General features: G+C 40.6%; 4 protein-coding genes across 4 annotated transcripts; 2 read left to right on the top strand and 2 right to left on the bottom strand.

Moving 5' to 3' along the window:
- Nucleotides 1–5,792: 5,792 nt before the first annotated feature.
- LOC141793665 (snRNA-activating protein complex subunit 1-like) lies at nt 5,793–7,078 on the bottom strand. The gene has a single exon (XM_074674490.1). It carries the CDS (start codon nt 7,029–7,031, stop codon nt 5,967–5,969), a length of 1,065 nt encoding a protein of 354 aa, XP_074530591.1. The 5' UTR covers nt 7,032–7,078; the 3' UTR covers nt 5,793–5,966.
- A 1,910-nt stretch (nt 7,079–8,988) lies between these two features.
- srp72 (signal recognition particle 72) lies at nt 8,989–17,436 on the bottom strand. Its single transcript, XM_074674587.1, has 19 exons — nt 17,297–17,436; nt 16,411–16,531; nt 16,102–16,222; nt 15,810–15,953; nt 15,531–15,642; nt 15,409–15,440; nt 15,097–15,221; nt 14,923–14,980; nt 14,680–14,811; nt 14,461–14,589; nt 14,303–14,375; nt 12,586–12,650; nt 12,412–12,507; nt 12,072–12,175; nt 11,726–11,803; nt 11,353–11,493; nt 11,215–11,252; nt 10,076–10,235; nt 8,989–9,934 (listed from the first exon to the last, which is right to left on the bottom strand). The coding sequence occupies exons 1-19, from the start codon at nt 17,394–17,396 to the stop codon at nt 9,754–9,756; spliced, it is 2,010 nt and encodes a 669-aa protein (XP_074530688.1). The 5' UTR covers nt 17,397–17,436; the 3' UTR covers nt 8,989–9,753.
- Nucleotides 17,437–18,763: 1,327 nt separating this feature from the next.
- Nucleotides 18,764–25,068, top strand: LOC141793742 (leptin receptor overlapping transcript-like 1). Its single transcript, XM_074674588.1, has 4 exons — nt 18,764–18,900; nt 19,519–19,594; nt 20,656–20,842; nt 23,223–25,068. The coding sequence occupies exons 1-4, from the start codon at nt 18,885–18,887 to the stop codon at nt 23,337–23,339; spliced, it is 396 nt and encodes a 131-aa protein (XP_074530689.1). The 5' UTR covers nt 18,764–18,884; the 3' UTR covers nt 23,340–25,068.
- A 6,579-nt stretch (nt 25,069–31,647) lies between these two features.
- Nucleotides 31,648–48,611, top strand: LOC141793796 (uncharacterized). Its single transcript, XM_074674664.1, has 8 exons — nt 31,648–32,059; nt 34,679–34,836; nt 36,173–36,429; nt 37,975–38,062; nt 38,928–39,040; nt 39,196–39,330; nt 39,489–39,573; nt 48,453–48,611. The coding sequence occupies exons 1-8, from the start codon at nt 31,963–31,965 to the stop codon at nt 48,489–48,491; spliced, it is 972 nt and encodes a 323-aa protein (XP_074530765.1). The 5' UTR covers nt 31,648–31,962; the 3' UTR covers nt 48,492–48,611.
- Nucleotides 48,612–71,333: the final 22,722 nt, after the last annotated feature.

Consider the following 71,333-nt stretch of genomic DNA (forward strand, 5'->3'; position numbering starts at 1 on the left):
TACAATAATGATAATAAAAAATAATTATGAAAGTCAAAACAGACTGAAACAAAGTATTAGAAAAAATAAAAATTTAAAGCTAAAATATAACTAAACAGTGCTGCAGTGCACCAAAAATGCTTTGGTACCAACTTTCTATGGCTGTACTTCAAAGCTGGAAACGTGTTAAACCAATACTTTTTTTGTTTTTAATTAAGAGTAAGTAAATTTTCCCACAGCTACCAATAAGCAAATTATGCTCCTTTATGACAAGGTAGTTTTGTTTATTTGAGGACATTTTTTGTGAGATAAGGTTGTTTGTTTCTGTCGCCAGGCGTCGCCCTGTTGGTTGGGGCTACCTAATGCAGCAGCTCTGTCTTCTTTGTCCATTTCTTGTAATTCTTTCATCTCTTTTTCATCATCTTTGTATTCGGAGTTTATCATTACTTTGTATGGCTCATTTGTTGGTCATGGACACCAAACTTTTTGTGGCTTCAGTGATATTTTTACTACTTTTGCTCCTGTGTTTGTCGGGAGATCCTACATGTAACCATGGCTGCATTGTTTACATGTGAACTCAGCTGTTAGCAGCTTGTAGCATGTCAATGCTAACTGGTGTAAGGTCTGATGTTTCCCACAAGGTGAGGAGAAGGAGGTGAGGACGACGTGCTGGTTCTCAGGTGTGAGCTAAGAAGTGACGACATGGACCTGTCCTTCCATCCATCGTTATTGGGAACGTAAGATCTATCTCCAATAAGATGGACGAGCTAGCTGTGCTAACCCAGCAACAGAGGGAATACCAGAGGGCAGAGTAGCATCATGCTATTCACAGACATGGCTAACAGAGCTAACATCAGACACCAAGGCCACATCGGAAGAGCTTCACCTGCTGTGAGCAGACAGGATCCAAGAGACATAGACTGAACAGACTGCTGAAGAAGCTCAGTCCTGGACCCTGTGGAGGTGTATATTTATATATATATATATAAATATACATATATATGTGCGTGTGTGTGTGTGTGTGTGTATATATATATATATATATATATATATATATATATATATATGTATATATATATATATATATATATATATATATATATATATACATATATATATATATATATATATATATATGTATATATATATATATATATATATATATATATATATATATATATATATATATATATATATATATATATATATATATATATATAGTACGAACAAACTTTTTTGTCAGTGTAGAAACAAATATAAAGATTCATTATAATCTGAGGTATGGGTTTCAGGGTTAAGGTTAGGTGAGGTCACAAGCATCCTGAACACCTGAGCTTAGCTCCTTGTCTCCTTTCTTGACCCGGGTGCTGATGAGGAACTTTCTTTGGTTTCTTGCAGATGTCAAACAGATAAATGCAGGAAAGTCCGGATTCTTGAGGTTTCAAAGGTTTCAAATAAACTCAGTTTGAAAACATTTAGCAGGACAGGACAGGAGGCCTGCAGACTTTATTTGACATCAGTCTGAAGTGTGTTTCTGTCACACTCCTGTGGCCAGGACCATCACAGGTGGGGGTCCAAGGTCATCTGCTCCTGTAACCTCTCAGTGGAGGGGTCTATCACCGCCCCTGAGGCCTGGGACTTTCTTTCGCTCTGACTGACGGAGAGACAAAAACAGATGGTTTGGACTCAGACTCACCACTGAAACACTTTTACTTCCCTGACTTCAGACTTACTCTTCAGGAACTGTATGTGCACTTCCTGTCTGATGATGGGGATAGCGTTGAAGCTTCGCGTTGGCTCTGTGTCTAGCTTCAGCGGGCCTGTGGCCAAACAATGCACCAGGATAGTCTTTCCATCCAGACCCAGACCCAGACCCAGACCCAAAACTAAATGCTGAAGGCGTGGACTGAAGCACAAAAACATAAATTCAGTTTTCATTGTAAAAATCCTCATGTGCAATTATCACTAACGACTGGCATCACAAAACAGTGAGTAGAGGATGTTTTTGATCCATAGAAGTTAATTAATCCTGATTTAAAGAGATGTATCGGTCAAAGTGGACTTTATATCTACCTCTGGTGTTGTTGGGGCAGCAGCAGCGCCCACCACAGCCTCCTCTTTGACCTCCCTTCTCTCATTCCTCTCTTCTTCCTCCTCCTTGACCTCACTCCTCATCTCTTCCTTCTCTTTGGTACCTTCTCCATCTCCTCTAGGGCAGGTTACAGGCCTGTCCTCCTCATTGTCCCCCCAGGAGCACATACATTTCCAGATAAGATAAGAGAATGCTCCCACTAAAGCCACGGAGGCTCCGAACCCAACGGCTCCTCTCAGATTCGACATGGTGCTGAAACACTTAAAGCGAGGTTTATATTCAGCCTGCAGGTCTTTCTCTTGTCTTCCTTAAGCAGATGATCAGTAGACAGGAAGCTGAAACCAAGTTTCTGAGCTACTGTTTTTTGCTGCAGTTCCTCCTTCTTGTAAAAAATTACTATTTGTGAGACAAATGAGAGTCTTTTTAAAAAATGCACATTTTAAATCTGTTTGTTCTTTGATATTCTTTACTTGGATCCACATTAGTTTCCACAAAGTTGTTGCCAGTCTCCCTGGGGTCCACGGAACCAAACAAAAATACAAAAATAAATAAATAGATAGATAAAACCAGTTGGTAACCATACAAAAGTATGAAAATATGCAGTAGAAGCTGAGCACAGTTTAAAAAAAGTGAACTTACAAAACTAAATTCAGTATATCCAAACAAAGTAATAGAATCGAAAACATATTGTAACAAAAAAAGGAGCCTTGAGGAGTTTGAAAGTGATCTTAAAAATGTCTCCCTTCTAGATACATGCCTGATCCTAATCCACACCTTAAAATGAGATTATCAGCACCAACATAGGTTATTCCTAAATGCTACTTCTCAGCTTCCTGATCCCGTCATGCAGGACTGAAATGATTTACAGCTCGTCTAAGTCTCCGTGACAACACCACTGTTTGGTGAAGTTTGGTAGAGAGAAGAACGATCTGTGTTTTTTTCTGCTAAAAACGATTTCTGTGATTAATTTTGTAGTGATGGTGGACACTGAAGTCTAGCTGTCAAACAGAAAAAGGACAGAAGAGAAGAAGAAAGCTAAACAGGAGAGAGATAGAGCACGAGCTAAAGGCTAAAAGGGCTAAACTGTTAGTGTTAATGTTGACTCTAACCCACAGTCAGCAGTTATTCTGCAGTGGTCTGTTCAAACTTGAGAGTCTATAGAGCTGATAGCACTACATATAGCCGGCTGCTACAACATTTGCTTGATGTCACGTTTCAAACCTGTATCTTGTATCTGGTAAAAAAGTTGACTTGAAAAAAGAAAATTTGTTTCGATCCGATCCCCATTTAATTCCAAAACAAATACACACCTCAATGTAAGTTTTTTACTGCCGTGTGTGGAGACTCCAGGCCAGAAGGTGGCGAAGGGAGTGCAATTAAAACAGTTCCTCCTCACAGCATCTGTAACAAAAAGTGAACATAGAATAGAATAGAATAGAATAGAAAATACTTTATTTATCCCCGAGGGGAAATTCAGGTACATACAGAACTAAATTCAGTATGAGTAATTAGCATATTCAAAAAAAGTAATAGAGTCAAAACATCTCATCTTTTTTCCACCGCTTATCCTGGGGCCTGTACTACGAAGCTGGATTAAGTCATCCAGGATAACTCTGCAACAACTTGCTGAACTTCCTCCGGTCTCCGTCATCCAGATCTTCTGTACTACGAAGCTCGTTATCAACTCGATCAGTGAATCTGGCTGGGATCTGTGCGCGCACACATGAAATGGGTGTGGTTAGCGGCCCAGTGTCAATGGACACTGGAAAAGAGAGCAGCCTTCTTTACAGCGGAGGAGCAGCAAATAATCCTGCACAAATAAGAGGAGTACCACAGTATCATCCAGGCCAGGAGCAACACAACTGCGGCCGCGAGAAGCCGGAGGGATTGCTGGCAAAAAAATCAGCGACTCTGTGAATGCGTAAATTTCCAAAATGCTGATATTAATAGACCTATCTCATCATGTGACAACACAGGCAGTTAGGTCCTTATTCATGTTATCAGTCAGTGTTTGTGTGATCAGCATCATATCCGACCTCATAATTAGAAAGAGTCCACTTTCCTACAAATCCCAAGGAAAATGCTCGTTACAGGCAGTTTGTGTTGTAGGTGCAATAGCAGTGGGGGAAAAATGACGTGGGAGCAAATAAAAAATAAGTATAAAAACATCCCATAAAGTGGTCAGTATGAACGATTCCATTTGCACACATTTCTACTTTTCCCTGACAATGTCTCAGTTATGATGATCAGATATTGTTTGTTCACAGCCCTTAAGAAAAAATGTTGGGCCAAGAAGACAGGGGGCGATCCCAGGCCGGAGGACTTCACGCCGGCTGAGCAAATTGGTGACTGTGCGGTCTTTTATGCCCGCCCGAGAGAACCGATTGGTCAGCGGGCGGTCTGTCACACCCCGTGAGCTCTTATCCTGGAACTTAACCTGCTCCGGACCAGGTTTGGCGTTCAGCATCAGTTACTGGAGCAACGTGTCTGGATAAAAAGAGATCCACATTCGTAGTACAGAAAACCCAAAACTTATCCTGGAAGTTATCTCTCTAAGAGCTAATCCAACTTCGTAGTACAGGCCCCAGGTCTAGGTCGTGGGGGCAGCAGTGCCATCAGTGAAGACCAATGACTTCTGTCCCCGGCCACTTCCACCAGCTCCTCTGGAGGCATACCAAGGCGTTCCCAGGCCAGTCGAGAGGTATAATCTCTCTACCATATCCTGGGTCTACCCCTGGGTGTCCTCCATGCCTGAAACACCTCCCGAGGGAGGCGTCTTGGAGGCATTCTCACCAGATTCCCTGAACCACATCTAGCTCCTCTCGATACGGAGGAGCAGCGGCTCTACTCGGAGCCTCTCCCGGATGTCCGAGCTCTGAACCCTATCCCTAAGGCTGAGCCCAGACACCCTGCAGAGAAAGCTCATTTCAGCCGCTTGTATCCGCGATCTTGTTCTTTCGGTCTCTACCCACAGCTCGTGGCCACAGGCCAGGGTTTGAACGTAGATTGACCTGTAAATTGAGAGCCTTGTCTTCTGGCACAGCTCTCTCTCCACCACAACAGACCGGTGTAACATCAGCATCACTGCCAATCAGAAACGTATTGCAACAAAAACAAAAACAAATTCTATATGTTGTAGGCCTCCAGTGCTCACCTGTGGTTTAACACAACCATATCATAGAACAGAGTATTATAGTTTATCGTGAAACCATCAGAAGGATCAGACCCCACCTGACACAACAGGCCACACAGCTTCTGGTACAAGCTCTTGTGATTTCACGCATCGACTACTGCAACTATCTTCTACCAGGCCTCCCTGTGTGTACATTTAAACCTCTGCAGATTACCCAGAATGCAGCAGCACGTCTGGTCTATAACCAGCCCAAAACAGCACATCACCTCGCTGTTAATCTCTCCTCACTGGCTTCAAATTCAAAGCTCTTCTTCTGGCTTACAAAACATTGAGAGGAAGAGATGTCTGACGACTCTTTATCTGACAGACAGAAGGCAGATGTGTCAGCATTAGGATTCCTTTTTTTGTATGTTGTTGTTTCTCCTCTAAAGTCAAGATATTTGATGTGTTTGATGCAAAATACAACACGATTTACTTTGATTTTCTTCATACAGGAAAGTATTTATCTGCCAGGCCTCAGAGCTGTTTGATAAAGTGAGCGTTATAGAAATCATGCTTACATGAATGTGTTATGCCAAAGTGGTTTTCTGTAAACAGGAAATCTCAGAGGACTGTGGATGTTTATTAAATACATTTATTTCATTCAACTAAACAGAAAATGAGAGAAAAATAAATGAAACTCTGTTGTGGGTTCATCCAATTGGAGCACCTTTTCACTAAATAATAACCCGACAGGAGTCTCTACGTGACCCCAGACCTCCATCATGGTTTATGAGCTTGGGACCTCCTCAGCGGCAGCCTGTCTCTTTGCTCAGGGGCACTCAGGAGCCACGCCTGCAGCTCGTTATCGTCCTCCATCATCCCCAGACTCTTCCAGGTCCGAGCCCGCAGAGACGGAGGTTTCGGCCGCCTGCCTGATCTGGTCTCCTGGACCTGCTCGCCTCCTGAGCTCGCCGAGTCCACCACCTCGGCCTGTCGGTGCCTTCTGGACTTGGACACCTGCTGGACGCCGCTGTAGCTCTTCTGTTTGATGGAGGCCAGCAGCTTGGCTCTGCTGCTACTTTCCTCCTCTTCCTCCTCCTCCTCCTCCTCCTCAATCTTTATGTTTTTATCTCTTGTGAACGTCTTCTCCTGCCAGGCGACGAAGCCCGTCAGGCAGTCTTTGATCTGTGCAGCCAAGTCTTGATGGGTCATGCTGGCGTGGTCAGGGACCTCCGTCGAGGCCTCCTTCAGCTTCTTGTACCAGTTCTGGATGTGGACAATCTCCTCCAGGACTTCTGCAGAGAGCAGATCCTGCACAGCTGTGGCCCTCCCTAAAAACTCAGCGCACACTTTCTCCTTCTGTGGTTTCTTCTGTCTTTGGAAGGCCAGGAAATGTGGCATGGCCGTGTAGTGGATGGCTTTGGTTTCAACAAGCTTTCGATAAATGTAAACCACATCAAGATGCCCGGATTCCACAGAGTCCTTCAGGAACTTCTCAACCTGGTTCCAGTCCCTCAGAGCCAGTCTGATCTGCACGGGTGGTTTTGTGAGCTGCGTGTGGTAAAATGCAAACATCAGATACAAGCCGCCGACTCGAATCTGGTAGCTGTAAGGAGGCAGGAAGTACTTCACAGCTGTGGCCAAAGTCACCCTGCTGAATCCCTTCGAGTCACTCACACGGTTTATCCCCAGGAAGACGTCAGAGAAACGCATCTCTCTCCAGATGGCCGAGAAGACCTCGTACCTGACTGAGTCGGTCTGCTGGAACCGAGCGAGTAGCTCCTCCACATCTTCAGTCAGGGGTTCGAAGAAGAAGTCGGAAAACCAGGGCTGCAGACGAGGCATCCTGCAAGTCTGGACGCTCAGAGACCACACTGAGGAGGAGCTGTGCAGGTGCAGCTCATGGGCTAATCACCTGAGACCATGATGCATTCAAGTGCTCCTTGGTTGGACCCAGTTTCTACGTTGAGATGTCAGGAAATAGATCATGGCCAGGTTGTTGGTAAAACGTTTCTCCACGTTAACAAAACTTGTAAATGACTGCTTGCCACCAGAACAAAATCACAAGACCAGGTAAAATTACTTCTCATTCATGTTTTCAGTCATGACCTCCTCATGGCAAAAGCAAAAAAGCTTTCTGTCTTCGAATGTTGCAGGATATTTGCACCTTGACTTCTGTTCAGCTTTTTTTTAAGGATTTGGTCTCAAACTTTTATCAGCTGATGAAACATCTAAGTTTCAATGTAGTTTTCATGACCTACTCCCCGCTTTTTGTCTCTTGCTCCTGTTGCTTCGTTTTACTTTTGAAGCCCAACTTATAACCAACTTATGATCCACCTACGCCAGGATGCAAAGCTATGAGGTAACATATTTATTTGTAGTTTGAAACATGACAACAAGCTAACTTTGTCAGTTTGTACCGTAGTTTAGCAGCTGCTATATTTATCTCTCCTCACAGCCCGGTGCTCTGAGACGTGTCTGTAACGTGTAACGTTAGTGAATCCTGGTTCTGTCCTACCAGAGCTCATCTACCAACTCCAACCTCACCAAGCGGAGCGAACGTAACTAGGCTCTTCATTTTATTGATAGACTCTCAAGTTTGAACAGAATGAACACAAGCACAAACAGATTAGCCTTTTTAGTCTTTAGCTCATGTTGTAGCTTTTAGCTCTTGTTTTAGCTTTTTGCCAATGTCGTAGCATTTAGCCTGTGCCGCTGGACGCTTGTCACACTCAATGGCCACCATATTGGCTACAAATTTAGCCTGTGTTAGCAACTTATTGCCAGTGATGAAGCTTTTAGCTCCTGTTTTATCCTTTAGCCAATCTTTTAACCTTCAGCTTGTTTTAGCCTTTAGCCTGTGTTCTAGCTTTTAGCCTATTTTTTAGCCTTTAGCCAATGTTTTAGCCTACAGCTCATGTGTTTCAGCTTTCAGCCAATCTTTTAGCCTTTAGCTGTGTTTTAGCCTTTTGCTCCTGTTTCAGCTTTTAGACAGTGTTTTAGCCTTCAGCTCGTGCTCTATCTCTCCCCTGTTTATCTTTCTTCTGCTCTTCTATCTTTTTTCTGTCAGACAGTTAGGCTCCAGTGTCCACCATCACTACAAAATTGATCACGGAAATCGTTTTCAGCAGAGAAAAACATTAATCTCTCTTCTCTCTACTAAACTTTGACAAACAGACTTTCTGTCTTTATGCCATAAATGGATTCTTGTTCCCCCAGAAAAAAACTGACCTGACCACAAACACTGAGGATCAGGGTGGCAGAGGTGAGGTTGGAGTTGGTAGATGAGCTCTGTTAGGGCAGAACCAGTATTTACTAACGTTACACATTACAGACACGTCTCAGAGCACCGGACTATGAGTAGCAAGTTCTTGTCATTTCCCCCCAGTTTGAAGATTTTGTTCAGGGTGTAATCGCTGGAACCTCCAAGGTGTGCCGACTTGTGCGGGCGTTCGTGTGTGATTACTGATAGGAAACTTGTTTTCTTTCCAATGAGGGGGCTGCACAATGGTGGTCAGTATGGAAACAGTATGGAAAAACGCAGTACACTTTGATTTCTCAACTGGTGCGCTGAAAACGATAAGAAAGTTGAGTGTGGAACGCTGGACACTTGTCACACTCAATGGTCGCCATATTGGCTACGAAGAGGAAGGGGCGGGAACAGATCAAACATGGTTGATGGATGTGATCAATAAAGACCACCAAGACAACATTTAGACCTCACTACTCACAACAGGAGAAGATGCAGAGGTGGACGGTCACATTTTAACACTTAACACAACAAACTGAAGGAAACACTGTGTCACTCATCACTGCCGAGAGTTTTATTAAGACTTAACAAAACAGGATCCTGTGTGGTCTCGTCTCTGACTGCAGACATGCATCTGACAAATTTAAAGAATTAAAATGTTTGAATTTAGACCGACACAGGGATTTAAAAATAAATATCTCTTTAACAGGTTTCAGCTGATTTAAAGAAAAAGGACAATTTAAGGAAACATGATCCAAACATGATGACAATTCTCAGACCAAAGACAAATTAAAGGACAGTTCTGCTAAAAATTTCACTTCTTGTTAGCCTGCAAAAGCTCTGACTCTTCCATAATCTCTCAACTCTTCACTTCAGAGAGAAATAATCATATGGATTGAATCGTAACGCCAGTTCGCTGACGTTTGATCAACCCAAAAATTCATGATCACATTTTAACTCTGATGAAATAAAACACCAAGAAAAACCAGGTGACAGCACAGAAATCAAACTTTTTCTGGATCAATGTTTGGTTAATGTCACCGTGACCTCAATAGGTCATCGTTTAACAGCTCAAAACCGTCTCTTTTTGCAGACCAACACAAAGTTAAATTCAGTGGAATCGTCCTTTAATATTCTTGCACCGGCCCTTTAACAAACGGCACAAATGAATCTAAGTGTGTCTTTTGGTTTTATGAACGGCCGGGATAAAAACATAAAACGTGAAAAAGCTTCTGATTGCTTGTTGTTTCGTCCACACACACGTCGGTGGATCCCGTGGCCCCTTGTCTTCCTCGCGTGTTGCTTCCCTCCGTGTGACTACCAGCCTCCTTTACCTCCCTTCTTCTTCTTTGATGGTGCTTTCTTGCGTGTGGCCCCCGAGGAAGCAGGTTTCTGCTGTCGAGGGGGGACCACGTTACTGGCGGTGGCTGTGGATGAGCCGGATGCGGAGCCTGGTCTCGGGGAGGTAGGGGGGCTGGCGGCTGTCTTACTGGCATCGCTGGAAAATGAGGACACAAACGTCTTTAGAGACAAATCATTTTTTTCTTCCTTGTATCCTCTTAGTAGCTGTACAAAACCCTACATTACGAGGGACATTATGCAGATGCACACGTGTTATTTGTTCCTGAGAGTTACTCACAGCTCGGCTGCAGCTCCCGCCGTTGCTCCCTGTGTGCCCTTTCCAATCTGCTCCTTCTTCTTCCCCTTCTTCTTGCCTCTGTAGTAGGTGCGCTCCCTCATGGGCAGCCACCTCTCGGGGTCAGGCGTTGCTTTGGGGTCACAGTTCTTGGGCAGTTTGCCTGCAAACAAGATGAGAAGGCACTCAATTCAGCAAAGTTTTAAAATAACTACTCATCATTGTTTTAAAAGACTCAGCTGTATCTCTTATCAAAGGAACTGAGCTTTGTAACATTCCTACTTTGGGCCTGTAGAGGTCAGTAGAGTTTTCAGAGCGTTCAAATTTTACAAGTCAGGCTTTCAATTAATGAGATTCTTTTTACGAAGCACTTTTCATACACAGAAGTGGTAACACAAAGTGCTTGACAAAAACAAAAAAAGGAAACAAAAATAATAATAATAATGGGAAAAAAATAATTGGCCGACAACCCTGCATAAACACATACTAACATACAACCCACACCCCTTAGTGCACAAGGTAAACACAGTATAAATGAAATCCGAGCAGATGAACTGAGGAACAGTGGAAACTAGACATAATTTCCTAAATTTTGGGGGATCAGTGATCGGCCCATCCTTACATTATAAACCTCTTATGAACCTCCAGTAAGGTCTGACAGCCAGCCATTGTCGCTTTTTGCTCTGAGACCTAAAACTCAGGACACTTTATTGGTTGTTTAAGTTAAACATAAAGATTTTATTGTTTCACAGGTATTGAACAATGATTTTCAATAAAATAAGATTGGAACATTGAAGGTATATGCTGTCAGTTATAAGAAATAAAAATCGGTATCGGCAGGTCAGGCTTTTTAAAGATCGGTGATCGGCCAGAAAATTGTCATCATTGCACCCCTAGTGGAAACGCTATCTAGAGACCTTAATGAGGAAAATCTGACTGTAGTTAAGAAGTTAAACGCAAGATAAGACAATAAAACAACCAAATTAGAAGCAACAAATAAGATAAAACACTAAAAGACAAAAGCAGTAAAGGAGAAAAAGATGTTAAACTAAAACTTGAAAGTACAGGAATAAAAAGCTGATAGAAGCAGAAGCCTTCATGTTTCAATAACTTCCCCAAATAATCTCTAATGACAAGCTCACCTTTCTTCTTTTTCTTCTTCTTTTTGAGATCGCCTTGGCTGCAGAGGAAACAAAGCGGTGTTAGATCAAAGCGCAGCTGCTTTAACTCATCCAGACGATCATTTCTGCTCTGTGTATTTCCTCAGAGGAAGGGTTTACCCGAGTTCTTTGGGGAGGTTTTCTGGTTTGATAACCTTTGCGGCTTTTTTCCTGACGAACGTTGCTCCGTGCGAGTTCTCCAGCTCGTCTACGTCCACGTTGAACGCCATCGTGTCTGCAGAGGGGAGGTGTTTGCTGAGGCTGAGAGAGAGGCTAAGGAAACCATGTTTGAACAGAGTAGTTTACCAGCGCTGCAAGAAAAAATATTTTATTTCTATCAAGTTTCATGCTATGAGAAGTTAATCGGGGTTTCTTAGGGCCAAAATGACAGGACCACACATCGTTTAATCCTCAAGCACAAATCAACAAGAGAAATCATCAAAACAGGAATTTAGTGACTTCTATTCCAGTGATTTTCGACGATGAAGGATACGATTTGGCTTTATCTGTGTCCACCAGAGAGTATGCAGAGATGAGTTGTGCGAGTGTGTGAACGTCGTTGGTGTTTTGCCTGTGTCAAAAGAAAAAAACATTCATCAGTTTTCACAGACGCTAACAGCTGATCTGCATCAATATTTGAGTGTTTTGCTTTTGACTTTGGTTACATTTATCGTTTTGCTTCATGCTGTTTTTGCTCTTTAACCACCAAACTGAAAGACATCTGAACGAGTCAACACGAGGCCAGCTAAAAGCTGTGAGACAAACCTCCGAGGAGCACATAGATGTGTTTTTCACAGAGATAGTAAACACATGTTGAACCTCAGAGCGCTCAGACTCACTTCCACAGCTGCTCCAGATCACTAATGGCTTCTTTTTTCCGTCCGTACTTCAGTTTGAAATTAGCAGCTTCTCGTACGAGCGCCAAGTGTGCAGCTGATCCGGGCTGTGAAGGAGGAAGACGCGGCTGATTAAGGACAGGAAATCACAGACAGATTGCACACCAGGATCGGTGAGACCTGAGTCTCTCCTGAGCTGTTTTAGCTGCCTGATTGATTTTCTGCTACTTCCAAAACATACGAAAATAAAGAAATCACCAGTTATCAAAACTTTAGGATGGCAGAGAAAAAAAAGCTTCTTCTAAGAACAGAGGAAACTGTAAACGAAACAGCGAGCGCCCACCTGCTCAGACTGGTAGTGCTCGATAGCTTGTTTAAAAACGTCAATCGCGCTGTCGATGTCTTCTTCGTGGGTGTACATAGTTACCAGAGCTGAAACCTACAGAGAGAAAAACATGTTGTTTAGTTTTAACAATCTAAGCTTGAAAACTTCAGTGTTCATTCATTTCAAACTTACCATCCCTGATTTGTGCTTGAACTCCTCAATTGACCTTAAGACATCACAAGCTTTTGTTACGTGACCTTAGGAGTAGAAGAGACAGAGGCTTTGTTTATCTTGGAGTCAATGAAGGTTTTCTGAAACCTTTGAAAAATAGGGATTCTTTTTTTTCAAGCTGTAAACTATGTAGAGATGTCACAGAGGAGCCAGAGGAAAAAAATTAAGACTAAAGAAGTACAATACAATACATACTAAAGGACCAGGGATGTCTGATACCACTTTTTTCAGACCGATACCAGAACGAGTACTCCTTCTTGAGTACTCACTGATACCACAAGTACTTTTGATACATGAAATTTCATTTAACAGTTACTAACAACTCTCTCTGAGTTTACTATTTTTTAAACACACTAATACAATTGAAAAATAGAACTAACAAATCTCAAAGTTTAAGTCTTTTTTTTATATAAGCTGAAGTGTAAAATAAAACAGTTTATCTGTTAACTCTCTCTGGTTAGTTCATGTTGTCTGAACAGGACCTTGCATACATTTGCAGTGGCGTCAAACTGCAGCAAAGTAGCGCCAACTACTGGTGAGGAGGACTTCCTCAATGTAAGTTTTTTTCCCCTTGAGTACTGGCTGCTGGTAGCTTTCATGACTACCGATGAGGGATAGACCGACTATTGGCCGGGCCGATTATCGGGCCAATATTTGGCATTTTGGGGCATATTGACATCGGCCTAGGTGGTCATTTAAAATCAGTCATGTAAAACCAAACAGAAAATTAATTCAACTGCATTATATGCCTGTAAAAGGCAGCACTAACTCAATTCTGTCCAGTTTTCTTTCAGTTGCATAGAAATTTTGGAAAACTTTAGTGATTTTTTTTTAAAGTTTTCATTTAACTTTATAAACCATGCTGCTAAGCCTGGGAGCTATTTAATAAACTCATGCTTGAAGGCATTAAATGCAGTTAAGTGTTGGAGTTTTTATTGTTCAAAATTTTTTACGCCTAAATTTTCACTTTGACTGCAAATGAATATCGGCTTCAAATATCCGTTATCAGCCTCCTTGCCTTCTAATAATCAGTATTGGTATCTGCCCCAAAAAATCCATATGGGTCTATCTCTAGTACTGATACCTTGAAATAAGGCTGGTATCAGCCCAATACCTGATACTAGTACTCGCCCACCCCTATGAAAGACTGATGTATCAGCAGGACCTGGAAAAACTGGTCCATGCATTTATCTTTAGTTGGCTTGATGACTGTAACAGCATCTTTACAGGTTTCCCTAAAAATCAGTCAGACAGAAGCTGCCCAAGACCTCACTAAGACCAAGAAAGATCACATCAGTCCAGTTCTGAGGTCCCTACACTTGCTTCCTGTTTGTCATAGAATAGACTTTTAAACACTCAGTTCATTTGGATCAGGTGTGCTTCAGTCCCCAGACTCAACCAAACATGGAGAAGCAGCATTCAGCTTCTATGCTTCAAATATCTGGAACAAACTGCCAAAAAACATCAGGTCTGCTGAAACGCTCAGCTCTTTTAAATCAAGGTTTAAGACTCATCTCTTTGCAGCTGCTTTAATTAGAAAACTTTATTTTTTTTCGCTCTTGTTATTGATTTTAATTGTTTTATTTTAACCAATGTCATAGAATCAAGTCTTGGGAGTCAGTCTTAACACTTGTCCTAATCATTCATTCAAAAAAAAACAAACTAAAACATCTCTTACCTTGTACTAAATAAAGTTGTGCCATAGTCAGTTTGATGCCAGACGCACTCTCTGGATGTTTGTCTGAGAATTGCTGGAAGCCAAAAGAAGAAATCAGTCAGTTAAAAAAATCTGCAGAGATATCTGACTCTTCACTGTTTAACCTTTATCATATCTACCTGTAGAAGCTCTATGGCCTTGCCGTGCTGCTTCTCTCTGCACAGCTGAGCCACCTGGATGAGCACTGGTCTCGGGTGACCCGGGTTCTGGGACTGAAGACTTGATGACAGCTTCCTACACTGATCAGCCTGTTGAAGGAGAAACAGCCACACATGAAAAAACATTTATTTATCAGGTAATCTGACTCTGTACACCTGCGTCTGCAGCGACAGTCGTACCTGGTTGGTGTACATGGCCAGCAGCGCTTTGTTGAGGTCGATGGTCTGCAGCTGCTTCTTTGCCAGCTTGTATTCAACTCCCTCAGCGTTTGTCAGTTTCACTTTCTTCTTTGAGTCAAACACGTTTTGGTCCTGCAGAAACACAGGTGATTTATTTAAATATAAAATGAAGATTAGATTCTGCTTCAACTAACGCTGCATTTACAGTTCATGAAACACTTAGTAAGGCTGTCAAACACCCACCTTGTTTATTGTTATGATGTTGTTGGCTGTCACAGCAAGCAGCCCAACATCAGAGGGCCTGCAGCCAGAAACAGAATGTTAAAACATGTTTCAACTGAAGCTATAACACGTTTCAAGCTGTTTCTGTTACTGAGTTTCTCATTTTTATTAATGCCTGATAAATTGTGCACTCACTTGAGTTTGATGACCTGGTTGTAGAGCTGCAGGGCTTCATCCGTCCGACCTTGTAGCTGCATGACATACGCCATCTGAGAGTGGATGACTGCCAGCTCAGACTCAATGTCCTCTTCAGTCACATCCTGAAAGGGACGAGACAGTAATGTCAGCTATTAGTGTGGGGAAACATTTCAGTCTGACAGCTGGGGGGTGTGTGTGTGGGATGACAAGGCAGTTTCAGTGACATGTAAACATGTTTGTATCGTAGCATCTCCTCCTGGCTAAAGATGTCGCAGCTGAAATGTTGATGAAAGCTGAGGTGACACTTACCGAATCGTCTGCCAGAGAGACTCTGCAAAGCTCTGTGAAGGAAAACAATCAGCTATAGTCAAACTCAGAAAGAACAGGGAGGTAGCTTCATAAATAAAGTAGATCAGAGTGTTTAGACTGACCCTCTGCTTGTTGTAGCTTGTTGAGAGCTTCTGTGAGCTGCCCCTGTCCTATCAGAGTGCAGGCAGCGTTGTAGCAAAGCTCATACGTCGACTCTGGTAGACCCAGATCTTCCTGCAGGAAAACAGAAGAATACAATAAGATGCAACAGAAATAGTATCTACAGAAATTGCCAGGTGACATTTTTACAGTTTTACTGCATCAGTTCCTGGACCAAAACACAAAAAATGAAACATAAGACGGACAAATGAATTCTATTAACTTCATGAAGAAGTTCTTACCACTTGAGCTTTCTCCCACTGACTCATAGAAGCCACCACAGCAGCGAGGTTTGTCTTCCTCTCCTCCTCGTACTCATCCTGAGAGTTCCTGATCAGGTCTGTGTAGACGGATTTGCACTCATCGTAGCGCTCTAATCTGTACAGCTGAACAATGAAAAGAAAAACGAGCCCACTCAGAACAGGTAAACATCCTGAATCAGAAACTGCAAATGTTCACACTTTTTCATTTTCAGGAAGAAAACATGCAGATGTTATTTTATTTATGATCTTTTTTATGACTGGTCAGCCTCACCACTTGACCGTAGAGCTCCTTCAGTTTGTCCGTTTGCTCAGGGGCACTTTCGATGGTCTTAAGGGAACTTTCCACTCTGTTCAATCTGTACTCACAGTATGCCTTCTCAAACAAAACATCACTGCAAAACAAAAAAAATCTAATCAGATTATAAGCTAACTGCATGATCACTTACTTCTGAATGAGTACAACACCAAAAAAGTTAAATGATAATAAGTTTTCTAAGTGATCCAGAGCTTGTATTAACGATGCACATGAGAAAATCAACAAACGTTAACAAAGAAATAACCCAACAGTGAGCCTGATTACCTGCCGAGCACTTTCGAATGGGTGTTCATGACATTCAGCGCCTCTTTGAAGCTGCTATTCTGGATAAGGCAAACTATTTTACAGTGAAGGGCTGTCACATCATCCCTGTTTTCTTGCAAAACTGCAACAGACGAAGAGAAAAAGAAAATTAGAGAGGACTTAACAAACTCAAGAAGATGCTTTATCAGTGTAAGTTATTGCTGTCAGATGCCAATGAAAATCATAAAAACTAGATTTTGTAAAGCAAAAAATATGACAGTGCGGCTGTAATGTGTAAATATATAATAAATCTACAAGTCAAGTTCATTAGATACATTTAAATGCAGATTTGAAATTTAAAACACTGATAAAAACAGACATTTAAATTGCTGATTTCAACTTTAAACCTGCTTTAAAATGCAAATGAGGACAATGTAAACATGACAGTGAAAACGTGAAGTGCTATTGCATTTACAATAAAATTCTCTGCAATCAATCAGGATTTTGGACACTTTTAATATTTGGTATAACACAAATGAATGTTTGTCTGCTGCCATGATGACTTAGCTGTGAGGCTAACTAGGGACACGTCACTTATCAAGACATAACAGCGCTTTTCTGGCTCAGACTGTAACATAAATACTCAATATAAAACAAAAAAAATCTTCTGAATTTAAAGCTGCATCATTCCTAAACAATCGGTTGAGCATACTTTTGTTAAATAAATCTAAATTAGTCTTTGTGAGACCTGACTAGAAGCTGTCTGACTGTCGTTAGCATAGCCACATGCTACCAGCTGGCCTTGGGGTTAGCAGGCTAACTAGTCTAAGAAGAAACGGACCGTGTGTAGGAAAACCAACAACTTTGGTCCCGTTAGTGACAAAGGAGAGAATGTATGGGTCCATACTTTTACTGAGAGCTTTCAGGGCTCTGGTAAAGTCTCCATTCTGCCCACAGCGGTTGACTTCAGTCCACAGCGAAGCCACAGAACCTCCTCCGCTCGCCATCTTCGCTGAATGGGCTCACACAGCGCAACGGAAGCAGAAGATGATTACTTCCGGAGGAATGAGAATTCAGGTTCATTTTAGAAAAATCTTAATTATTTTTTTTTTCAAAATTCTTTTGATGATGATAATAATAATAATAATAATAATAATAATAATAATAATAATAATAATAATAATAATAATAATAATAATAATAATGATAATGATAATAGTAATAATTCAGACCGACACACTATTTATTTCGTTATTTGGAGTGAAATGAAATGAATAAATAGATAACATTTCCTTCTTTTTGTCAAATGAAATGTTTTAATTATTCACTGATTGTTTTAGTGCATGTTCTGTACAACAAAATAAAACAAAAAAAGAACAACAAACTACAAAAAAGCACAACAACAAACTACAAATGAAAAAAGTTTTGTAAATGAGAACTGTTTCTTAAACATTTTGTCTGGAAAAATAAATGTAAAATCAATTTCAAAATAAAAAACCAAAACAATTTAAAACAAACAAACCCAAATAAATAATCAGCTACAAAAAAAAAAAGAGATGGTATCACTTATAAGATGCTTATTGACATTATTATTTGTTTATATGACTATATAACTGCTTAATAAGTGTTAAACAAGGTCATTGTAAGGGTTAGGCCCCACAGGTTAGGTTTAAGCATGGGGCCCTCATTGGTTAGGTTTAGGGGAAGGGCTGGGGTAGGGCTCATGAGAGACAAAAGCAGAAGACAAAAAACAAAGAGGGTTAGGGTTAGGTTCCATATAGCTTATAGATTAAGTTGTCTTGTAGTAACTATTACAATGACCTTGTTAAACACTTATTAAGCAGTTATATAGTCTTATAAACAAATAATGTTAATAAGCATCTAAGTATAAGTACTTACAAAGGTCTTATTAATGCTTATTACAGGACCTTAATATAAAGCGTTACCAAAAAGATTTTAAAAGGTTTAATGAAAATGGTTTTCTTTTAAAGAAGTTTATGTACCATTGCAGCAGGTGGAAATAAAGTAGAAAAAACGATAGTAAATTAGAAAATAGAATAGAAAAGGGAAATACAATAAGCAATCACTAATAAATATCAAATGATATAGAAATAATAATCAGAAGAATAAAATTAGAATGATGTATAAAATGAATTTGACAGGTGTACCGTGTTTGACAGATTTGCACGTTGAAACGGATATTGCAATGTATTGACCAATTTGCAGACGAAAAGCGCATTCCTGAGTTAAATTAACACATTCTTGTATCTTTGTGATGTATTAATTTCAGTATTATTCCAGATATAAGTACCTACATTCACAAATCTTATTTAGATAAGTTATTTGTAGTGATGCGTTCATGACTCTAGCGTTTCTGTTGGCACGTGAAGGCACCACATTAGGCAGGGTTGGAGGTTCGGCTGGACTCGAGATCCGAGGAGGGGGGCACTGTTGTCATCCGTCAGGGCTGTGAGACGAGCTTTTGTCCAGAGGAAATGGCTGGAATCAAAGGTAAGACACGTCCATATCTCCTCCTTTTAATGAATCCTTTTTGTTTTATCTGAATCACACCAAGCGGAGGAGAAATATCCCGGAGACGGATGGCTGCGTGTGAAACGTCCAGCGAGCTAACGGTTAGCCGATGGGCCAGTACAGTCGTTAGCATTAGCTGCAGAGCTTCATCCTCTGGGTGAGGAGAAGCCGCTACTCGCAATTTGATGACAATAAATCTAGACTCAGCTACAGACTTTAACCGTGTAATGCTCTCTTTTAACGCTGTGTAAATGTCACACCCTTTTCTTAGCACAGCGATGCACTGGGAACCGTTATAATGCTAATGTTAGCTGCACCTTGACTCCAGTAATTACTCTGTTTGTTGAGACTTAGCTGCTCGGATTAATTGATGCTCACTAGCAACCACACTGGATGTACCGCTATAAGCGTGTAACATGCGCTCCTAAAGGCATGGCTTGCCTGGTTGATGGAGCTATTACACGTGAAATCAGCTGATTCATCACATGATAGCCTCAGCAGCCAGGGCCCCTGCCTCCACGGTGGGAATATTCAGGGATGCAGACTTGCATGAATTAAAACTGATGATCTCTTCTCTCTGTCTTTCCTTTCTTGCAGCTCTCATTAGCCTATCTTTTGGAGGGGCCATTGGCCTCATGTTCCTCATGCTAGGATGTGCCCTCCCTGTGTACAAGTAAGTACAAGCATCAGCCTGATAATGTGTGTGTGACACTCTTCACACTTGGCACTCACTGACACGCACCTCAGATGATCCCACCAGATTTACTGCTTTAAATACAAGTGTGAAACATGGCTGGATTAACTTGCTTGGTGACAGAAATGATCTGCTGGATCCCTGTTACTAACCTGCAGCACCGAGGCTGAAAGCAGCATCTTATTCTCAGTTTATGATTCAGCTGTTACATGGAGACAAGGTCCTGACCCAAAAACACTTTACCCACACCTGTCAGATCTGGACTCAGTCAAAGAGTCCGCAGACTTCTTAAAACACAGACCTCTAACCTCTAAAAGTGCAAGAAAGGGTGATTATGCTGCTTTTATCACCTCAAGACCATATCAAGCGAGGTTTTGACAAAAAACTATGATACATAGACTTCACATTAAATTATTTTTTAAGGGTACAGACTCTTTGAACACAGTTTCAGATTTGTCAAAACTTTTTTTCTGTTTGTGAAAATGCCTGATCTAATGAAGTCTAGGTAGAAAAATGAGGAAAATTACCTTTATTTGCACATGTACAAACAGAATCATGGTTCACAAATCTCAAAATTGTGTTCTTTTTTTTTTTTAGCCTGATTAAGATAATCTTGTCCAGATTGGATATGGCTAGGAACCTTGTACATTATTTTCCAGACAAATAAATGCAGTCAGATTTCCCTTTTTTGAATTTTCACAAATAGAATAAAAGTTTCTGGCAAATAAAATGGTTTTTGAGGAAGTCTGTAGACTCTCTCAGATAATTCGATTCAGGTCTGAAAAGTGTAGATTAAGTCATTTTGAATGAGGACTCGTTTCCTTAACTTCCTGTGACAGCTGACAGGAAGCTGTAAAAAGATTGATCATAGTTTCTCAGTTTTATTGTGTGGTTATTTTTGTCAGTGTATTTATTAACTCAGTGGCTTTACATATGGTTTTAACTTAAATCTTCTTTTCAAAGTGAAATACTCTTTGGACAGCTGAAAATATTTTGCTATAAGGACTGTAACATGTCATCTTTTTCCTTTCATTCTGCAGCAAATACTGGCCTTTGTTCCTCCTCTTCTTCTACATCCTCTCCCCCATCCCATACTGCATCTCACGGAGGGTGGCTGATGACACAGACTCTGCAAGTAACGCCTGCAAAGAGCTGGCCATCTTCCTCACAACGGGCATCGTCATCTCAGCCTTTGGCCTGCCCATCGTCTTTGCGAGAGCTGACGTAGTGAGTAACAGAAGTAACGTGCTTCAGACCACCACGCGTTATGAAACAGTTCACGTCTGTGATCAGACGATGGATAATACATCTGTTATCCTGCATACTTATTTTTACTGATGACAGAAAGAAAACTAACACTGACAGTCCTCTAATTTCAGATCAGTATGCTCAACTCTTGTGGCACATTTAACATGTTTTTTAGTCCCAAACTGCTGGCAGCAGTCAGTTTGAGCCCGACACCAGACTGCAGAAACCTCCAGGCTTAACTATTTCACCAGAGAAAACTGTGCAACATTATCATCGAGTAAAACATTAGCTTCAACAAATCATCAGGCTCTTTAGACGACTAGAGCTCAGAACTCATTTCAGCTTCTCAGTATTTGGATTGTAGACACCAAAAGGTTTGGACCTATGAGCTACGAGCAGACGCTGTTCAGTTGTCAGGAAGTTTTGGTCTGCTCCACAATCATTTTGAGGTCAAAAGGTCAGACGTGACTCAAATGTTGCTGAAGAGTAGATGAAAAAGGGGACTTCCCAATTTTAGAGACATGCATTTAAGCCAAAATGTTCCTCGAAGATAAGAGGGACTGAAATCCAAACTGGAACTTGCTTCCAACAGAGAGGAACCTCACATTTGAAGGCTCAGCTTCCTGCACTACTTCTGGAAAGTTGAGGGTTATCCTGTATCATTAGCTACGTTTACATGCAGTCATTCATCCTTTCATATTTGGAATATTAGCAATAACCCAGTTATACGGCCATGTAAACACCAAAAACCCTTTTTAAAAATATGCTCATATTACAGTTTTTTTAAATCTTAAAATCCCCCCTGGTTTATTCCTTCTCTAACCTGAATATTTGGTCATGTTTACACCTATCAGGATATCTCCATCCAAAGGAACATTTATCTGTGTTCTGCACATGTTCTGTTCACAAGGAATCTTGGTCATTTGAGTACAGGAAGTCCGCTGTGCCGCTGCTGTAGTTGTTGTTGCTGCTGTTGCTATGGATACAGTAAGAAGAAGCAGAAATGACGCACATTGCGTCACAACGTTCTCCATATGTTGCTGTTGTTTGGGATACCATGTAAACAGGAATGACTAGGACTGGGCTGATATGCCTGCGATTCCATTCTGTTATGATTTTTGGGGTACCAATTTTATTTGAATTACAGTTTTTGCAATTTTTAGATTGATTTTTTAACACCAGACCATAGGGGTGGGTAAAAATATTGATGAATTGATGCATTGAAATATTTCTTCGCCCCAGTATCGATTCAGCAAATCCTCTGAATCAAATCATCTCCAACAACAAAATGTCAGCCAAAGCAGCAGCATAAAGCCTGATCCTTCAGCTTCAAAGTCGGACATTTGGGTTGTTTTATTGCTCTAAAACGTGAGTTTACATACCACATATGTTCATTTAAATCAATATCGAATCCAATCGATGTTGAATCGAATCACAACCTAAAGAATCCGAATTGAATCGATCGTAAAGTTCTTGGCAATACCCAGCCCTACCAGACCATGTGAAAAAGTTAAATGATAATGATAATGTCTACAGACTTTATCAGGAACCATATTTTCCTAAAAAATGCACATCATGTGAGTCAGAGAGGAACATTTCGCCCTCTGCTGGAGAAAAGTGGAAACTGTTTTCCCAATCGAGTTTATAAACAGACTGAAATAAAGAATTTGAATTAAAAAAAAAATGTTTTGTTTTTTTTTGCCAAAGAATCCTGATTTTGATATTGCCAAAGAAAAAAAAATCCAAATAAATTGCATAACGATTTTATCTCCCACTCTGTTGGCTGAGGCATGTAAATGGGTTGTTCTGAATGTTTCAGACACAGGAATATCGACCTTAACCTGAATATTGACTGCATGTAAACGTAGCCACGTATGCACAATGGTTTGGAGGGGAAAGCGGGAAATATGAGCTCTTTAAGTTAATCTTATAAATGAGAGGAAGGAGGAAGGAGTCTTTAAAGTCTAAGCCAAATCAGAAAAAAGTTAAAACGTAGGAGAAAAATCTGTCCTGTCTTTGCTCTTTATGAACTGCAAAGAGAAAAATCTACTGTTTTGAAAGAAGCCATGATAAATAGAGAACAACAAACCCAGCCAGACAAAAGTAAATTTAGCTTTAAACTGTTGTTTGGCTGCAGAGCTCACAGAGCTGACAGATGCACCGGCTGCAGCCAAGGACGTGAGCTGTGTTCAGCTGCTGGTAATGTCCCGTCCTGCTGCGTGTCCTGACTCCAGAACTCGGAGCAGCATGTGGAAGTGATTTTGTGAACTGTTGCTGCTCTGATTTCGTCCTGAACTTGCTCTGCAGCCTGGCAGCGCGCGGCAGCATGTGTTAAACTGAATCACTGATGTTTCTACAGATCGAGTGGGGGGCGTGTGCGCTCGTGCTAACGGGTAACGTAGTGATCTTCGCGACCATCCTGGGCTTCTTCCTGGTCTTTGGATCCAACGATGACTTCAGTTGGCAGCAGTGGTAAAACGTCAGGGGGAGGGGGGGCTTAGTCTGAACTGTTTTTATTAGCATTATGGTTATTATTATGGTATTACTGTTTGGTTCTTGTTGTTGTTATTTATATAATGACCGCCCATCCATAGACTCACACCAAACCAGTGCAATACTTTATTTTGTCCTCTTTTTTTTATTCTTCCGCCTGCATCATACTGAACTGACACACGTGGGATGGAAAATGCTGACTTGAAGTTGGGTTTTTACTTCTTTTAGTTCCACTTTCTGACACCTGTGTTTGTGCGTTTCTTCTCTGTTTGTGTCTTGCTTTCTTTCTGAGTGCTGTGATCAACTACCTGTGAACATATGTGTAAAAGAAGCCGACCGAATGTCAAAACATGACTTCATCTGACCAAAAAGGACAGGCTGAAAACCGTCTGTGCTCCTGTATCCCACGCCGTAACCCCCCTAAGAGCTCAGATTGGTGTGCGTTTGCACTTCAAAGTGTAAATCAGCAGAAAAACGATAGAAGATCTCAGCTCAGATTTCACCTCGCACTGCTTGTATTGATTGAAACTGTGACTTTTTTTTGTTTGTCACAGTGTCAGGTGAAACCAAAGTGAGAGCGAGGCAGATTTGGCGCCTGTTTGGGACCATGTTGTAAATAAGTGTTCTCGCTTATACACGTTCTTTGACTTTTTTAATGCCAAGAATATAAAAAAACTCACAGCTAATGTCACTAAAAAAAGGAGATCCAGGGTGAAAGTCTCTGTTTCTCCTCCTGAATGAGAAGTGCTTTCACTCCCTCCACTTTGATCAAATTAAACTTTTTTGCTGATTTCCCACGCTGCTCATTCGCCGTCTTTACTTCGCACGTCTTACCTCACTCTAAGTTTGGGTAAGCTTTGCCTCGTCAGGTCAAGAAAGCATGAACAGCCCACGATAGCCACCAGCTAGCGTAGGATTAGCTTAAGGACAGCAGCCTCGTGTAAAAGTCAGCCAAGATAAGAAGTGGGCCACTTATAACCGAGTCCTGGTCACTTACAGCCCTTAAGCTTTTAAATGTGACCCCTTCAAAATAAAAGAGCAGCAGCTTTCAGGTTGTATTTCTCTCTAGAAGCACATTTTGTCTGGATTTGGCGTCAAATTTCCTCACACCAGCATTTTAACGACAGAAACACAGCTCGGATTTCTGTTTTTTTTTTGGAGTGTTTGTGCTCTCTGGCCTGTGTGAAGGAAAGTTCTCCGTTGGTTTGGTTAATCTGTTGGCAGCTTTGGGATCAGCACAGCCTGCGGTCGGTCAGGTGAAGCTCTCCTGTTTGCTAAACAAGCTATCGCTCTGCTGCCTCCATGAAGCACTGGTGTGTGTGTGTGTGTGAATGGAGTGTTTGTGCTCTCTGAAAGATGAACGAATCAGAAGGTCTGTCTGTAAAGCCCACAAGTTCCCCGCCCAGATAAAACAGCCCTGACAGAAGATCTGTGCACGAATTGTCAGACCACACAGCCAACTCAAGAGTCAAGGAGCTAAAGAATTAAGATGTTGCTAAAAAATGCTTCTGGAGGTCTTTATTTGTCTTAAAGAGGGGTTATTCTACTTTTTCATGTTCAAACTTGGAAATAATTTAAGAATCCTGGATGTTCAGACTGAGCATGTGCAGATTTTCAAACCTCTACATGTTCATAATTTGGAGAAATACCTGAACTGATAGAAATTTGTCACAAATATGAAACCAGATACAAGATTTTCATAAGTCTTGTTAAAAAAAAAATATATATATATTATTAATAATAATAATAATAATAATAATAATAATAATACAATTATAATAAACAATTGAAGATAATACTACTACTACTACTACTACTACTACTACTACTACTAATAATAATAATAATAATAAATAAAATAATAATTATAATAAATAAAATAATAATTATAATAATAATAATAATAAAATAAACTTTAAATAGCAAATTTCAAAAACAATGTTACAAAGTGCTTTACATTATTAAATAAAAAATATAAAATATAAAATTAAAGAAAAAAAGAGGTATAAAAGAGAAATGTGAGGAAATAAAATAAAATATAAAAGGCTAAGAACCACCACCAAGTAATGGAAAGAAAATATCTGTAAAATAAGAGCAATACAGATTAAATTGAATTAAAACTACAAAAGGTGAATGATTTAATATCGTGCACATGACTCTTTAAAAAGAAAAAGTTAAAAATAAAAATTAGATTGTCACATAAAGATGTCTAGTTAATGACACATTGGCAGGGTAAGGGCCTCAAACACCAAGGTCTACCCATAGCTCCGCCCCCTATAGGCCTCCTGAAGGCTGGCCAATCAGAGGGAAGGGGGTTTGAGTCATAGTGAGCCTTAAAGAGACAGCTGCTAAAATGAAAAAGTCTGAAATTAAAGTTTTCTAAAACATCAGTGTGAAAGAAACCCACCAAAATAAACCTTGAAAAAAGCGCAGTGCCACCTCTTTAAGGAATCAAAACAACAAATATTGAACGAAGGGATTTTACACGCTCTAAAAACAAGACACAACTTTATCTGTGAACTTTATAGGTGTGGACAGGTGTTTCAAAGAGTCAGTGAGGAAGTTTTGTTTTAATTCTACAGAAATAACCTCCCATCTGTTTTCCAACGAAGAGCGTTAATAATTACACCAGCCAGAAAGTCACGCTTCGGCTGCAACTACCAATTATTTTTCATTCCCCATGAATCTTTCAGTCACGTCGACTTAAAAACCCCCAAAGAGGATTTCCTGTGAAATGTCAGCGTAAAGCAAAGGAACATTTTATATCTTAAATGACAGATTTATTAGTTCCCAGATTGTTGACGAGTCTGTTTATCAGCTGATGATTGCATGATGTGTTTCAGCTTGTTAGAGAAGCTACGAAATCACTGCTATGATTCGATTATCCAGAACTCCCCTCCTGTAAAAACCTCCTTGGACAAACAAACAAACGTTAGCGTGACTTTCTTCCTGTTTCATCTTTCAGAGATCACGACCCGATGAAGGCACTGATTGTACGTAAAGCTCGATAGCAGCGGCAGCTTTTGGTTTCCTTTAAAATGTTCTAAGTTATTAAAAATGGAAAACTACTGAGATGATTATTCTGTGACGCTTCTTTGAATCTGAATTTACCCTCTGTTTGAACTCTGTGCAGCAGTTTGTGGTTGGGAAAGCAGGGTAACTACATTTTGTGAACGTCCATAAGTCACTGTATGCATCTGAAGCTCTGTTTGTCAAACGTTCTCTGTTTTATGATGTGACAGAATCTGCTGTGTAGCTGTGGGATGAGTTTCCTCTGTGTTTTTCTTTCAGGAGAGATGTTACGCTTTCTTTGTTCTCACAGATTTGAGAGGAAGTTGTATTTATTTAATTTTATTGGACGCTTTGTGTCGATGTCCAACTCCATTTTTCTATCTGTAACTTTTGTGTTAAAGATGCAGAAGTCAGCATGGTGGTTTCCTTTTTTTTTTTTTTTTTTTTTTTAATAAACGCCATTTTTGAACATCCTCTCCTTTGAATGAAATACAGATGCATTTGCTGTGTTTACAGAGCTGGATCAGAGCGGCTCATTCACTCAGGATTTCACAGGAGAAAGTTTACCTGATAAAATCTGTGTGTTTGTTTGTCATGTTGGTGAACAAAACTCTACACTTTTAGGAGAATCGGTCCAATAAAACACAAAAAACACATAAAGCATCTGAAAAGGGGCGTTTTATACTTACACAAAGATTAAATGCTTGAATCTTAAAGTGTGAAGTCAGCTGAAATCCCTCATTTCACATGAAACGCCAGAAAGCTTAGGGAGATATGAAGGTAAAACAAAACGATGAGATAAAAAAAGTGAAATGCAAATATAAAAATGAAAAACAAAAGAGATTGAAGCATTAAAAAAGATATAAATAAAAAAGAAAATACACAAATACACAAGTGAAGAGGATAAGATAGAAATAAAATAAGTAGAAAGAAAGGGGATTTAAAAAGGCATTAATAAAGAATTATAAACAGTCAGTTACAGAAATGCAGTGACATAAAAATAAGAGAATTAAATCTGATTAAAGAATGATATCACAAAAATAAATCTTTAAAAGATTTTAAGGATGTGCTAGATGGTTTATTATAGTCAGATCTTACTTCATCCTGATTCAAATTTTTCATTGAATCGAGCTCAAGTAAAATTTTTCACCGTAAAACGTCTCAAAAAAACCTTCAAATGCATATTTATGGCCTTAAATAACCAACTGTTCAGCGTTTGGCACTAAAATTTTTCACCCCTTTGTTTAACTAGTTATAAAATCTATGGATGAAATCTTACCCACAGTTAGAAGGAATCATGCAGGGTTTGCATCTTCCTCCTGTGCATGTGTGGATTCTCTCTGGCTTCATCCCAAAGAACAAAAACATGCTCATCAGGTGGATTGGTCAGTCAGAGAGGCTGGCAACCTGACCAGGTGACCTTCACTCTTAGGGCGTATTCAGACCTGGACTGTTTGGTCCACTTTTAACGGACCAGGGTTTGTTTCCCACGCTGGTCCGGACTTTCCATGCAGGTGTGAATAGACACAAACGAACCCTGGTGCGGACTTAACAACCGGACCCAGACCCACTTTTTTAGGTGGTCTGGGTCCGCTTCCAAACGAACTCTGGTGCGGTTCGTGGTTCTCCGGTGCAGGTCTGAATACAAACCAAGGTCCATCTGAACTAACCACAGGATACATGCGCCTTTTGGGCCTATAAAGCCACCGTAACCTAACCGTCTTTGGTTCATACCTGATCCTCCGTCTTCTGTTTAGCCACGCTGTTGCTAGCATGTTGTGGGTCAGGACACGCAGAGCATAGCGCCTCCTTGCTGCGATCATTCGTCTTCGCTGTTCCAAATTTTGAAACAGTGTTGTTAAGCTGCTTTGAAGGAGCTGCTCTTGAAACTGAAAATGATTTAGCAGCTCTAATAAGAGCACAAACACACATGTTTACCTCCATTTCCTGGTCTGTATTCTGTGTGTCACCTTTGTCAGTGCTGTCCAATGAGAGCACTGATCGTCACATGTGGATGTGTTTACAGATTATAGTCCACTTGCAAAAAGTACAATCTGAATACGAACCGCACCAAATGAAAAAAATAAAGTCCGCTTTTGGTCTGGACCAAAAAAGTGGAACAAAAGACTTTTCTGGTCTGAATACAGCCTTAGTCTTCAGACCCCTGCACCCTCCAAAGGTGTTAAAAGTACATGAGACAGGCTGCTCTGTTACGATGTTACACTTTGTCTCCCTCTGCTGGAGTTATAGAGACGGTGCATGAAGAGCCACCTGGCACATCCCATCATGGAGAGGAGAAGGAAGAGAAAGAGTTTACAGAAGTTTCTTAAAGATATTTTTTGGGGGGTTTAATGCCTCAAACTAGAGCATGGACCCCCTTTGAAAACCAACCGAGAATGCTTCGGAATATGTAAAGAAATGTCAACTTTAAGAATGTATTTTCAAACTTTTATTCACTTTTTTTATAATTATTGCATTTGTTTAGAACAGGAAATTATTAAAAAACAAAAGTCAGACTCACACAAGTCGGTTGTTACAAAAGGGAGAAGGTATTTCAGGGCTCTATCAGCCAAGGTGGGATACTCCTTTCTGACATGTAGCCTGTAGTTAAACAGGGAAGAGCCTCAAAGTTCGGTTCATATTGTAGATCCATTAATAAGAGACACAAACTGCCAGGTTGACACAGAGCAGGATATGCCACTATTTTTTCCCTTCCCTCCAATTTTCTGGGGACCCCCTACTTTGAAAACCACTGAACTAGAGAAAACAGGACAATGGGTAGAGTAGGAGCAGGGTGAGAGTGGAGAATGATATAAAGGAAACAGGCCACAGGCTGGATTCAAACCTGGGCCACCCGCTCTATTGCAAACCTCATGGAGTACGAGGCTTTTTAATCCAAACTATGGACTCTCTAAACCTGGACAGTGAAATGTCAATGTCAACTTTATTTGTAAAGCTCATTAACAACTTTAAAGCTCAAAGCACTTCACAGGTAAAACGTTTAAAAAGTTTAAAAAGTTTAAAAGTTCAACACAGCAATAAAAGAGAACATCAGCAATAAAAACACTCAACAGTAAAAAAAACGACTTCAGAAGTGTCTAAACCGAGGGTCTTCAACCTGTGGCTCTTTGACTCCTTTGCAGTGCCTCCTTGTAGCTTTAAAAAAATATGATTGGAATAAAGATTTTTATTTTTCCTACAGAGGGTATTGATGATTAAAGACACTGACACTAAATAAAATCCTGCGTTAACATTTAGTTGAACTAAATCTTCATCCCATCTGTCAATAAAGCCTGCCACCGCTCTACTTCACCTCCTACAACATCAACAGCCCACCAACTTTCCATGCACCTGTGGCTAACCTCAAGTTTTACAGCCCTGGGAAGATAACTACATCTACAAAAAGACTCATCTGGAAGAAAATACTGATTTTAATTCTGTGTGGATGGATTCATTTTAGGGCTGAACGATTTTGGAAAATAATCTAATTGCAATTTTTTTTTTATCAATATTGCGATTGCGACTTAGCATGCAGTTATTTGGGGCGATGTTTATCTTCTACATTATTCACTAAACACAAGCAATAAACCGTTCTATAGTATAACCAACACAACAAAGGATAGTGTAACATACAAACAAGTTTTTCCTGTTTGCCAGGCCTACTTGTCATGTTTTCAAATAACATATATCTTTATTTAACTATTACAATCACAGTAGAATATTACCTGATTGATTTAACTTTAGGCCTTATAACCCTGTAATAAAGTTATCATTAATTACCTTAAATAATATCAGAGAAAGGAACAAATACTGCAGAATAACAGGCCTGTTATGAACAATGAAATAAAAAATAAATATGAATCCTCTCGTCTATAGATCTCAAATAAAATACAGTGCAGAAATGTAAATAAGACCAAATCTCTGGCTTAACCACTGAAAAATGTCAACATGTGGAACACACTTTTTTATAAAATGAAAAAAAAAAAACTGTGTGAACTTAAATTTAAATATTAATAGTATAAAAATCTAACTGATCTCTCATCAGTAGCAAAACAAAAACTTAGGTAAATGCGCTTTTAATTTTCTTTTCTTTTCTTTTTTGAATTGCAGACTTTGAGATTTGAAAATTGCATTCTATTACATTGATGTTGGTTTAAATTTGATTAATTATTCAGCCCTAATTCATTTAACTGACAATGTGCCTGCTCAATATACATGCTTGATGAGTGGCAAAACTGTAAATAAGCAAACAACAAAAAATGATGAGTTGAGCGATATTATCAATATGTGTTATCATACACAAGTATTTTTTAGAAAATTCTGAAAGTTTTGAAAATTTATTTAATTTCATTTTTTGAAGTTGTAGCAATTTTTAAAAAATATATTTGAATTTTTTGCAAATTTTTATCCATTTTATTTTTATTTTTTTTTTAATTTTAGAAAATGTATTAAAGATAAAAAAAACTGAAACACCACATATAAATTCAAAAAACTTTTTCTTTAAAAAAATTATTTACCAGATTTTGACTATGTTTAGAATTGTATACAGTTTATTGTCTTTATTGTAAAGTTAAAGTAGATTTTGTAGCTCCTGAATGACTTTAATCCAGGTGAGCTGAGGAAAAATGGCTTCTTTGAAAGAAAGGGTTGCAGACCCCTTCTTCAAACACATTTCTTTATTTACATCATGTTAAAAATGAATCTTTTCTGTGCTTTTAGAGATGTAAATGATCATTAATGGAGTTACAGCACTGAGAATCTTCTGTTTATGAGGGATCCACACATCACACAGTATGCACACATATCCAACATGTTGCTCTGCTCTTGTTTGCAAAAACTTTAAAATCTTTGAAAGCAGAATTCATGGTTTGCAGCGTCTCTTGATCCTAAAGAAGCTGGCACTGCGTGCACGCCGCCAACAAACGTGATGAGTTACAAGAGTCTGAGTCGTGGGCCTCAAATCTGCAGCACTTAGAGTGTAACATGCATAGAGTTGCTTTTTTTGGAGAGTTTAGCCTGTTCCTTCAAACTATTCAAACGTTATTATCTTTCTAAATCTCCTCCTCTGCATTAAATAGACCTGTTTGGAAATATCAGTGGTTTTTTTCCTGTTATATAATCCCAGAATATAAAAGAACTAACCTGAGGCTGCTGCTGCTGGAGGACGCCCACCTGCCAGATGAAACATGCCCAGATTACTGCAGATCTTCTCGCCTCAGGGAGGAATTTTACAGCAACATTTACGTCACATCAAACCTTTAATTTGTGCATTAAACAAATCAAAGTTGTCCTGTTGATTCAAGCGCCGTGCCAGATGGCAGCAAAAAGACAAAAAGGCCTGAAAACACACAAACACAAACACACACGCACACACCTGCAGCACGCCTCACCTCCGTGTTGTGGAAACAGCAGCCTGGATTAATGCTTAAACCTGCCTCACTCATGCACAGAAGGAGTTTCAGATTTTACAGGAAACGAGCGCGCTGTGTCCTCTCTGACCGTACGCGGCGCCGCCTGCCTACCCTGCCCTGCCCTGCCCTGAGGATCATGGGAAGTTGGAAGGAGCTTTAGATTGAAAGGAGAAGCTCAGACACATGAAAATGAGGAGGTTTTTCCAAGCGCACAGGAACGAGGACTACAGCCAGATCCAGTACCTGACTGCTAAGTGCAACCGGCTGGCTCATGATAAAGGTAAGACCTCGTGGAGGATCAGACTTTGACCTGTGGGAGCGAAACTACACGTTTATATCACAGAGAGGCTTTGGCATGGGACCAGACCGGATTAAATTAAATGGACTAGGTTTGTGTTTCATTTTAGTTTCAGGCCAAAAAAAGACAACAAACTACAAGGATTAATAATCTGAGCTGAAGAAAAGACAACTATTAAGTGTTTCTTTACACTGTACAAAGCAATTTACAGAAGCTAAATGCTGCAGGAGTCATCTTTGGAGCAGAAAAATGAGCGTCACAGACTTTTTAAGACCGTTTCTGGTTGATTTTATTGACTTTGAACTGTCAACAGAAAACTCTTTGGAGAAGAATTACAACACAACTCAGTGCAAGTGCTACAAAGCAAGTGTTAATGTCTTGTTTCTAGTTAAATGAAATAATATCAGACTTAAAATGAACCAAATTTATATGAAAAGTTTAGGAAAATGTCTTATTTATCTGTCAGTGGGGTTCATTTATTGAATCAAGATGTTCTTAAATACAATTCAGGCTTTTTTTTTTGAGCTCTTGGTCGGGATGGGAGAAAAAAACAACGATGTATTGTAGTATCAGTATTTTTGTTTAATGATTTTAAATTGTGCTGTTTTTGTCGTTCAAAAATGATATTTTCCCCAAATTCAGATCCTTTATTTTAGTCTTTGTGTAAAAGCTGGGTTGGAAAAAACTTGAAAGTCAGATCCCCTAAATAAATCTTCAAGACTGACTCACATGTGATGAGCATTTTTGGAGAAAACAAAGCTCCTGATATAGTATGTAGACATAATCATCATTCAACTTTAAGACATGGTCTGGTTTTTAAAAAACATACTAAAAATCACAAAAAATGGAACTATCAAAGAATGCAATTAAAACTGAGTCAGCATCCTAAAATCATAAAACAATTAAATCAGGGGAAAAACATAACGTCCCAGCCTTAACTCCTGGTATCTTAAAATCAGACATTTTTTGGACTTGTCAGGTGAAGGCGGCTCAAATTAAATCTATTTTAACTTTTATGCTCCAAATGAAACAAAAACACTTGCCTTATTTTGAGTTTTTGTAGCAGAAGGAGGAGTAACTGATCCAAAAACAACTGGTTTGATATCAATCATGATGTCTTTGTGAGGGATTAGATCACTTTCTCTTTGTAGTCCAGGTCTGAGGGATTATGGGAAACGGTGTCTTCTGATCCATTATATTAGTCAATGAACAGCCATGCTAACAGTTACAGGTCTATTCCTGTGTGTTTTTATGGATAATAAAGATGGAATGACGTGCTGTACAGGAGGAAACAGCTCCAATTAATGAGTGCCAAAGGTTAAAATATGACACATACTGGAGTTTTCACTGGTGATGATGGGAATAGTGGGAAAGATAAAAACACTATCTTCATGTGTGACAGTGTTGTTATCAGACCATTGAATTTTCCTCACTTAATCTCTCTATCTTTACTAAAGGTCACTAAAGGTCACCATAAACATATGTGTATGGTTTGCATTGAGCTGCTTTTAATCCCATGTTTACAGCTGAAGGTTCCATTGATCTGCAGTAACTCTAACCTGAAAGATAAACTCATCTTAACTTTATTTATAAAGAACTTTAAAAAGGACAGCTGAAACAATTTTCTGTACTTAACACGACAAAACAACACAGGCATTAATCAAAAGAACAAGGGTGTAAAAACTAAAGTAATTATTTTATTTATTGTAATTATTTATTTATCTTTATTTTTTTTCTCAAAAACATATAGATATGAAAAAAAAACATTATATATATATATATATATATATATATATATATATATATATATATATATATATATATATATATATATATATATATATATATATATGAAAAAAAAGCTAGCCTCAACATAAAAAGCGCAACAGCAATAGAAAAGATATCAATATTATTATTATTAAAAAATGAAAATAAAATAATAATAAAAATAATAATAAATAAAAATAATTATAATAATAACAATTGTTTTTATCATTCTTCTTCTTCTTCCTCTTCTTCTTCTTATTATTATAATTATTTTTTGATTATTATTTATAATAATAACAACTATTATTATTATTATTATTATTATTATTAATAATAAAAATAATAATATTAATAATAAAAACCAAATTTACTTTAGGTTTTCTGAACCACAGCTCACCATTTCTGCAGGGAAATACGAGACAGTTGAATACCCCCACTTTAAACATGAAACAGTGCTGTCTTACTTTTTCTTATGATCATTAAATCTAAAAAAAAGCAGGAGATAGGAGAAAACAAAGTTGACAGGAAAAAAACCCTGAACTATTCCAGATGTACGGAAAAAATCTTTAAGAGACAAAAAAACCCTCTCCTTAAAAAAAATGTAACAATAATATGGGTAGAGAGTAAAAGCCTTAGTACTCCAGTTTTTACAGAAATGTCAGCAGAAAACATTAAAAACCAACACTAAAACACAAATGGTTTAATAACAGTTATCCCAAACTGTGAGCTGTAAAGTTTGTGCTTTTTATGACATTAAAACACGTCCAGGAAGCACAGAATCAGGTTTTCTTTTTTAATGCTCTGTACTGACTTTGTGTCTCTATGCGACTGCAGCAGTGCTCGACAGAGAGTTCCTGGTTTCCAAAGACAGAGAGAGGAAGCTGCAGAATGATCTGGAAGCTGCGGCCGCCCGACTTTTCCAGCAGGAGCAGCTGAACATGGAGCTCAGGATGAAACAGGACCAGCTCATCAGCAGGATCCGCCTGCAACAGGTCGGTGAAGAAAACATTCAACATCTATTTTGGCCATTTGGTGGCAGGGAATGCAGAAAACACTACTTTAAAGAGGGGGTAGTCTGCTTTCAAGTATCAGTGCTGGATGTTCAGACTGAGCATGTGCAGATTTTCAAACCTCTACTCATTTATGTGTTGTAGAAATCCCTGAATCTGTCTGTAGCTCCGCTCCCAGGCTGGCCAATCAGAGGGAAGGGGGTTTGGGGAATGGGGGGGACCTTAAAGAAACAGCAGCTAAAATGAAAAGTTTTAGACAGAGGCTGAAATGTTGCAGAAGATGTTGTCGTAAATCATATATAGATACTACAGGAGCATCAGAGGGACAGAATAAAGCTTTAAAGAAAAGCAAGATACCCCCTCTTTAAGTTATATTCCAGCAACTCCTATCACTATCTAGTTCTTAAACTGTCTTTTTTTACAAGCTGCTAACAAACTTTGGCCTCTGTTTGATTTATCAGAGCGTTTTCATCTCCTGTTTTGCACACTGAGAACAAATTATGCAGAAAATGAGCCGTAAAACTCAAACTATTTGTTCAAAGAGGCTGAAAATCTGTGGATGATTAGTTGCAGAGTTTGTTGATAAGTCTCTGCAGAACAGAGGGAACATTCAGCCTCACTTTAACTTTAAAGAAATCTCATAAAAACTGACCTGAAGGATCATTCCTGAGTGAATTTACCCATAATTCACTTGCAAATAGCTCAAACCGCACCTGCAGGTCACCTTTTGCAGTAATTACTGAAATGTTTCAGGAATGAAGCTTCCAGAAAGAGTTAGTGTAAATGTTGGAGTTTTGGCTCTGCTCTCAGACCTTTCAGGGATTTTTGCTCCGGCAGCTGAAGAATGAGCTGAAGGCTCTGTAACTGAGATTTCTGATCCTGATTTTTAGACTGTTTTTGTTTCTTAAAGCTTGTGATCACCAGCTGTCCGTGTGCAAACAGCGTTTCTAAATGTTGGTGTCAAACAAGGTCACGTTTCACAGACTTCTGCAGAGACCTGTTTGTGTTTGTGTTGTTTTAAAACTGTTATTACGGGTTAGCTTGTGGTATTTGTAGGAGATTAAGAGAGTGTGAGTCACTCACTTCACCACAAAGATGTGATTTAACGTCAGGCTGGGGCTTGTCACAAACGCTCTGACCTATAGCTGTGATTGATTTCACCGTGCGGTCTGTACAAGATAATTCTGCTGATGTCTCAAGATAAGTGAAACTGTCAGGAGGAGCAGGGAGAGGTGAGATTAGCGTAAATCGTTGACTCATTATCAGATGGATTAAAGAGAAAACCAACGTGCGCCCGTCTCTCTGTCTCTCCTACCAGGACCACGTGGACCTGCTGCAGCAGAGGCTGGTCCTGCTGGCGGAGGAGAGCTCCCAGGACGTGGAGCTGCTCCGTCAGGTCGGCACCGAGCTGCTGTGTCTGCAGAGCTCCGAGGTGAAGCTGGAGGGCCTGGTGGAGGAGCTGCAGGCTGAGGCCCAGCACAGAGCCAAGGTCGCTGACAGCCTCCAGATGGAGCTGAAAGCTGAGGCCCAGCACAGAGCTGTGCTGACAGAGAGCCTGCACGCGGAGCTGCGCACGTAGGCCCTTCACACCTCTTCTGTATAAATACATTTCTAAAAGGCAGAAAGAACTCAGAGCCACTCAAACCAACTTCTATTTCCTTCACAGTTTACATTTACAATTGTGTTTATGCATATTTACACATAGTTGCAGAATCAAATAACAAAGTCATGAAAACAACAACAAAGAAAAGGAAAAAAAGGGGTCAAGAGTTTCACTAAATATTAATTTCAAGCAATGACCAATTTTACAGTGGCTCACTTGACTAATACTTCACTTTCATTTAATGCAGAAAGTTAACAGCTCCCATCAAATCATGTGTTGGAGTTAGCAGTTTTTGTGCTGTGCTAAATAAAATTTAGCACACTAAATAAAATTTAGCACACATTGGAAATAACCAAATAGTCAATAAGTATACACTGCAAAAAGCTGAAATCTTATCAAGTGTTTTTGTCTTATTTCAGGTAAAAATACAGATACCAATTAATTGTGGTCAAGGAGGCCAATAATTGATATTTGAAGCCGATATTAATTTGCAGACAAAGTGCAAATGTTGGTGTCAATCTGCCGTTATGGTACTTTCTCAAAAGTCCCTGGCCACCCCACACAGCTTCAACTTTACATTCATCCAATATCTATTGTTACCCACGCCTTTGATTAGATTAGATTATTTGATTAGAGTCTGCCCTGCAGTGAGAGTGTGCGGTGGTGCATGTAACGGTGTTTTGCTGCATATTCGATTAAAGTTACCGAACTCGGTTCTTCTCTTTTTAGTATTCTTACTGCAGCCGAACACTGTGTTTCCCCGTGTTAGCTGAAGCTAACGGTACAACAGCATCCCCCAATTCGATGTCAAACCGTCAAACCTGGGGCTACACGGCCTAACCAAACAACACAGTAGAAAGTACACACAGTGACAGTAAACACTAGAATTTTCTTTAAACAATTTCCACCCGTCTTCTTCTTCTTCGCCAACTTCTCCTCTCAGGAAACGCTGGTGCGTCGGCAAATGTAGTCCCCTGTAAACCATTTCTGTTGCAGCGTGCCTTTTTTATTTGCAGCGTTAACTTTTTAATTTGCTGCGGTGTTTCTTTTATTTGCAGTGGCGTTTCTTTTTTTAATTTGTAACAGCGTTTTTTTTGTTTGCAGGTACTTTTATCTGCAGCTGTGTTTTTTTTTTTTTGTTGGCAGCATCTCTTTATCGTTTGCAGCCTTTTTTTATTTGTGTTTGCTGTGTTTCTTTATTGTTCGCAGGTACTTTTTGTTTGCACCGGTGGCGGGTCTCGGCCACCGTAGTTTTGAAATCTTTTATTCTTAAAAAAAAAATAATAGAAGCATCAAGGTGAGCCTGTAGCTCCACCCCCAACAGGCCTCCAGATGGGCTGACCAATCAGAAGGAAGGGGGTGTGCGAGGAGAGCAAGGAGTCTTAAAGAGACAGCAGCTAAATTTCTAAAACGGCATTATGAGAAAAAAATTTGAGGCTGTGAATCATGTGAAGCTACTATGGGGGCTCTTGAGGGACAAAATTATAATTAAAAATATATACTTTTTGTCTCTGCAGTAAAACAGTGGAGCTGGAGGAGCTACAAGACATCAACAGAGCTCTGAGAGCTGAGCTGCAGGATTTACACAGCGCTCACCAGAAACAGGTAAGAAACAAAAATAACAAAACTTAATTTCAATCATACACATGAATCATTTAAGAATTTTAATTAGTTTGAGATTTTCTGGAAATTTTCTGACTTAGATGGGGAAAGAAGAATAAAAACTCCTGAAACAAACTCCTAAAACCACTTAGTTAAAAGCTTTTCATGTATTTAAATTTAATTTTTGACTCAAACTGCTCATTAATCAGCGGATATATTTATTTGTAGGTCTTTATATGTCTTATAAAAGTGGAATAAGCCCCAAATTCAGACGTTTCCTCTGTTGTTGTGCTCTGGTTGCAGTACCACTTCTGTCCAGCAGATGTCAGAGTTTCACACTCACTGCTCTGCTTTCCTTCAGCTCAGCATTCATGGATTTACAATCATCCTCTAATGATTTTCTGATGAATGTGAAGTATTTCTCTTCGTCAAACTCTCCCTGAAACAACGAAGCATAACTTCTCTCAGCCTCCAGCTCCTCCAATCAGCAGAGAGTGATTAACGCGGCCCTCAGGTCAGCGCTCCAGCTGAAAACAAGTCGAGAAATTAACGACATGAAACATAAAACCTCAAGGTTGAAATTTACACTTTGTGGCCAAATTTTAAAAAACTAGAACCACCCCAGAGAAAACTCTAACTCATGTTTTGCTGGCATTAATGTGTTGAGTCTGGGAGACATTCCTACACACTGTCAGGGTTTTTATTTATCCTGGGGCTCCTGGACTCCCCAGCTGGCCCCTGTTTCGACCAGTCCATCAGAGAGGAAACAATCAGGGTGTAAACTAACTATCCCAGCAGTGAATTGTTGTGAATGTTGAGTTTTTTGTACATGCAGTGGTGAGTAAAGTGATGTTGTGTCGTCTCTGAGGTGAGGGAGCTGCAGCAGGAGAACGAGAGGAGTCTGGGGAAGCTGCAGGAGACGGCGCAGCAGTGCGAGTGGCTCTGTCAGCAGCAGAGATACTGGATGTGCTGTGTCAAGAGGTGGGTCAACACCGCTGTTGATACTGAAAATTTGAGTGAGCCAGAAACATGTTTATCATTCTCACCGATGAAGATTTAAAGGATCTCAAAGCGCTCTGCCTCCTGGACTCTGATTCCAGTAAACCTGATTTCTGAGAAACTGTCCTTTGTCACAGATTCAAAGACTGCCTGATGGAGGAGAGAAAGGCTCTGCTGCGGCAGGTCAGCGCGCTGGAGAAGAAGGCTCAGGAAGTGAAGAAATACTCACACGATGAAGATCCCAAACCACAGGACTCTGGACGCAGTGACAGGTGAGAGAAAGAGTTTATGGACATCACTCAGGGCCAGGAATCATCTCAGAGGAGCCTTAAAGCTTTCTCTTCATCTCTCCTCTTATTTATACATTTTTCCTCTTTGGCTCGCTCGGTTATCAACAACATATCTTCTCTTTCTCTCTGTGGGGAAACAGTTTATCATGGGAGGCAGACACAGAGGCTGACCTGGAGTGTCAGGTGAAGAAATCAAACACGCTGTACGAGGAGCTCTTTAATCAGGTACCGGTCAAACACTTCTGTTAAGATGTCAGAGTTCATCTGTCTGTTGTTTGGAAATCTCTCTTTGGGTGGATGACACTTTATTATTACGTGAGCTTTTATTTTGAAAGAGCATCTTTAACAGAGGTCAGTTAGTGCGTCTCTCTCTTGGCAGCACGTTTTGAATGAGTTCGCCCAAAAATCTGAGTGTAAAGAATCAGATCTTCTTCCTGTGGGCTTCAGTTGGCATCAATGACATGTGCAGTGCTGCCACCTACTGGTGTATAATGGTAAAACAATGCATCATATTTACAGCGTTCACCAAGAATGCTACCAAATATCACTTTTCGACCCAAACCTGTTCTCTGGGTTTGCTCCAGTCCTTCTCTACACTGCAAAAACTGAAATCTTATCAAGTATTTTTTGTCTTATTTTCAATAGAAATGTCATTTTAGACTCAATCTTAGCCACATTCACCTGATCAGCCCAGAAAAATGTCTTTTTTAAAAGTTATGTAATGACAAAAATGAGGTCTGATTTTCTAGAAATCAGCTAAATAAATCTGCAAATGGAATAAGGGAAATGTTTCTTGTATTAAGACATTAATCTACTTTCAAGAAACTTGACGAGCACATTCTTCTTACCTCACTGGTAGCAATTTAAGCTTATTTTTGTCTTTAAATAACTTGAAACAAGGCATTTTTCTGGACTCATCAAGTGAAAGTGGCTCATATCAAGTATAATAAGACAATTTTGAAAAAAAAAAATAAGATAAACACTTGATAAAATTAAGTACTGAGTCCAGAAAAACCAAGATAAAACAAACTCTTTGCAGCATCATGTGACTTTCCTGTAATTCCTTCTCTGTTAAATACTAACCCTACGCATGGCAGCAACACGTTCATGCTAAGAAGGGCATTCTCAAACCATCTTATTAAAAACATATACAATCCAAAAACAGTGGTTTAGGAAACTCTTTCTCAGACACAGGTGAAACCATAGACTGTATAAAACATGGATGTAGTCTTCCTGACGTCACCCGTCTGTTTCTGAAACAGAAAATGAAGCAGATCAGATATTTCGGCCATATTGGTAGTGGCAAGGGCTTCGAGCACAGTTATAGGGCGCCTGTTGGTCATGTGACCTGAGCCTCTATCTATCGGCTGCAGATTACCCAGAAAACAGCACGTCACCCATCTGCTAATCTCGCTTCACTGGCTTCCGGTGGCAGCTCCAATCAAATTCAAAGCTCTTCTTCAAAACGTTGACAAAAATGTCTCCTGCCTACCTGGGGTCCCTCATCCAGGTCTAGACTCCTTCTGGTCCACTACCCTCTGCTTGTGAAAGACTCCTGGTGCTCCAAGCCCAGCGCGGCTCCAAATCTCGAGCCAGACTCTTCTCCTCTGTTGTTCCCAAATGGTGAATGAATTACCTAACTCTATACGATCCACAGAGTCCTTTTCTACTTTAAGAGATGTCTGAACACACATCTGTTCAGGGAACACTTAGACCTAAATCTGAGCCTTCTCCTCTTTGTCCTCAGGGGGAGAATGAGTCAGACGGTCTCAGACCCAGCTCTTAGTGAATTTTCAGCACTGATCACTGAATGTTGTGGAAGATTGAAGTGTACTGTTGTAGCAATTAGTTATTGGTTTAATTGTGATTTGTTGGCCCAAATAAATAAATAAATAAGTAAATAAATAAATAAATAAATAAATAAAAAATCCTGCACTTAATGGCAGAACCTGCAGCCAAATAATAATACGTTGCTTTGGACAAAAGCGTCTGCTAAATGAAACTATAAACTGTAAATAAGTTAATTTCTGCTTTCTTTTTTTGGCTTGGTGTGTTTGTGACTTCCTGTACTACCGGAGCCAGCCTCTAGTGGACACTCAAGAAACAGCAGATTTTCGCTCTTCACTGTTGTCTCATATTCTTAGATCAGAGGTTGCCGCTTGACACAGACACACCAAGCACTGTCCTCCTCTTTAAAATCTTGTCAGCAGTTTAGCTTCTCTATCGTCACCACCCCCTAAAGACTCCACGTGGTCTTATCTCTTTGCCATTTTGACCAAACCTCCTCTTGATATTCAGTATTGATCTTGATTTTCTGAGGTTTCCTCCCTCAAAGTCTCGAACTGTGAGGGTCACAGATATCATTCTTTGACTTCTACTAATTCCGACACTTAAAAACCAATCAAACTTTCTGTAAACTCTGCAGAAACTCAACAATGGGGAAGTTCATGAGGACACAAGATGAAATTAAAGTTATAAAATGGAGCAGAAAAAGACAAAAAATGTTTATAAGAAAGAAGAATTGAGAAATATTTGGGCCAAAAAAAGTTGTTTGGGGTCAAAATAATCTGAATGATCACATCCAGATCCTGATCCTGCCATAAAAACATCCTGACACATTTTACCCATGTTGCCCTCTAGTGGAGGACATGTTTACGCAGCTCATAACACTGCAGAAAACTGCATCCTGCAGGATTTCCATAAAGATCCCAAAGTATCCAGACTGAGATGTGTTCACGGTGCCTTTTCATCAGAACCTCCAAATATTCAGCTTTCAATCGTTTTTGACCCAGAAGAGAAAAAAAGCTTCATATTCAAGAAGTTCAACAGAAACACAAGTTATTCATCAGTTATGGAAATATTTTTTTTTCTCTTTGGATCATCGTTTGACTTGCTGCTGCAGCTCTAATAACAAAGCAGTCTGATGTAATCTCTGCAAACCTTAATATGAACCCTTGTTTTAAAATCAACAGCTTGAGGAATATGAAAATGTTTTTGGGTCGGACACAAGGCCCGATCTGATGACTGAAAGAGAAGACGTCCAAAAACACAGAGCTAATATTCATCGGTCAGGGACTGCCAGTTCTTACAGGAGCCGCCAGAACTCAGAAACCACAGCGGTTCTGGATCCTCGTCTTCATTTTTGGACTTTTAGAGACTTCATGCAATCAGCGAATGACGATGGAAGACGCTAACGATCAAATACTGACAGATTCTCAGTGAGTCACATGTTTTTACAGCTGCAGGAATCTGATGAGACAAGTGAGGGACAGGTGAGGGGTGATGTCATCAGTCTGCGACAATGGGAGGTTTGACACTTGATAAAAATGCTAGAAATAGTTGTTTTCACCAAATCAGAGTCACAGAAAGCATCAGGATCTGAACTTCAGTGGTTTAAAAATCTCCTGGTAGAAGAAGGGAGGATGTCAGAAATCCAAAACACACAACTTACATTCATCAGGGCACAGCTGCCAGCCCGCCGTCGGCTCGTCGCGGTGCCAGGAGGAAAAAAAATCAGTCTGAATGTTTCGAGCCGTCTGTGTTTTTGTTTCGTCTGCTGTGTGTGTTTCTAAAGGACACTAAATATGGAGCTGAGGCATAAATCAGAGACAAGCTGCTGTGTAGTTACAGGCATGTAATTCACATCACCAGCCACTAGATGGCAGTATTTAAACTATTCCTTATGGATACAATAAAACACTGCAGCACAAAGTTTGTACCATTACAGTTTCCAGTTATGGGGTCATGTCAGGCAGTTTTTTTGTGTTTTACCTTAATCACCTTTAGTTAATTCAGGTTTTTGAAACAGTCTGTGGCTTTTCCTTGATTTCTACTCTCTTGTTTTGACTCTAAACTGGGATCACACGGCAAAAATCTGAAATCTTATCAAGTGTTTTTTCTTATTTCAAGTAAAATATATATTATCATACTTGATATGAGCCACATTGACCTCATCAGTCCAGAAAAATGTTTTGTTTCAAGTTATTTAAAGACATTGTTTTTTACTTGTTACAGAAATTCAAACCTCATTTTGTCTTTAAAAAAATCTGAAATAAGACATTTTTCTGGACTGGTCAGGTGAATGTGGCTCAGATTAAGTCTAAAAAGACAATTTTTACTGAAATAAGACAAAAAACACTCATAAGAATTCAGTTTTTGCTGTGTTGTTTTCGCCCAGAAACACCAGTTTGAGGCATTTTGCAGCATAAAAACCATCAACAGCCGAACTTTTGAAGTGCTCATGCAATAGTGTCTTGAATGGCTGAATTTCAGTGATTGATTTAAAATAGAATAGAATATAACTTTATTGTCATTGTAACAAGTACAACAAAATTGAAGTCACAGCAGCAATCAAGAAAACAAAGGTTATAAAGTGTATAGAACGTGTAAAAAGCTCCATCAGAAAATAGATGCTGACAGCTTGTCCATCATTGTCCAGTCAGCCAGCCTCCACCTCCACAGGGTCCAGGACTGAGCTTCTTCAGCAGTCTGTTCAGTCTCTGTCTCCTGGATCCTGTCTGCTCACAGCAGGTGAAGCTCTTCACATGTGGCCTTGGTGTCTGCTGTTAGCTCTGTTAGCCATGTCTGTGAATGGCACGATGCTACTCTGCCTTCTGGTATTTCCTATGTTGCTGGGTTAGCACAGCTAGCTCGTCCATCTTATTGGAGATAAATCATACGTTCCCATTAATGATGGATGGAAGGACAGGTCCATGTCGTCACTTCTTAGCTCACACCTGAGAACCAGCACCTCCTTTTCCTCACTTGTGGGAAACATCTGGCCTTGCACCAGTTAGCATTGACATGCTACAGGCAGCTAACAGCTGAGTTCACATGTAAACAATGCAGCCATGGTTACATGTAGGATCTCCAGACAAACACAGGAGAAAACGTAGTAAAATTATCACTGAAGCCACAAAAAGTTTGGTGTCTATGACCAACAAATGAGCCATACAAAGTAATGATCCACTCCAAATACAAAGATTAAGAAAAAGAGACAAAAAAATGACAAGAAATCTACAAAGAAGAGAGAGCTGCTGCAACAGGCAGCATCTTTGTCCAATAAGATGTTTTTTAATTATTTTAAAGCCAGATGAGTCTTTGGTTATAAGAGTTAATAAGTTAATATCCAGAATATCTTTTCCAAATTCATGAGCTGCATCTGTTTCAACAAGTCAACAAGTAAACAAGCTGTGAGAGCTTTTTTTTCAGCGTCTTTCTGTGATGATAATAATAATAACACTGGAGCCTCAGCAGAGAGGAGCCCCGCTGTGCGTCTGATCTGACGGTTTATTCATTAACCAGACTCTAAAGAACTGAAGCTGCCTTTTGATTTCCAGAAGGGATCCTCCACCTTTTAGAAGAACCAGCTCAGGTCCTGGATCAGGGTCAAACGCAAACCTCGGGGGTGAAACAGAAATTCAAAACAGGGAGATATTCATCGGGGATGTCTGCCAGCCCCCCGTGGGCCTGTGGCTCTGCCATGAAACGGATCCTTCACGGGCACCGGAGTCCGATCAATGATTTATTTTTCTCCGTCTGTCTGCTTTTAATAAGTCAAAGAGGCTTTGAGGAACCTTTGATAGTGAAAAAGCCGTTTTGCAGTCAAGCAGGAACCCTACGGTGTCCCATAAAGAGCGGCTCCAGGAAGCACTCCCAAATCCTGGCAGCACTCAAACGCCTCATCCTCTGGGATTATGCTGATAGTGAAGAACCCTAAAAGGTGCTTTCTGGCTGCTCTGGGATTTTTTCAAAGCTCCCACATCTTTCAGAGTGACACCATCAGTGTTTGAGGAATCTGTGGATAAGAGGAAGCCTGACAGACAGAACTCAGGGCTTATCCTCCTGTGCTGCCAGTCCCCAGAGGAGCTGCTGCCGCTGCCAAAACCTTGAGAGATTGCTGATACTTTCTGGGCACAGGAGTCCACATTAGACCTTTTCCCTTGTCTGTCCGTCTGTCTTTCTGTCTGCTGCACATGGCGTCCTCCCAAGCTGTCCGGGTCCTGGTCCAGAGCCGCGCAGAGATGACTAATAAAGACTGGAGGGAGCAGATTGCCAATAGCCTCAGAGCTTCGTTCCCCTCACCTCTCACAGACTCCGCTGTGCATTTTCTTCAGATAATTATTCTGATTGAGTGCAGATGATGCTTTTTTTCCTCCCTCAAGTCCCTGCAGAGCGGGGAGGGGGAGGAAGTGTAGCTGGAGGAGCAGGGATCGCCGGAGACAGAGAGGAAACAAGCGTGATAAAACACATTAGCAGCTCAGGCGGGATTCAGAGAAAGTGTAGATTCACGCTTCTGGAGACATCAGGAGCACTCTCAGTCATTAACGAGATAAACATGCTGCAAATACACAAACAATGAACCTTGAAGAACACGTGCAAAAAGCTTGAAGAGCAGGAAATGAGCAGCTGCAACAAATACGACCAGAAAACAACAAAATACTGTTCAGGCTCCAGGCCTGCAGGAAGAGGCTTCAGTCAGGCAGAAAACAGACACTACAGCAATTTATCAGCAGTTTTATTAATTATTTATATCAGTTTTACTAGCAGGCTTCATGTTTATCACTTTAGCCATCTATCACTGAGTTATGTCCTCAGATAACTCATCAAAACTAACCCTAAGGCACAGCTAGGCCTACTGGTTAAGTTTCACCCACATGAAGTGTTTGGCTGAGGTTTGCTTCTCTGCTCTCACTCTGTTTCCTGCTGCGTCCACTGACCTGTCCTTTCAAAATAAAGCTGTAAAAGACCCAAAAAACAAGTTTTAAAAACTTAACCTGGAGGAAAAATAACAATAAGGCCTGATTATTTTGAGTAACCATTGGCCCTCTGTTTTGTGGGCAAAGGGAAAGGGATATAAAAAAATCTCTTAGAAAGGAGATGCTACTTGATCCCGCTACTGAGCGACTGTTTCTTCACTTCCAAACAAAACATGTTTTAACAAACTGATGATAAACTGATGTCAGATTAGTGCGACAAACTCACAGCAAACAGACACCACCAGGATCCACCGCATCACATGAGTAACAAGACAGCTAAGCCATGAAAAGCTAACATTAAGCTAACGTTACAGTATTTAGAAGCTATATCTTGTAGCTTCTGAAAACCGTACCATTTGCCTGTCATAGGTTTTGAAGCTAATGCAGTTTCTCTGTCCAATCACTCATGAATCCCAGCCCACAGCAGTGAAGTCTGTTTGCTGTGAACCCATCACCCTGGTCTGACATTGGTGTAGCTATTATTAGCTGTCAGTATATGGCAGTATTAGCTATATCTTTAAAACAAGCGATTTCAAAATAAAACCAACATTTAAAAACATGGCTAATATTGACGTGGCGTAGCTAAGGATTGGATATCTGATAAAAAATATTGATATCTTGAGAAATGTGTCATACCCCTTGATTTTAGGTGAAGTCCTGGTTTGTCTTCGTTTCAAGGGCTGTGCAGCTCAGAAATGAGACGCCACGTCGTTAATCATGCACACACAAAACCAGGGGCTAAGGGGTAAAATTGGAATTGGCCCAAAAATTCTCCAACTACCCAGATCTGATCCGACCTCCTCACTGATTTATCTAGAGCCACATCAAAACAAATGATATTCCAAGAATTTACAACCACATTAGCAAAAGTCACATCAGTTTGGGTCATTTGACGAGGACTCGAACCTGATCTAACTTTATTCTGACGATAGACGTAAACTACTTGGTGGACACAACACAAGAACAACCCACTGTGACAGAAACTGTGTTTAAGGACAAACTATTTGATATGTTTTTGTTTTTTCAAAATGGTGAATGGTGAATTGGTCAATTTATTAAAATGGAGGCATAAACAGAAGCCACACAGTCAAAAGAGGAAGGCTCCAGATGTTTTGTCTTCACATTTTGGAAATGTGTGTTTGTTGTTTTAAAGTTACTGCTAAGACTTGTAGCACATTTAATTTTCTGTTTGAATGGTTTATCTTTTTAAACATTAAAATCTTTAACTGTTGAACCCCATGGAAAAAGAGTTTGGGTTTCTACATAAATAATTTCTGCTGGATAGATTGATCATTTTAGGTGTCATCTGTAAGATTTGTTTTCTTGATGGTGTGTGGTGTCCAAGCGCTACATATTTTGTTGTCCAACTTTTCTGTACTTTTTCCTTCTTCTTCTTTTTTTTTTTAATACATTAAGATTTTTTATATTAAAATGATGGCAACAAACATTAATTTTGACTGTCAACAACATCTTTGTGCATCGCTGATTTTTTATGTAGTGGTTGCTCAAAAAAACCTTTTAACAAAAATGTTGAAAAACAGGTAAAAGAATAATCTCTAACCTCTCCCATTAGCTTTGCACAGTTAACTTATTTTGGCTGGGCCTTAACCACTGTTACTATTTGTGTTTTCAAAGCAAATTTGGTCACTTTTTGCACCTTTAATATTTTGCTGTTGTTTTTTTTGTGTTTATTATAGAATGAAAGAGTAGGGAATTCAACCATGATTAAATAAAAGAAAAAAACTCCACAGTCTTTCCTAAAAGCATTCTCTAGTCCTGCTTGTATAACATGAGGTTAACGTGTATAAATAAATAAACGAACAATTAAAAAAATAATAATAATAATAAAATAAAATAAAATAAAATAAAATAAAATAAAATAAAATTAAATTAATAAAATAGAATAAATAAAATGAAATGAAATAAAATAAAATAATAAATAAATTAATTTAATAAAGAAAACAAAGAGAAGTTTTGGGTTGGCCTGTTAAAAAGTGGATGGGCCTGGGGCCCCTTGCCCCACCCATAAAGCCGCCCCTGCTGTACACCTGCAGGACCTACATTTGGAGTGGGGGCAGGCATCAGTCAGCTCTGCGGGCCTCTGAGGTAGCAGATTTGTGATTCATCAGCCTCTTCAGGAACTCCTAAGAACCTGAAATCTGACTTTTCCAAACAGCTGAAATATAATCCCTGATGTGCTGCTGGAAGAGACGCTGCAGCCTGGACGTCTTTATCCCTCAAAGTCCTGACCCACATTTCCTCACTCTCTGGTTTCCCCTCTTTGCACACACTTTGTGTTTATTGACTCTGGTCATCTTCACTTATGGTTTATTTTTGTAACCTCAGGCGGGGAGCCCTATCAACGGACACCAGAAACCTCCTTGAGGACAGAAGCCTGGAGCCAGGACTCGTCTTCCCTTTCTCTTCCCACCTTCTGCAGTCCAGGATACGACTACTAGATGTTTGTGTGAGCGGTTAGCTGTGTGGAAACCTTCCCAGTCATTGTCAAACAAAACTTGAAATAACATAACCTGTGAAACCAAACATCCAGAGTTTTTGTTCCAGCATTGTTCAGCTGTCTGTAAAAGAATCTGCTCCATGATAAATGACTGAATTAAAAACAGAACGGCGTGCTCCTGTCCTCCTTCTGCTGTGACACATGCACTTCACATGTTCCCAGAGTCACATTCTCCTGTAATCGCCCGTTTTTCAGACCTTGTGATCACAGCTCTGCTAACGAGAACGAAAGCACCTGAGAATGCTCTTTTGTTGCTCTGCCAGCGAAGCTTCACGGGGAAGCAGCAGCTGCTGAGCAGAGCGCACAACAAACGTGCTGTTTGGAGCAGAGTTAATCCCGACTGATTGTCCCCCCGCTGAGAATCTGCAACATCTCCTCTCTGATGATCACATCTCTGCTCTCACTACTCACCTTTGCCTCAGACTGAGTTTAAAAAGTGTGTGAGCTGAGTAATGGTGTGTTTCTATCACATTTTAACATAATTTGCAAATTGCTTGAAAACTGAAAAACTTAAAAGTATATCATCAATGTAGACGTTTCTAGAACGGCCGGAAGTTGTTGTATCAAAACTTCAAATCAAGACTAAGGAACACAGGAAGTAGAAAACAAAAAGTTTAGTTTTCTGAGGAAGATCAAAAATCCCTGTTTGTTTTTTCTCTATGGTGATTTAGAAACTCTTATTTCACTCTCTCTGCTCCACAAACCCCCTTCTCTCTGATTGGCCAGCCCTCTGGAGGCCTGTTAGGGGGTGGAGCTTTAGGCAGACCTTGGTGTTTGAGGCCCTGACCCTCCAAGGTGTTTTGGGAGATCTTGATCTTGATGAAATTTTCAGGAAATGTTCAAAATGCGATTAGAAAGAAGTGATTAAATTTTGGAGGTGATCTGGATCACCGTCTGGATCAAGGATTTTTTTTAAGGATTCTTTATCATTGTGAGATAGGGCTGTTTTCATTGTATGTGTATATAACTCCACCATAAATGGTCGGATTGTTTTTCAAAACAATACAAGACAAGGTCACCATAATTTGTGACAGATGAAAAAATACGCTCCAGATCCTGGCAACATTCTGGATACTAAGATCCAGAATATGAAATATGTACTGGGTCATCATAATTATCAACACTGTCAGGGAACAAATTATCCTACAAGCCTAAACTGTAGCAGACAGTCTGCTGAAAGGGAGTATAACATTAAAGTAGGACTAAAGTGTTGGTGACAATCACAATATGCTTGGTGGAGGTCTGCGCTCTCTGAGGGCTTTTCCCAATTTTTTCTTAAAAAAAAACAAAAAGTTTTATATGGGGCTTTTAAAATTAGAGCATTAATCAGATTAATTGCATCATCATGATTAATCTGATTAAAAATTTTCACTCAATTAAATCATTTGCTGTGCAGAATGACTCAAAATCCCTGAAATGTCTCTGACAACCAATTTGGGCGGTTTTTCCAAGTAGATTTGAGTAAAACAAACAAACAAAGCATTAAATAAATAAATGAATAAATACATGAATAAATGGTCGAAAAGCAAAAAATATTACGCACACTTCAAGCACAAACAAACTTCAAGTTAATTGTAGTATTTCAATAGATTTTATCTATAGACTTTATTAAGCCCTAGGGTCATATGTGATTAATCATAATTAATTACCTTGATTAACTTTTTCAATCACTTGACAGCACTAATTTTCAGATTTCTACAACATAGAAATATGTCGAGTTTTGAAAATTGCGATTCTGATTGTGTGGATTGCAGTACCATCTGGAACCAGAGGGGCAGTGTTGAGCAATGTTGCCAATAGTTCAGTGTCTACTCCTGTAAAACCTGCCAAAGAAGTACACTAATGAAAGTGGCAGAGCTTTTTGAAGAAAGTTTAAGTCACTTGGCTCAAACAACATTTACATAAGAAGTTAGCTTACTTTAGCACGGGGACAACAGTGAAAAGAAAAAGAAGATATTTGTGTGAGACCAGAGAAGAAGAAGCCTGTGGTGTGTTGGTAAACCCCTAAGGGGGCGTGAATGAGCCGTTAAACTTCCTGTCACTCAGCTGAGAGGACAGTCATGTCCAGTCACTTCAACACAGTTGGTTCATGTTTGAAGAAAATCGTGTTTTTCATCAAATATTGATGAACCTTGTTGTCAGCTCAGACTAAACAGGATGGGCTGGATGTTCAAATATTTATTAAAGCCATAATCTCTCTCCTGACCTCAATTAAAATGTTAAACGGTGTAAACTGGAGCAGATGGGACACCGGATGAAAGTTTGAGTCTCAGGTGTCTTTGTGCCGAAGTCAGGAGAAAACTTTTTGTTTGGAAACGCTTCGGTTGTTATTGAACACATGTGGGAAACACGATGAAACAATTAGGCAGAACTTAGGAACGGTCTTTCAGTACACTCTGAAATAATTTCAGAGCCACAGGTGAAAGCAAGAGACAAACAAAAGATAAATTTGAGTATAAAGGTAGAGCTGTTGTTGTATAAACTACATGTTCAAAGGGATAGTTCAGCATTTTTGGAGGTAGGGTTGAATGAGAAATAAATAAATTCTCAGCAAAGCTTTCACTAAGACTGAGGCCATATCCTCAGGTAGCAGGGCTCCTTATAGAAAGATGCGTTGTGTCATATAGAATTATGAAGTTTTTCACCTCCAAGATTCACTTTCCTTTTCCAAAAGATTTTATCTGGATCTGATCTGCTGATGACTTCTGCCCATGTGCCAGTGATGTAGTTTTGATAAACAAGGATGATATTTATGATCGGGTGCCAGAGCATCGAGCTTTGTTTTGAAATGATCAGACGCTCTGATCGTATTTGTGTCTGATTTCCTGTTTGCTACGATCTGCTCTGCAGAGATTGTCGTGTTTCACTCCAGCAAAAATGGACTCCCAGCGAAACAGTCACACACGGCTGTGAGGGGAAAATGGAGTGAGAGCTTGACAGACGGATCAGGGCGACACTGTACTGATCCATGGTGGAGAGGAAGTTGGTTTTCAGTTTAATGCTCAATCTACAATCCAACCATCACCGATGGCCACTAGCTGTGGGAAGTAACTGTAAGGACAAAATTACGAAAACAAGCAGTTGAAATGAGCTTTCTAGATTCAGGCATCTGGTGATGATGCTTTAGATTCAGGATGTGATAGCGAGATAATATCTCTCTGCTGGCCGGGGAACTCCTTGGTATTCCACCAGGAAGTGGGCTGGGGACAGGTGCCACTGGTCTTCCCTGATGACATTGCTGCCCCTGGAACCGGGACCTGGATAAATGGTGACAATTGATAGATTAATCATACAAAGATCATGTTTTGGGGGTACAGGCTTCAAACACCAAGGTCTGAGCATTGCTCCGCCCCTCAGGCTTCTAGAGGCTGACCAATCAGAGAGAAGGGACTTTTTTGAGTGGTTAGCCTTAAAGAGACAGCAGCTTAAACGAGCAGCTTATACTAGGTTTTTTTTTAACACCAGTATTAAATAAAAATTTGTATTTTTTTGACTTTTAAATCATGGTAAGCTACTACAGGAACACCAGAGGGACAGGATAAAGCTTTAAAAGGACAGTACCCCCTCTTTAAAGGGACTGACCAGAAGAAAAAAAATGAAAATATGTCTTTAAAAAGTAAAATTGTGGAGTATGAAAGTAGATAAAGACGTTTGGCTCTGAGGACACGACCAATCCACTGAGGTTTTAACCAAGTCCAACACAAGACCCATAACTGGTGTTTATGAAAAATGTGAAGGCTTCAATCATCGCCAGTTAAAAACTGAACTCCTGCACCGCTGAGGTTTGACTTTTCAATCATTTTAAGAATCTCGTTGAGTGGTGAGTGAAGATTTCTGCACATTTCAGTCGTCAGCGCTGATTTCAGCCTGAATCAGACCACATGTTGTTTTTCTTTCTAACTAAGAAGTTTTATGAAAGTTGAGGGAAAGTTTTTAATATTTGAAATTCAAAGATAAGAGTCAGACATGGTGAGAAATGCTGTAAAGTTTTTTCTATTTAGTGTAATATCTTGTAAGGGGGGGACTCAGTGCAAGACGACTTCAGAGCCTGCCGTTACGTCTCCATTGAAGGTGTGGCTCCAGGTTTGTGGCGGCGCCCTCGACCACGGGGGACACCGGGAGCAGCCTGTCCTCTGACTGCTCCGCGCCAGAACAGTCTGACCTACATGAGCTGTGAATGGCGGAGGTGTAGCCCGAGATTAACAACGTGTGGCGGCTGGAAACAGGTCGCGCTTACACACAATAAATACTGTTGCACCCGCCTGAGCAGAGCGAGACTCAGACGTTATGGGTGTTATTAATAGAACAATTATGGGCGCAGGAAGAATAGCATGTTTATGTCCAGCCGTCATTAGAGCCAGAAAAAACACGTGTCAGATGTCTAACACCGGGATATTCCTATTAAAAGAGTCAGACTTGTTAAAAACAGAGACTGGGGTTGTGGAGTTTCATGTGTGACTTTTCTTTGTGTGCGCAAACACAGATTATGTGGTTGAGTATGTGGGATTAAAATCAAACCACATGGGTTAGATTGTTTGGAGTAGAAAGAGATTATTAAACATTTATGAGAGCTGTGAAGAATATCTCTACTTCTCTAAATGTTCAGCACATATTTCTCTGCGGTTCAGGGTGAAAATAATAAAACTAAATGATAGTCGGCTCCTTTAAGGGATGAACTCCACCCCAGCGGAGGTAAAAGTTGTTTACTGTGACTCCTCTGCGAGTACGGCTGTTTGCTTTCCTCAGATTGATCACTCTGGATGTTTTGGGACTGACAAACTGCTGAGCTGCATGCTAATGTGGAACAGAGCGGCATGATGTGGTTTTCCCTCCGACTCTGTTTGGAGGAGTGTGTAAATGTTTAACAGTGCGGCGGGTAAGCACACACGAGGGTGAGGTGTCAGGATTTTAAGAAGGTCTTGTTTGGTGGTAGAGGATCTTAGCTGTTAGCACCCAGGCTGCAAGCATGCTAACAGTGTGTGGCTACATGTAAACAGCAAACCAGGGATCCTCCCTGGGAACTAAACAAAGAAAAATACAAACCTGGCAACGCACTGGAGAGGGAAAGTTTTGGCCCTCAGGTTTTAGCTGCAAACATGAAGCAAATTAGGATCCAGGATTTATATCTGCTCTTTCTAAAACAAAGTGAAACTGAAAAGTAGAGTGTTATTAAATCCAGGTAAGATCATAACAAATAAACATTAAAAGCTTAAATTTGTGCTCGTCTCAAACTTAAAAGAATAGATTGTGTGAAAATAACATTTTATTTATTTATTCATTTTTGGTGGAAGGGCTAAGATCCAAAAGCAGCTTTGCAGTATATCATTTATCACTCAGTGCCACCTGCCAATCGCTCAGTGACACCTGCCAGTTCCTGAGTGACACTGGCCAATCCATCAGTGATACCTGTTGATCACTCACTGACACATGCCAATTGTTCACTGACACTTGCAATCAATTAGCTACACCTGCCCATCCCTTAGTGACACATGCCAATCCATTAGTGGCACTTACCAATTGCCCAGTGACACTTGTCAGTCATTAAGTGGCACCTTCGAATTGCTCATTGACACCTGGCAATCCCTAAGTGGCACATGCCAATCCCTCAGTGACACCTGCTGATTGCTTAGTGACACCTGCCAATCCGTCAGATACAACTGCAAATTCAACAGTGAAACCTGTTGATCATTCACTGACACATGCATATTGGTCACTGACACTTGCAATCACTCAGCTTCACCTGCCAATCCCTCAGTGGCACATGCCAATCCACCAGTGACAACCGACAACCCAGCAGTGATACATGTTTGACATTGACACCCCCCAATTGCTCAGTGACACCTATCAATAGCTCAGTGACACTTGCCAATTACTCAGTGACACCTGTCAATCACTCAGTGATACCTACTAATCTTTTTAAGTGGCACCTGCGAGTCCCTTATTGACACTTGCCAATTCCTTACTAACACCTGTTAATCTCTTACTGACACCTGCCAATCGGCAAGCAACACCTTTTGATCACTCACTGACATCTACCAATAGTTCAGTGATACCTGTTGATCACTCACTGACACCTGCCAATAGCTCAGTGACACTTGTCAATCATTCAGTGGCACCAAACAATTGCAGAGTTACACTTGCCAATCCCTCAGTGGCACATTCCAATCTGTCAGTGACATCTGCCAATCCATCAATGTTGCTTGCCAGTCACTCAGTGACATTTACCAATTTGTCAGTGACACCTGCAAATTCCTCAGTGATACCTATTGATCACTCAATCACACCTACCAATTGCTTAGTGACACTTGTCAATGATTCAGTGGCACATGCCATTATGTCAGTGACATCTGCCAATCCATCAATGATACTTGCCAATTACTCAGTGACACCTGTCAATCACTCAGTGATACCTACTAATTTTTTTAAGTGGCACCTGCGAGTCCCTTAGTGACACTTGCCAATTCCTCAGCAACACCTGCCAGTTCCTTACTTACACCTGCCAATTGGTCAGCAACACCTTTTGATCACTCTCTGACATCTACCAGTAGTTCAGTGATACCTGTTGACTCATTGACACATGCCAATTGCTCAGTGACACTTGTCAATCAATCAGTGGCACATTCCAATCTGTCAGTGACATCTGCCAATCCATCCAATGTTGCTTGCCAATCACTCAGTGACATTTACCAATTTGTCAGTGACACCTGCAAATTCCTCAGTGATACCTATTGATCACTCAATCACACCTACCAATTGCTTAGTGACACTTGTCAATGATTCAGTGGCACATGCCATTATGTCAGTGACATCTGCCAATCCATCAATGATACTTGCCATTCACTCAGGGACACCTGCATATTGCTCAGTGACACTTGATAATCATTTAGTGGCACCTACCAATTGCTCAATGGCACATGCCAATCCCTCATTGGCACATGCCAATCTGTCAGTGACACTTTTAAATCATTCAGTGCCACATGCCAAACGCTCAGTGACACCTACCAATAGCTTAGTGACACTTGTCAATCATTCAGTGGCACTTACTAATCCCTTAGTGACTCCTGCCAATTTGCCAGTGACACCTGCAAATTGATGAGTGATACCTGTTGATCACTCACCGACACATGCCAATTGTTCAGTGACACTGACAATCACTGAGCTACAACTGCCCATCCCTTAGTGACACTTACCAATCTTTCAGTGGCACCTGTCGATCACTCACTGACATCCACCCGACACCTGCCACTTGGAATAATAATGGTACAAAAGCCCTGGTGTCATTTACTCTTGGGTGTCATCCAGGACAACTTGGACAGTCTGAAAGTCGTTGATAGTAAAGGTCCTCTGTCTTATATATCAGAAATCTAATGTTCACAAAAACAAATAAAAATAAAACAAAACAGAGAAATAAAGGAAAAAAAACAGGGGCAACTAGAATAGGTTAAAAAATTTCTGGTGGTGTCTACTAATGACCAGCAGAGGGCGACTCCACTGGTCCAATAAGACGCAGACATACAACAGCAAAAATCTTTCAAAGAGTGATTCAGTTTGTTGAGTAATGAACTCCTAGCTCCTAAAAACCTGAGCACATGACGACTGAGATACAAAGCTTGGAGCTTCACGTCATCCACAGACCAGCGGCTGATACAACAGAGACATGCTTTTGTTGGAGAGTGAAGTCTGAAGAGAAACAGGCAGCCGTCTCTGCACTCTGTTGTGATATTTAAGCTGTTAGTAACCCTCATCAGACACTAAACTCTTGGTTTTCAGACGGCAGAGCTTCCTGGAGGCCCTGTTCCTCCAAAGTGTCACTGTGAATATGCAAACCCATCCATTATCTCCTGGCTCTCAGCCTCTGCCTTTGTTTTGTATAGATTCAATAAGCTCTCTGCAGACTGAATATGATTAATGTATGCACCATGTGACGATGTGTGTGTTCTTGTTTTGCAGTCCAAACGAGAACCAGTGAGAGTTTTTATTCTGGTCCATTTGGCCGGTCTCTCCCGTCTTTCAGGAGCGTTTATGGGTTTGGACTTTCGTTTAAGGTGAAACTTGTGGTGGAGTGCGTCGAGCTGGAATGAGTTTGGGGTTTGGGACTGAGTGTGTACGATGAAGGCCGTCCCAGCTGTGCGGTGTGTGTAAACTCCAACGTCCCTGCTCGTATGTTTTCCTGCTCGACGATGGCAAGATGTTGACACGGCGGTGACCCCTGGCTGGCATTTGGCAGCGGCTTATTTTACAGCTCGTGGGGTGACTGGAGGGTGAGTGTGTGTGTGTGTTTGGGGGGACAGCGATGAACCCCAGATGACAGCCTCAGCCGTCTGGACCATCGAGAGCGAGAGCACAGGTGAAGTGCGGCGACGGGGTCGTTTCAGTATCGAGACGTCTGGAAGAAAAAGTGAACATCGACGGTCTGGAAGACAGATGTGTTTTATGTTGAGAAATACACTTTCCACTGGATGGAGTGTTTACACTGGCTCCATGTTTGACTGATATTATGGCGACTGTTTCTCATTGTTATTAGATTGTCAATATTGCCAGTTTTCTTACTAAATTTTGATAAATGGCTGTAAAGGAGATTTCCAGGCCAGATGGATGAAGCTGAAATCTATAACCTTAATTTGAGTTTTGGCCATTAAAACCACTTTTTCATGCTCTCAGTCACACAGAGGTGACAGAAAGCTTTTTTTCTGTGAAACCACAGACACATAAATTGTGAAAAGTGGGAGAAAGTTAAACTTTTGAGTTCACCTCATGTGATTCTCAGACCAGGATTTCATTTTTACCCTACACTCGACCTAAAAACTGACTTTATAACTCAAAACAACAGGACAGTGGTGCGCACAGTGGGGGGACTGGGAGGGGCAGCTGCTCCTCATTGTGACCCATTGTTGAAAAACATGCACTGAAGTGCCCTCTTTGGGCTTACAATGTGCAGTTAAGTGCCGTGAATTGGTGCTAAAACGTATGTTAAGTGTCCTCTTAAAGGCCACAATGCTCTAATAAGCTCTCCTGAAAACCAAGTTGCGCCTTAAAGTGCCTCTTCGATTTTTAAGGCAAGTCTTAAGTGCCCTCCTGGGGGCCTTGATGTGCTAAAGTGCCTTCTTGAGCTAAAAAAGTCCTCTTGAGAGCCAAAACATGCACTTAAATGCCCAGAAGGAAGCCAGAATGTATGTTGAGTGCCTTCTTCAGGGTCATGGTGCACTAGAAAGTCCTCTATGGGCTTAAAAAGTGCGCTAAAGTGCCTTGAAAGGAGCCAGAAAGTACAGTTATTGCTCCTTGAGGGACATGTTGCGCTACAAAGCTCTCTTGGGTGCCAAAACATGTGCTAAAGTGCCCTATTTAGGGCTGTGGTGTGCTCAAATACACTTTTGTGAGTTGTAATGCAGGCTTGAATGTCCTCTTGGGAGCCAAAATGCGCGCTAAGGTGCCCTCAAGGAAGACAGAATGTATGCTATGTGGCAGCTAGAGGGTCATGGTGAACCAAAGTGACTTCTTTGGGCTTGAAATGTGCGCTAAAGTGCAGTGCACAGAGCTAAAATGTATGGAAAGTGCCCTCTCAAGCTCTAAAAAAGCTCTCTTGACAGCCCAGATGCCCGTTAAAGCGGCCTCTTCAATTTAGAGGCATGTCTTAAGTGCTGTCTTGTGGGCCATGGTGGGCTAAAGTGCCCTCTTGGTAGCAAAAACATGTGCTAAAAGGGTCCTTTTGGGAGCCAAAACATGCACTTTAGCTTTTTAAAGGGAGTCAGAAGGTGTGTTTAGCTTTCATGAGGGTCATAGTGCACTAAAAAGACCTCTTAGAGCTTAAAATGTGCCTTAAAGCGCCCTGCAGGGAGCCAAAATGTATTTAAAGTGCCCTTAAGGGCTATGACATGCTTAAAGCTAAAATACTGCCCTCTTGGGTGGAAAAAGCACACAAAACTTCTCCTTTGGCCGGTTAAAGTTTGATAAACTACCCGTACTGGTGGCATATTAGTATCTGCCTGATTTTTCTTTACGCCCCTTGCCCTTCAAAAGTCTGTGCACACCCCTGCAACGTGAAATAAACTCTTCTCCATCCCTGCTCACTACTTCTACTCGCGTCACTTTCTAACCGTGGGTTTTCTCCGTCCATGTAACACCATAAAGATATCAAGCTGAGCCGCGCTGCTGGCACCAATTTGGTGTACAAGGTGCACCGGGTTGTAAACATTTCCTCTCAGGATTTGGCAGCACGCAACATCTGTAATCTATTTTCCCACAGACCTGAGATGCCTTTCTGTGCCAGGGCAGGACTGTTTAAGAGTTCTTTCTTTCTGTGCTCCATCCTCCGTTTTTCATCTCTCCCTCTCTCCTCTGTCAGACTTTTGGCACCTTAAAAAAGAGGAAGAGGAGAGGCCTGCGAAGGATCCTTTTTGTCAGTAGTAAAGGAGTAAAGGAGGTATGTCTTTCTTTGCCTCCTCTCTCTGTTTGGCTGTTAAGTCCTCAGATGATCTGCCGCCTGGCTCCTGGTGGGTTTATCTCTGTGTGTGGAGGAGAAGTTCAGTCAGAGCTCTTTAAATCAAGACGCTCTCTCTCAGCATGAAGCTCTGCTGTAGAAGTTAAAAGCTCAGTCTGATCCAAGTTTGTCATCATGACAAAAAACAGACATTAAATCCTGCAGCATCAGAAGAATCAGCATTTATACACGGTAGCTGAGTCAGCAGTTTCCCTGAGGGGGGTCAGAAACACTGAGAGGGAGTTTCACAGAACGTCTTCCAGAATTAAAACCCACTCAAGAATGCATATTAAGCTATGAAAAGACTAAGCTATGAAACCTTTAAATTAGTTAGTAAGTTCAATTTACTCAAATATCTGAGTTTTCAGTGTTGAAACTGATGATTTCTGAGTAGATTTAACTTTTTTTACTGTTTAAGTTAGCACAACTTAAAATCATCAGTTTGTGACTGCGTTTGTAACCGTGAGTGAAGAGGGGACACAGTGGATATGAAACCCTGCCGTACTTCTAGACCTGCAACAGTGGCACAGGTTGCCTGCGCTCCTCATGACACGGACTGTTTGTCTGTACATCACAGCACGGACCAGCTGTCTGTGCTTTTTGATGTATTGATCAGATTTCCATGCTCTGTGTGGTATGGACTGCCTATGCCAAAAATAAATAAATATATCTTTAATTAATTTAATTTCAAAATTGGCCTAGATAGCATGATAGTCCAATCAAAAAATTCACTTTTACATATCTTAACCAATAGGCGCACACTGCAAAAGTACAAGACCCTGCGCCATGGAGCACAGACCATACAGTGCTGTGGGGCTCAGACAACCTCCTGAAGAACAATAATTCAATTTACAGCAGGGTCTCATATCTACTGCCTTCCCTCCTCAATCTCGGTTTAGTTGTTCTGATCTGCTTCAATTTTTTATTATTACATTTGCGTAACTCATAAGGCGAATTTTTTGATATCACATCTTTCAGTTTTGAGTAAGGTCGTCTTATGTTTTAATTTGTAACAAATAAGCATCAGGTTTATTTGATTAAAGACATTCAGGAGAATTTTTTTATACTAATCAGTAACCAGTTTACAAGCATTTTTCAAGTAAACTCAACTTATCTGGGCTCACAGTGTATGATGATGATGGTGGTAAATAAGTGGGGGATAAAACTGTGACTGAGACTCCTCTAGCATCCCCCCCCTAAAAAACAAACAAACAAACAAACAAAAAAAAAACATGTTTTGATCTTACTCTCCTCAAAGAGCTCCTCCATCCAAATCACGCATGGAAATGAACTAAGCTTGTGTCTTTTGGGTCATGTTTGCTGGTCCACAGCCCAGATAAAGGAGGAGGAGTGATTTTCTGACATTAGAATAAACAAGAAAAGACAAAACAAAGTTTATTTGTAGTTCTTATTTTCAGGGTCCAGGATAATTATATGCAAATTTCTCATTATGCTTATCAGGTGATGTCATCATTCAGCAACTTTTAGCCACTTCTGGGCTGGCCAATAGTGACTTTCCTTACTGAGGAGTTTAGGTTTTACATATAAAAATTTAATTGATTAAAAAAAACTGTTAATGGTGGATTGTTAGGACATAAATTGGTATTGGTAAATTGATGTAAAGGTATTCTGAGTTGTTGAAAAAAAAAAGGCAACGACATACACCAACCAAACCAAGCCTTAACTATGACCACTTAATAAGTAATGAGATCCAAACTGTGGATTTTGCAAACTTTTCCTTCCTTAAGACGGATTAATTTAGGAAACACAGCAACATGAACACAGAGGTTAATTCAGTAACTTCTTCCTTTCTTTGTTCACTTTTTTTTATTAAGATAGGCCTGCTCATGTTATTCCATCATCAGGGGGTCACCGGTCTCTAGCATTTTAAGGCTCATGGGCTGAAAAGTTTCAGGGGACTCCTTCATTGCAATGACTAAGAGAAGGATGCAGAAATCCAATTCTTGTTTCTTGCTTTGGTCCGACACAGATTCAAAAAGTCAGAACAGATATTAGTGAAAAAAAGGCAGATTTATATATTTTCATTTAGTTTTGATTTACATATTTAAAAAGCCTCAAGTTAACAAATCAAGGTTGTCAGTCTTACTCTTATTTTAAGGAACAGAGAATGTTAAATTACCACTGGTATCAGATCAGATCAGTATCAGTACAGGTGAATGGCCAGGTAGTAACTTAAATAACTGGATCAGTTCCTTCTTACTCTAAGACATGATAGCTGCTACAAAAAGCAGGTCTAACCTTGGTGTAAGAGCCTGACAGAAGTATCTGAGTGTCTAACAGCTCTGGTATTCATGGTGTTATAAGATCTTCAAGTGTTTTGCCCTAAAATCAGAATTATGTAACATCTGGCTCGAGGTAATTTCTCAACAAGAAGTAAAGAGCCTCTGCGAAAGTCTTCCCCGCCCATCCCGCTCCTTCATTCCTGTTTGTTTTCTACTGCATGGAAAGTATTTACACTTAATTTATCCTCAGCTCCTGTCACTTTAACAGTTTATTGAAAGGTTAAACCCAGTATCAGGACGATGCTGTCTTCTTCCATCAGTTTTTAAAAGAAGTCAAAACGTCTGAACTTTTCACATCCTGCCGTTGTCAGAATCCAGTGAGTTTCTCTCGGATGATTTTCATGTATCCTCTGCCTGGTTTCTGATGTATTTCAGATAGAAAGTAGGGTTTTTTTTCCCCTGACCACTCCGACCACTGGAGGGCCCTCTTGCTCCAGGATTGCCTCATAAGTGAAAGCCCCGTTTGGCACACACTGAGACGTCCCTCAAATGTGTCTTCAATTAGCGAGCCGCAGTCAACACCAAGCTCGGAGCTGGAATGTCAGCTGAGCTGGAGATAACCCTCCTGGTTTTCTTTTATCTCTCCATAAAAACCTCAGAGAGGACGGCTCGGTTATGGATGTCCTGCTCACTTTTTTTTCAGCAGATTCAGAGAAGAAAACAACCAAAGAGAAGAAAAGCCACTTCTGAGACATACTTTGACTTGAGCTTTGACGTGACTCATCCTGGTGTGATGGAGTTATGGGCTGCTCCTGCCTGTGAAGTAGCTCAGGGCTGGTTATTGGAGTAAATGTACCCGTCTGGTAACCCTGAAATGAAAGTGTAAGAGGAGAAGATGAACTGGCAGCGAGCACAGGTGAAGATTCTTCAGCAGCAGGGTGCAGGGATGAAACACATGCACGCGTTACGCTTCGATCAGCAGCTGCTTTGAAAATTGTTACGGGTATAAAGTCCTGATATTCAATATCCAAACATTTGACAAATTGAATGTTGAAGAATCTAAAGCATTCAGTGTTGACCCCATTTTTTTTATTCACATCAGCGTGGGAACGTTTGACAAATGGTAGGCTGTCATGAGACCCCAAAACTCCAGACTAATAAAACTATTTCAGGTTTCTGCACCTTTTTATGGCAGGAAACTCACCGCACCTTTGGACAGAGAGGGATTTATAAACCCTGCATAACACCACGAAGAGTTGAAATCCAACCAGCTTTTTTTCATATGAAACATCAGGGAAAGGATAACATCTAGATTTAGCTGTCCAGGTGAGATTAAAATACTAAAATCAGATTTTCTCCCTTCAAAGAAATGAATTATTTGCAAACAATTTAAATTTGGTAGTAGAGCTCCCTGCCTTCAAAAAGAAATGCACAATTCTAGGGCAGGGAGAGCACACCTTCTCTTTCTTTCATAAAAGCACACAAAAAGTGAAAAAGGGCTGAGCAAACCTGTCCTCTCTCTCATATACTTATAAAAATCCAAAGCAGGGAGAGCACACTTTCCCTCTTTTTCAGGTTCTTACAAAAGGCCAAGGGAGGAAGAACACATTCCATCTGTTTCTTGTGCAGAAGTGACAGGCCAAGGCAGAGAAAACACACCTCCCAACTCTTTTATATGCCTACATAAATCCAAGGCAGGCAGAGTGAACCTCTTCTCCTCTTTCTTGTGCACATGTAAGAAGCCAAGGCAGGCAGAGCACAGCAAATCTGTTTCTTTTGCACATGTGACAAGGCAATTCAGGCAGAGCACACCTCCTGCCTCTTTTGTATGCTTAGATCAATCCAATGCAGGCAGAGTGAACCTCTTCTCCTCTTTCTTATGCACATGTGAGAAGCCAAGGCAGGCAGAGCACAGCTAATCTGTTTCTTGTGCACAGGTGAACAGCCAAGGCAGGCAGAGCACAGCTAATCTGTTTCTTGTTCACAGGTGAACAGCCAAGGCAGGCAGAGCACACCTCTGGACTCTTTTGTATGCTTTTGTACATAACCCCAAAGCAGGCACAGTGAACCTCTTCTCTTCTTTCATAGGTATAATGAAAAACTGGGGCAGGTAGAGCACATCTTATCTGTTTCTTGTGCACAGGTGAACAGCCAAGGCAGGCAGAGCACACCTCCGGACTCTTTTATAAGCTTACATAAATCCAAGGCAGGCAGAGCAACCCTGACTCTTCTCTCATACACATAATGGGAATTTAAGGGAGGTAGAGCACATCTCATCTGTTTCTTGGGCACACATTAAAAGCCCAGAGAAAAGAGAGCTCAAATCTCTTCTCTTTTGTCAGCACTTGAAAGAGAACCTATGGGGAACATACTGTTTCCTTTTTAATATGCTTACATGAAAGGTCAAGGCAGGGAGAGCACAATTAATCTCCTTCATATTCAAACCAAGTCAGAGAGAGCACACATCCTCCTTTCATACACTGACATAAAAAGCCACATGGCAGGGAAAGCACACCTACAGTCTATCTTGCACATGCATACAAAAAGCCAAGGAAAGCAGAGCAACAGCAAAGACCACAGGTTCACAGAACAGAGCGAGCATTAGTGAGTAGTATATGACACTGGTTATATTAAACACAGCTTAAAAGGGGGAGCTGGGGTGCTGGATGGTTGTAAGCATGACCAGCAGGGAGCAGCTGATGCTCTGTATGCCAAGCTTAACGTTATGACTATGTCTTGCAGGATGAAATCTTGAAGCATCGGGTTATCAGGACTAGTTTGGCTTTTGTTTGAGGAGGGAATCGGGCCGAGACTTTAAGTTCTGTTCTCTTCCCATGGGTCTTTGCCGCTGCTCTGTCTTCCTCTGCTTTCCATGTATGCACATATAAATAAGAGATAATTAAATTACCACCATTCCAAACACACTCTTCTATAAATAAGAAGCTCTTATAAGTGTGTGTTGTTTGGTGTTAATGTCTGTTTCCAGCCTGAGTTTGTATAACTGGTATCACTTTACATGTCAGCTGACATACGAGTGCTCTCATTCAGTCTGACACGCATGCACATGCATACAGAGCATGTTCATGTGTGCACTCACTCAATCACACACACGCATCCCTTTAACTCCTGTGTTATATTATTGTAGGGTTTCCCACCTGTTGGCAGCTGTCAGCAGGGCCTTCTTGCTACGGATACCTCCCACCTACAGTGTCTGCAGTGTTCACACACACACACGAGCATGCAAACACACACACACCCCAGCGGGGCAGAGGCCCAGACGAGCATGATGACCGAGATGTCTGCTGCAGGAATGCAGCCGGTCCTTCTGCCAGACTGAGATGTGACAACAAACTTTAAAACAATCAGAAAAGTGGAGCGGACTTGTCCTTTAAATCCAAACAGTGGTTACTTTCTAAAATCTTCTTCCTGTTCAGTCTCACAGCTCCTGTCAGAGCAGAAACAGAGTGAAAATGTGTTTGTAATCAGGTCGAAATGAATAAGATTAACACATGTATATATGCATGTTTACCCAGCACTGAGTACATTGGAAGGAGGCGAATGTTTTCTAATGTGCTTTGAAGGAATTTCAGGACAAGCAGTTGATTAATCAAATGGTTCATTAACAAAATAACAAATTTCAGAATAATTAAAGACATTTATCATGCAAAAATTGGAGGCAGTCGCACAAATTAACTTCTCATATCGAAGGATTTGCTGTTAATCTCCATCAGGGTTTGAACTTTTGGACAAACATTCATTTTCAGAGGTTTTGCTCTGTGCACGAAAACTGGGGTGGTGAAAATTTGATTGGTATGATTATTAAACTACACAGCTTGCTTATAATTATACACCTTATGTCTGGACCCATACCTGCAAAAAAAAAAAAAAAAAAAAAAAAAAAAAAGATAAATAAATGGTAGTGTGCAAAATGTTGGAGGTTTGCAATTAAAAAAACTGCAGTTCCTCAAGTGTCCACTTGAGGCTCGCTCAGAAGTCCCTGAAGCCACATACACACCCATTCTAAAGAGACAATCTTCAAAGTAGTAATAAACATTACGGGTGGGGAAAAAAAATTGATGGACTGTAGTGTCAGAATTTTTTGTTTAACAATGTAAATCTTTTGATTTTTGATGAAAATATTTTTCCTCCAAATTGAAGTCCTTCATTGTAGTCTTTGTTTATATGCTGGATTGGAAAAAAAGTTAAGATTTCAAATCCCCTGTAAAAATCTTTGAATCCCACCCCCTCTCTGCTACTCAATTAAAAAATACATACTTTCATAATACATAATAAGCATTTAAAAAAATAGAAAACAAATAGAGTAAACAAACAATAAATTAATTAATAATAAAAACACCCAATTTTTAAACCCCTTGGTTTTATTCTTTGTTTATTAGATGGATTGAAAAAAAAAACAAAAACAAAAAGAAATAGGAGAAAATATGGCTTCTGATCTAGTCTGTAGACATCAGCATTCAACTTTTTCCATAGTCTGTTGTTAAAAAGAAAACCAAGTACTTTTTAAGTGCTTAAATCAAATTGGAAACCCAAAAATCACAAAAGAATCTAATGCTTTAACAAACATGTTGATGGCTTGAATAAAATAATAATTATAGTCTGAATAGCTCTTTTTTTTTACCCATACACTGGTCTAGCTCTGTTTTTTTTTTTTTTTTTAAATATAAAACTCATAAGTCCTGAAGATATTAAGGTTATGAATCTGGCATAATTAGGGGACCAGATGAGCTGATTGACAGGTGAGCAAACTATAAGTTCTTTCCTTACTGTAAAGTCTGTAAGATTTTTATTTAAAGAGGGAGTATCAGGCTTTTAAAATCTTAATTCTGTCCCTCTACTGCCCCCGTAGTATCTTCACATGATTCACAGCTTAATTTTTCTCTCACTAATATTTTAGACAACCTTTATTTCAGCCTCTGTTTGAATCACTTCATTTTAGCTGCTGTCTCTTTAAGACTCCTCGCTCCACAAACCCCCTCCCCTCTGATTGGCTATGGGCAGTCCTGGGTATTTGAGGCCCTGCCCCTTCTTCATGTCATGAACCAGTCAGTGACGACCTCATCATTTGACAGGTCTCATGCTATATTTTTGGGATGTGGTGTTTAGATCAGTTTGCAGATTAAGGGGTTTGAAAATCAGCTCACGTTTAGCAGAACACCCCTTCTTTGAGTACAAAAAGTTCCCCTGTTAATTAACTCCACTTTTTATTACTTTAAGTTTTGATCCCACATGATCGTCTACACTGGAAAAGACAGAACTCTTATGAGTCTTATAAGTGTTTTTGTCTTACTTTCAGTAAAAAATGTCTTTTTATACTTGATATGAGCTACATTCACCTGACCAGGGTAAAAAACAACAACAACAACAACAACAACAACAACAACAACAACAACAACAACAACAACAACAAAAAACGTATTTAAAGTGATTTAAAAACAAAATGAGGTCTGAATTGATGTAACAAGTAAAAAAAACCCAAAAAACTGGCAGTGGAACAAGAGAAAAGTTACATTATTCCTGTTTTGGGCAAATTTTTCATGTTAAATTAGCAGATTCTGTTACTTGTTACAAGCAATTCAGACCTTGTTTTTGTTTTTAAATAACTTAAAACATGACATTTGTCTGGACTGATCAGTTAAATGTGGCTCAAATAAAGCACAATAAGACAAATTTGACTTAAATTAAGACAAAAACACTTGATAAGATTTCATTCTTTTGCAGTGTAACAGTTAATTTTGCAACTTTTTCCACATTCAGAGCAGAAGATTCACAGTAAGAATCATTATGTAGCATTTTCACCCTGATAACTCTGAACACTCGGGTCATCCAGTCCATCTTTTTCTGTGACAGCAGTGTGTGCTGGTTTATATAATGACACACTGATTCCCAGACTTCTGCGGACGTTATTTTGGGAGCTTGAACCGGAGCTTTCTCTGGTGTTGGATGGTCTCTGACTGAGAGTGTGGAGCTAAGCTCTGTAATATAAATGGAAAAAATGTGTGTCAAGGCTCCCCACGCATACATGCGTGACTGTGTGTGCACTGGCTTCTATTTGTGTGTGTTTCTGAATGTGTGTGTGAGTAAATCCTTCTCCACTTGCTCCCCAACTTCGCTGCCAGCAGACGGGGTGACATGAGAATTGAACCATCTGCGTCTCCCCCCGCTGGCCCGATCGCCAAACAGCCAGTAACTGGCTCCAGCTGTCTGCGAATGGAAAAGACGAATCCCGAGACGTTCCACAAGAATGGCAACCACGGTACAAAAGAATGAAAGATGGACACAGAAAGAGGGCGACGTGAGACGAGACAGATGGAAGATGGTACTTTCTTTAAGCTTCTTGTCTTAACTTCTTTTCAGAGACTGACTCAGACTAAAGGAACCTCACGTCCCAGCTCCAGAGGCCTCCGCAGAGCTCAGACAGGACAGGACAGCAGGTTTAACTCGTGTTCTCATGATGCCTGTGTCAGGACTGTCAGGAAATCAGCGGGATTACAGAAACTTGGAAACAGAAAGTGTGAGATGAGCCGACTTTTAAACCAAAGGTTCACATTTTCTGTCATAACAGTTGTTTTTGTTAAAACTAAAACTCTTAACTTCACAGTGTTGAGCTGGACGGCAAGGAAAATAAAGTTTCCTGTTGTGGCAGCATCAATAATTTAAGATTAATTAATCAAAATAGCTTGAGATATAGGCAGAACATATATGAAAGTCCAACTTTTTGAGAAGGTTTCAATCAATTATGGTAGTTTTGTTTAACTCCAGGTGGAAAGAAGTTGATTCCACCAGACTTAAGGTGGGCTTGATGTCAAGAGCTCCTCCCTGATTGGTCAACTGAAGGTAACACACTATAAACATGGATATGGACCAGAAGTTTTGGGAACAGCATGGTTCAGAAGTCCCCTGAAGATTATGCAAATCAGGCCAGGGACGTATAAATAAAAAAAACAAGTATTGCACTTCCATACCAGACCAGTAGAGGGCAGTGAGATGACCAGCATTGTAGATACAGATTGATTTATTAAATCAACACTTGGTAGATGACTTGGAAGTGTTCTTTGTAAAGTTGATTGTATAAAACACTTGGCTCATAGCCTGAAGACAGATTTACAAGCCATCCCAAACACCCACCGGTGTTTTGTCTTAAAAAACAGCGCGCTACTCAACGACAATTCTGTGGGTCGCATCCTTCTCAAACAGCTTTAGATCATTATTAAAAAACTTATCTGATGAGATATTTATCTAAATAGGATCCCAGTCTGGTTGGACTCCGCCAGGGCTGCCTTTTGTCACTGATTCTGTTCATTACTGTTAAGGACAGGATTTCTAGGCGCAGTCAAGTGGTGGAGGGAGTCAGGTTCAGGGATCTCAGGATCCCACCTCTGCTTTTTTGTGGATGATGTGGTCCTGTTGGCCTCATCTAACACTGACCTCCAGCTTTCACTGGGACTGCCCACTCCAGGTCGGGAGAGAGTCTTTGCTCCAAGTGGAGTAGTTCAAATATCTCGGGGTCTTGTTCACAACTGAGGGGAAAATGGAGCGAGAGATTGACAGATCTATCAGGGCAGCATTGGTAGTGATGCAGACGCTGTACTGGTCTGTTGTGGTGAAGAGAGAGGTGAGCCAGAAGACAAGGCTCTTAATTTACCGGTCAATCTACATTCCAACCCTCGCCACGAGCTGTGGGTAGAGACCGAAAGAAATAGATCACAGATACAAGCGGCAGAAATGAGCTTTCTCCGCAGGGTGTCTGGGCTCAGCCTTAGGCATAGGGTTCAGAGCTTGGACATCCGGGAGAGGCTCGGAGTAGAGCCGCTGCTCCTCCACATCGAGAGGAGCTAGATGAGGTGGTTCAGGCATCTGGTGAAGATGCCTCCTGGACGCCTCCCTCTGGAGGTGTTTCGGGCATGTCCAACTGGGAGGAGACCCCGGGTTAAACCCAGGACACGGTGGAGAGATTATATCTCTTGAACTGGCCTGGGAACGTCTTGGTATCTCCCCAGAGGAGAGGAGGTGGAAGTGGCCGGGGACAGGGGTCATTGGTCTTCGCTGATGGCACTGCTGCCCCCGTGACCCCGGACCTGAATACGTGGGGTAAAATGAGACAAGGATGACTCCCCCAGGACTTCTTCTGGATATCCACTGGATACAAAAACACTGGGTGCTTTACCAATCAAAAACGTTCAGCTTGCAGGCCCTGCCTCCCAAAGTTCCTAGACACCTGGAAAGTACCCAAGAACTAAATCTAGATCTTGGTTCCTGTGATATATTGATCTTGATTTGGAGATAAAGTTATATTCAAGCTTCGAACCACTCAATCACTGTAATGCATAACCTGCGCAGGCTAACATTAGCCACTCTCAGCTAACCAAGCGCACATTGTTTGCCTGCAGACTCTGTGATGTAGCCAGGTTAAATAAATTCTGTTCAGTTTTGACTCTTTTGTGTGTTTTCGTATGTTCAAACTCGTCATTTACTCCAAGTTCAGATTGCTGTTTAATGGACGGGGAAATTAGCCGCTACAGGAAATCCCTTCTGCTTACATATGCCCATAACAAAATCAACCAAGACATAAGATTTACACTTCGTCTGCAGGGGCTGCCAAAACCCACACAGGCTCACTGTTTCTACTGTAGCATTAAAACGACTCTAGAAATGATATGTATAATATATTTTAGGACTCGTTTCCAAACGTCACCGTGGTGAGCTTCGACAGCGAGATGCAGAGCCTTGATGTCACTGCAGCCGGCGCTTAATAACATCATTGATGCACACCACATCTGAGGCTGAGGACTGAATTTAGTACCAGAACATAAGGAACATATTTTAATGCTATTTTCTGAACAGGACTGCTGCTGTACATCCATTAAATTGCCTCTGAGCTGAGGTCTAAAGCACTTCAGGACCACAAGCTCCCAGAAGAAAAACAGCACATTAGAGTCAAAGAAAGAAAAGCCATTCATGTGAAGGTGGAGGTATTTTCTTTGCGGCGTGTGCATGACTTTTTTAAAATAATCCTATACGGGCAGGTTTAAATCTTAACGTCCTAAACGGCTGTTTTCCCTCCAGGTATTTTCATTGTCAATTAACCCGTTTAGATTGGTGTCAAGGGGAGGTGGTTGACTCCTGGACCCCAGACAGGTTGGAAAATGTGGGACCGTTGGAGAGTCTGGGTGTGGAGCTGGGAGCCGTGGGTAGAGGCTTGTGTTTTTTTCAGAGGCGAGAGATGAAAATTGCTCTGGTTGTCGTGCTTTTTGGGAAAAAGAAAGGGCGTTATCTCTCCCTTAAAGAAGAAAAACAGAGCAGCTATGATGTATCAGAGTTTTAAATTAAAAGTTTATGAGCTTCACTTTCTCCCAAGTTCCTACGAGCTGGTCACGCTCGCTGATACTGTTAATAAGTGATGAACTCCAGCTGGACTCTCTCCAGAACACTTCTGCAGAGAAAACAAACCAAACTGTTCAAAAACTTCTCTTTACGTGTCCGACTTAAAGCTGTTCCTCTTTGTTTGGGAACACGCTACATGGTGTGCAGTTACCAAAGAAACAAACATGTTTTTGGAGCCCACTTTGGAGGTAATTATTGAGGTTTGAGTGAAAGCCAGTGCATAGCGTAGCTCATAACAAACTGCCGAACATTAAGGACACGCCTCTTTGATATAACGTGGATTGGAGGGGATTGAAGCCTGGCTGTGTTCCCAAAATGCAATGCGACCTCTGAGAACAGTCTGGTAGGAATCTGTGTTCAATCTGCTCTGGGATCAGCGCGCAGGTCGTAAGCCCACCTCACGCTGATTGAGGCTTCAGAGGCCAAAGAGTGAGCTTAGAGCACAATGAGGTCTCGCTGTCAGGCAGGGTAACGCCTGGAGACCTGCAGCGAGGAAACAAGATGAGTTTGAGAAAAACATCAACACGGAGAGTGGGGAAGCGAGGAGGTGATTTGAGGTCATGGGGTCAAATCTAGGGGTTGATTGG

The sequence above is a fragment of the Halichoeres trimaculatus genome, unplaced genomic scaffold, assembly GCF_033239565.1.
Source record: "Halichoeres trimaculatus isolate MK-OKI-2021-1 unplaced genomic scaffold, fHalTri1.1 fHalTri1_scaffold_7, whole genome shotgun sequence".
Lineage (NCBI taxonomy): Eukaryota > Metazoa > Chordata > Actinopteri > Labriformes > Labridae > Halichoeres > Halichoeres trimaculatus.

Coding starts and splice junctions, on each gene's coding strand:
- LOC141793665 (XM_074674490.1), bottom strand. CDS start 7,031: ATGCCTCGTCTGCAGCCCTGGTTTTCCGACTTCTTCTTCGAACCCCTG.
- srp72 (XM_074674587.1), bottom strand. CDS start 17,396: ATGGCGAGCGGAGGAGGTTCTGTGGCTTCGCTGTGGACTGAAGTCAAC. Junction 15,222..15,408: donor TCTCTCTGGCAGACGATTCG/GTAAGTGTCACC, acceptor CGTCCCTTTCAG/GATGTGACTGAAGAGGACAT. Junction 14,590..14,679: donor TGGCCATGTACACCAACCAG/GTACGACTGTCG, acceptor CTCCTTCAACAG/GCTGATCAGTGTAGGAAGCT.
- LOC141793742 (XM_074674588.1), top strand. Junction 19,595..20,655: donor TGTGCCCTCCCTGTGTACAA/GTAAGTACAAGC, acceptor TTCATTCTGCAG/CAAATACTGGCCTTTGTTCC. Junction 20,843..23,222: donor TCTTTGCGAGAGCTGACGTA/GTGAGTAACAGA, acceptor ATGTTTCTACAG/ATCGAGTGGGGGGCGTGTGC.
- LOC141793796 (XM_074674664.1), top strand. CDS start 31,963: ATGAAAATGAGGAGGTTTTTCCAAGCGCACAGGAACGAGGACTACAGC. Junction 36,430..37,974: donor CTGCACGCGGAGCTGCGCAC/GTAGGCCCTTCA, acceptor TTGTCTCTGCAG/TAAAACAGTGGAGCTGGAGG. Junction 38,063..38,927: donor ACAGCGCTCACCAGAAACAG/GTAAGAAACAAA, acceptor GTCGTCTCTGAG/GTGAGGGAGCTGCAGCAGGA.